This window comes from Rhododendron vialii, chromosome 1a (genome assembly GCF_030253575.1).
Source record: "Rhododendron vialii isolate Sample 1 chromosome 1a, ASM3025357v1".
Taxonomy (NCBI): Eukaryota; Viridiplantae; Streptophyta; class Magnoliopsida; order Ericales; family Ericaceae; genus Rhododendron; species Rhododendron vialii.
The window spans coordinates 23,556,645-23,628,733 of record NC_080557.1 but is presented as its reverse complement, the minus strand read 5'-3'; the positions used below and the strand labels follow the sequence as shown (position 1 = coordinate 23,628,733).

Sequence of the window (72,089 nt, the reverse complement as noted above, 5' to 3'; positions counted from 1 at the left end):
TGCATTGGCTCCTCTTTGCGGATAACCAAGCCATATTACCAATGAGCCTACCACGTCCGGCCCCTTTGGCAATCTTCACAATGGGCTACCAAGTTCGGCCACATGTGATTTTCACAATCCACGCAATGGGCTACCAAGTCCGGCCACATTGCGAGTTTTCATTCACACAACGGGCTATCAAGTCCGGCTACATTGCGGTTTCCGCAAATCCACACAATGGCTACCAAGTCCGATCACATTGCGGATTTTCTTACACACAATGGGCTACCACGTCCGACCAAATTGCGGTTTCAAAATATACCTTGCCATTAACACACCCTAGGTGCCATGTTTATACTTTCTCAATATTCGTGTCTCATTTTTATGCAAAGACTCCGCGGCAGGACTTTTCTCATACGTAATCATAAATCATTCATTGTAATCTTGAAACTAAACTAGCAAGATCATCCAACTCTATATTATTCTATCATGCTCATATCATAACTTAAAGCATAACGCCACATGTACGGAGCCTTTGTAGTGGATACCACTTATGCTTTATCACACATCAAATAGGTAATCAAAGTAATCATATATATATGCTCATACCATTCTTAATATCAAAATACGAATACTTTCATGCATTTCGATATACAAACATCATACAATATACGTAGAGTAAGTAAGTAGAGGTATTCTACATATACTTAGAGATAGGGGATAAGATGATTCTACCTTTCTTCTTGGCGGTTAGTCGGTTTGAGAATAGGTCGTCGGTTTTGCGAATCGGCGGCGTAACGGCTCCGAAGTGCTTCGAAAGGAAAAGAGATGGATTTTTTCTTCCTAGAAACAATTTTGCTAACTAAACTAGGCTACTTTAAAGATCTAGAGGTGATTTTTGGAGGTGGTTTGGTGGTAGCTCTCAAGAACTTAAAGAAACTTGAACTTTAAAACTTAGAAAGCTTAGAATTTCTAGAGAGAAGTTGGAGTAAGGAGTGAAGGTGTGAGAAATGACTTGGGTGAGCTTGCTATTTATAGGCCAAGGCTCCCCTCTCTCTCTCTCACCCGAAATTCCCCCTCTCTCTCCTATCTTTAATCTTTTTCACTTGTCAAGCTTGATTGAAAGCTTGATAGGTTAGGTTATGGGTTACTTGTACATCTCCCACCTAGTTCTAGGCTTGCATGACTAGATTTAGTACTTTTAGGGTTGGTTTAGAAAGATTTTGTGGAAGAAGGTAAGGATTGTACAAAGATTTAATGATTAAAAGTACATATAAGGACAATGGAGATAGTTTTTACTTGGAGAAGTATATAACCATAGATTGTAAGAGTGTAATAAGATCATGGAAGATCAAGACAAGGTACACTTCAAATCTCTCCAAAATCTCATCATCTCTCTCCTAATCTCTCCCTCTCTCTCTCTCTCTCTCTCTTGTACAATGTATAAGTGTATATACATACATACATATATATATATATATATGTGTGTGTGTGTGTGTGTGTGTGTGTGTGTAGAAGTACATATGGTACTATGTAATCTTCTAGGATTTTCAAGTATCCAATAAAAAAATATAAGGTCAAGATTTCCTAATAAACTAATCTAACAAGCACATATTCCTGTTACATTATTATATTAGAGTACTTTAGTACACATATCTATATATAACAATGTCTTTAGAAAATTTAGGGCAATAGATTTATAAGGTATATATACATATTTTTAAAGATTTAATCACATAGAAAATCTAGGAAGTGATTATTTAATAAAATCCTAGTACTTGTTGGTAGACTAACCTTATTATTCAAGGGATAAAGTTTACCCTAGCATGTATTGACCAATGGTTTAAAGGAGGTGTTCTTTAAGAAAGCTTATATAAATCTATGAAGTACATAAGTCTATATATAATCTTATATATGTACTTCAATAAATCTAGAATGGTACCTTATGTAGAAAATCTAGGTTTCCTATTGTCCAATGGATAAAAGTTTTCCTAACTTTTATTGTCCAATGGGTAAAAGTTCATCTAGGGTTAGGAGAAAGTAACTAGATGAATTGGTGGTTGGGTTTCTCCAACTACTTCTACTAGCCAAGTAGGATTTCTAGCCAAAAAATGTAATTTAAAGATTTTATTTAACTCGATAGGAAAATATACAAGTGCTTTTATAAGTATACTTGTCTTTAGAAAATGACTAAATTGTTCGGTGCGAAAAGATAAAATTTTATAAGTCTCAAATCTAATTATGACGGATTATGAAAGTTAAAAATGAATTTTAAAAGAAATCCAAGTAATTAAAAATAAAATTTAAATATTTAACAAAATTTTTATTTACCAAAAATCAGAATCGTTACATATGTAAAAAAAATTCCCCTTATGTAAAATCCACAAATAACAAAAGTAGATAACGTTACGCGTGCCTCATGGAAAACAAGCAAATAACATATATATATATATATATATATATATATATATATATCACAAAACTTCCAATAAGGGTGCCCTTAACTTTTTAAGTTAAGAACGTCATTTTCTCGACCAATTTGCCATGATCCGAGCTGCTTAATATGTTCAAAACGTGATTTTAAGGGTACTCGTGAAAAATCGGCAAAAAAGAAGACCGAAAAATGCTTGATCCGAGCAGTTTTTGTTTATATTTTATCGAACGGTTCAAATAAAAACTGCTCAAATCAAGCCCTTCCTGGTCATTTATTTTTTACTAATTTCTAGCAAGTATCTTTAAAATCACGTTATGAACACATTGAGCGGCTCGGATCATCGAAATTTGATAGGGAAAGGGGAGAAAAGGGGGCGTCCGCATTTTATTTTATATATATATATATACACACACACACACACACAGTCATTTTCAAATGAGGAGGTCCTTATTTTAGTTAAAATAAAGACCTCTCTGCTTCTCCCATTTTTCGTTCGAATTTCGATGATCCGAGCCACTCAATGTGTTCAGAACGTGATTTTAAGAGTACCCGCGAGGAATCAGCAAAAAAAATGACCGGGAAAGACTTCATCCGAACAGTTTTTATTTGAACTGTTTGATAAAATATAAACAAAAACTGCTCGTATGAAGCCTTTTCGGTCATTTTTTTTTGCTGATTTCTAGCAAATACCCTTAAAATCACGTCCTGAAAATATTGAGCGGCTTAGATTATCGAAATTCTATCGAAAAAGGGAGGTCCTTATTTTATTAAGTTAAGGTGGTCCTTAGGAGAAGGGGACTCTCTCTCTCTCTCTCTCTATTTATTTCTCCTTTATTTACTTAATAATCTTTATATCTTTTTTCACTTTTATTTATTTAATATTATTTAAGTGTTCCGATTTTCAATCCGGTTGAATCGGTGCAAAGAACTTTTTTTTAATCAATTTATCTTTAATGATCATAATGAATTTTTGGCTCTAAGGCCTTTCAACAAGCACACTAAGGCTCCTTATTTAGTTTCAGGTCTCTCTTAGGATGCTTATTGAAAGGCCTTAGAGCCAAAAATTTATTATGACCATTTAGGATGAAATGATAAGAAAAATAATATTTTAGCACCGGTTCAAACGAATTGAAAATTGGAACACTTTTTTTTACATAGTTTATATATTAAAAAATATAGTTAAAAAATTAAGTGTTTCAATTTTCAATCTGTTTGAACCGGTGTAAAGATCTTATTTTTTTTGATCATTTTATCTTAAATGGTCATAATGGATTTTTGGCTTTAAGGCCTTTCAATAGGCACCCTTAGAGAGCTCTGAAACTAAATAAGAAATTTTAAGTTGCTCGTTGAAAGGTCTTATATGAAAAAATTTACTATGACCATTTATGATTAAATGATAAAAAAGTAAGATTTTCGCACCGATTCAACTGAATTGAAAATTAAATCAATATATAAACGATGTATGTATTCCGTTTGAACCGGAAATGTTCCAATTTTCATAGATAAATGGTGTATATTTTTTATTTATTATTCATTGTTAAGACAAATTAAAATAATATAAAGTTCTTAGGCCCCATTCTCTGGAACTTAACTCAAATATGAAAATTGTCCTTATTTGAATTTTTTTTTACATTTGTTAGTTTTATGCCAAAATTTTCACTTTTATTTATGTAATATTCACTTTTATTTATGTATATGTAATTAATTTTATTTTTTATTTAATATCTTAATCCATTTATGTTATTTAATTAATTACTGATTTATCTATTTATTTAGGTCTTTTATTTATATATTTTACTCTTTATATGTACTTTTTAATTATTTAATATTATATACGTGAGTAAATTTTTTTTAAAAAAAATTTATAATTCTTTTATGTTGTTGAATTTGTTAATTTTTTATTTATTTATATCTTTTGTCTATTTTATTTCTAACCACTTATTCAGATTTCCTTTTATCTTCTTATTTTCAACTATAACCATTCATTTAGATTTCCTTTTTATCTTCCATTACTACCACACATTCAGATTTTTTTGTTATTTTCTTATCTTTAACTATAGTTATTCATCCATCACCCCTTATCCTTATATATCTAGCACTATCCTTCCAAAATTACCATCTTCCTCCCATCACCTCCCTCTCCCTGCTTATCCCTCCAACATCACCATCTTTCCATCATCTATCTCTCTCTCTCTCTCCCTTCCTCTGTCACGGCTCCTCTCTCATTTTCAACACCGGTTTCGTAAAACATAGAAGAATATTATGGATGACTACAACTTCTCATTTTCAGATAGTTGGTCCGTTGAGAATGATATTCCTAGTGGGGAGGGTGTCTCCCACAATTTTCGCAATTATACACCCGAATTCACAACTGACAAGGTTAGTTATTACCGTTGTTCTTATGCATATTAGTTATTTAATTTAAAAGTACAGAAATTATGATAAGATTGGATCATGTTATACTTATACATATTCTTTTTTCTTGTTTATAGATTTTTCAAAGTAGAGACGACATGATAGTTTCGGTGCGGAGAGTCGGTAGGGAAAATGGTATTGTTGTTGTGATTAAGAAATCTGCTAGTTTAATTGGTGGCAAGCTGCCAAAGTGCATTCTTAGTTGTGAAAGAAGTGGTAAGTATAGATAGGCACAAAATGTAGTTGAAGGGCAATCCTTGCAAAAGAATACTGGGACAAAAAAATGCAAGTGCCCATTTGAGCTACGAGGTATACCAATACCTCCAGCGGGTGTTATGTGGGTGTAAAGGTTGAATATGGTTTTCATAACCATGAAACAACAGATTATTTTGATGGGCATGAGTACCCATCAAGGCTAACACCAGACGAGAAAGAAATTGTGTGCGACATGGCAAACAACACCGCGCCTCGTGAAATTCTTAGTGTTTTGAAGAAAAGAAATCCGTTAAACACTACCAGTGCCCAGAGCATTTACAACCTCAAATATACAGATAACATAGCAGAACGGAGCGGTCTAAATCCTACTCAGTTTTTCTTAAATCAACTAGTAATAGAGAAAAGATACCCTTCTCAATATGGTGGAGGAACAATGCATCAAACCAAGCTAAAGGATGGGCTGCTCGTTATGCAACATGAATTAGTTTGTAGGAGGAAATAATGGATATAAGACCAAGTGTGGTAGGAGCAGAATTTGGTGGAAACATTTATTAGAAGTTGAATTTTCATGTATTTTCACTCTTCGACGAAATTAGTACAAGTTATGTTTTAATTATTCATTTATTAATTAAAATTAGAACAAGTTATGTTAGTACAAGTTATGTTTTAATTATTCATTTATTAATTAAAATTATAGAAAGAAGTCTTTTAAAAGTAAAACAAAAAACTAATAAAAGTAAAACAAAAAAAAACTAGTAAAAGTTAAAAAAAACTAAAATAGTAATTAAAGTCTTTTAAAAGTAAAACAAAAAAACTAGTAAAAGTAAAAAAAAAAAAAAAAAAACCTAACACGGGGGGAAGGGTGGTGGGGCCCCGAGGGGTGTGTGTGTCAGGGGGGTGTGAAAAGAGGCTCTCAAAAACCAATAGATATGATTATCTGTCCAAATCTATACTGCTTATTATCGCAAATAAAGTCATCTGTCCAAATTTTTACTCTGTAAAATCGCAATAAAACCAATATATATAGTTAAATGTCCAAAACTATACTTTTTATTATCCTAAATAGGGTGTTATCATTCCAAATATACTATACTTTTTATTATCCCAGATATATTGTTATCTGTGCCAAATTATTACTTTTCTCTCTATAGAACAAATCAATAGGTAATGTTATATGTGCTAGTTTAATCTCTATATCTTAAATAAATAATAATAATAATAATAATAATAATAATAATAATAATAATAATAATAAAACACACAGATAAGGTAATAATTTTGGAGAGAAAAAGAATAGATTGACAAATATAATGTTATCTCTTTTTTTTTAGAATCCACAAATATAATAAATTAGCACATACTATATGTTACTTTATTTTGGATAGACGAAAAATATAGATAACATTATTTGTTGCTTTGTTTAGAAAATACAAAGAATATATTCACACATATAATGTTATTTGTTACTCCATCCGTTCTTTTTTTAGAGTCCAGTATTCCATTTTGGGATGTCCCTTAATAAATGTCTATTTTGTAAAGTTAGTGGGTAAAAGTTGGTGAATTTTCCATTTTGCTCATAAAAGTAGATTATATTTTGAAAAGTTAGTGAGTAAAAATGTAATGATGATGTTTTCATAGAGGGTAAGGGGAGAAAGTGGAGGTAAAAATTGATGTGAAATATATAATGATGATGTCTTTTTAATAAGTTGGAATACGAAGCAGGACACTTAAAGGGAGAATTTTTTTGGAGAAACCAATTGACAAAAATAACATTATTTGTTTTTTTTCCCTACTACATTAGTAACCAAATGACTTGTAATTTTGTTATGTACAACTCCGTATTTGTCAAAGACCACCTAGACTATAATTTTCCGAAATCAAAAAACAAGAAAACTAGGGGAAAGATGAAATCCATTTCCACTCCAAAATTAATTTTTTACCCAAGATATATAAGAAACGTTACAATCCAAAATTAATTCTCTATACAAATACCACTTTCAAACACATAGAAACTTTAAAGCAAAATGACAAAAATAAGAACATTGAATTCAAGAAAAACAAATGAAAAGCTGTAAACCACCGATTTCATTCATGTTCTTGTTTTTGATAAGTAATTCCAGTCATATTCTATATCCCAAAATGCACCGCCACACCATCGTTGGCGCCAGCGATTGCGAGTCCATTCCCATTTCCGATCCACACCCAACCCCATACCACCGCCGATCACCATACTTTCCGGCGAGTTCTACTCCACGCCTGCTACACCCACGGAGATGGCATTGGAAAATCACTGGTGTAGATCGTCGGAGGTTATTGCTAGAGATGGCATTGGAAAAAGTAAAATTGGATGTCAATTTCTTAAGGGAATTAATAATGCCAAAATCTTTTTTGTTTCTGCCAAAACTCAATGTTTATCTATCATTATATGACTTAATTGCCCTCCACTACACTAATTATTTTACAAAAATGCCTCTTGAAATCCCTTGGGAGTATTTTAACGCCCTTGCAGACATTTTAATAATTCAAATTCAGAGGACTAAACACATAATTAGAATTTACCTCAAATCAATGGTATTAATCAACATCAGTGTCCGCATTGTTGAAGTCCAAAATCCTCCATGTTGTATAAAAACACAGAAAACAATTTAAAAACACTAAAACCAAATCAACCCATTTGTACATGCAATTTGCTGTTGCTCTGTATTCTCTCAATCCTAATAAAGCAATTAAGGGCTTGTTTGGGTTATTAATCTAATTGCTTATCAAGTTGCCTTGAGTTGTGAAGGTATCCCGTATGATTTGGCCCCTTATTTCCATCATCTACAGCACCTTCAAACTATAGTATATACGCATAAACTGGATTATTTGTAAGAAAGAGAGCAGTGGAAGATAGCAAATGGATTTTCCGAGTTCAAAAACAGAAAAAGCGGTTCCAAACTGTTGAACGCAAAATTCGAGTCTGCGAAAAAGACGAAAAAATGCTGAATAAGGTCAATTTTATTAATTTGAGAAATTTAGGGTTACAATTCTGATGCAATTTTCAAAGAAAATTAATCCTCTGATTCTTCTCTTCGGATGCTGAAACGAGGGCTTGACAGCTTGATCTCGATTTGAACGGCGATATCTTCTGCGGTCTTTGCGAAGATGACGGCGACTTTGTCGGACTTTGACTTGAGGGCTTTGATGCTTCTTCTCAAGTTGAATTGCTTAATCTTCTCCAATTCGGTTGAAAAAAATGGCAGATTTGTAGATATTAACTTGAGAGCTTTGGAGCTTGTTCTCAAATCGGTCTTTGAGATCTTCTTCAATTTGGTTGAAGGAGATGCAGATTTGCAGATGTTGATTTGAGGGCTTCAGAGCTTGGTCTCAAATCGGTATTTGAGATCTTCTTCAATTTGGTTGAAGGTGGTTGAAGGAGACTGATGATTAGTGGACTTGGCTTGAACGTTATTCAAGGCTTGGGATGCTTTGAATTGAAGAGCGTCTGGCTTGATGTGGATTTGAAAGATTCTGAAGGGCCTTCACAGCTCTGATCTTCAGAACTCCGCAAGCTTGCGTGTGATGGATGAATGCAAATTCTGAAGGGCTTGGAGGCTTTGATCTTCAGAGTTCTGGAGTTTGAATTTGATGATGGAGATTTGATTTGAGCGTTCTTTAGGGCTTTGAAGCTTTGATTTGAAGAACCGCCTAGTTTGATGTGGATTTGACTTGAATGTTCTTCGGAGCTTTGAAGCTTTGATCTGAAGAACCTTCTTGTTAGATTCAGACTTGAAGACTTCTGAAGGGCTTGAGGGCTTTGATCTTCAGAACTCTGGAGCTTATGTGCTTCAATGTGTTGATGGAAAAATATGAAAGGAGAGCACCTCTATTTATAGAGATGTAGGATGGAGAGTCATGATCAATCTCTGCTTCCTTCATATTTATCTCCCTTTAATTATTTCTTTATTTAGTGTAAAAGAAATAATTAAAATTCAATAATTATCCTTCTTTCTTTTATTTTAAGAAAGACAATTGTTTGTAAAGAGAAACACAATTATTATTTTACCAAGTGGCTTAATTTGATTGGCCGAGCTTAATAAAAATAATAACTGTGTCACTTTGACATGTGGCACCATTTGATTGGCTTATACGTATCATCTTGACTTTTGACCTCGAGACATATGGCAACATTTGATTAGCCATTTACCGTGCCCTATTTACTAGGTCTCACAACACGTGGCAACTTGTGATTGACAGTAAATTTTACATGTCTACAGATGCCCCCTCAAGACTTGCTCATGCATGAAAGTGAGTAGGTCTTGAAAATATTGACTCGATTTGATTTGATGCCAACATTTGTGTATTCGGCAATGATTTTTGCTTGAGACTAAATGTTGACTTGATTTGAATTGATGCCAAAAATTTGTGTGTTCGGCAAAAATTTCTTTTGCTTGAAATTTGAAGTGAATTTGGTTTCTTCAAAATTATACCTCACATGTCGAGCTAAAATCCATAGTCTTGGATGACTTGAATTTTATCTTCAAAGGCAGCAATACAGGAGAGTCTAATTTATTTATGAACTAAAGTTTGATAGCCCAATAGTGTAACCCACGAAAAACTTGTGTTCGCGAGTCAACTCAGCGAAATTGGCTTGCCAGTAGATTGCCTATCGCAATTGAACACCAAAGCCTAAACATAGGAAACTTTGGCAAATTTTGAACGCTTGAATTTTTCAGAAGCCTACAAAATTAGTGGGCCTACTAAATTTTCCACCACCTGACATCCCTTGCTCGGGGTTCACGCTTACACACAACGTATTTGAAGAGGAATAGGAGTTCTATACTTCTTTCAATTAGGAACCACCGCGGAGCATAATTGTGTTTGTATAGGACAAGGATTTATGACTTCTCTCCAATTAGGAGTCAGTCTTGTCTTTGTTCTATATATTGAGAGGAAGCACAAAACAAATCCTCACAACTGAATACGAGCTTGAAAAAGAATCCTTGAACGTTACTATAAGCCTTCTCCTTTTGTCTTTAGCTTCTTGTCTTGTCACGAGCTTTGGATTGTGAGTTTCTTTTGAGAAGTCAAACGAACAATTTGTCCACACGATCCACCACATGGTGATATCTTTGATTTGGTTGAATGGACAAGGAAGGTGAGTCCAAATCCCCTACGTACCCGAAAGGATCAAGTCAAACATAGCTCAAAAAGGAGAATTTTTGTTTTTGTTTTTGGATGACTGGGCTCGAAATTCAAGCTGCCTACGTACCCAAAATGAGATCAAGTCAAAACGTAGTTCAATTTTTTTTTTATGTGTTTTTTTTTGGTTTGCCATTCACAGTTTAAACTTATGCGGGCTAGGAGTAACATGCAGTTTAGACACATGCGTCATGGAGTATTGCAGAATCTTCAAACTTGCGAAGATGGAAGAAAGTTTAGGCTCGTATCCAGGAGCATATTTGAATTTGACGTTCTTTGAAGAATAGCTTGTTGACTTGGTGGAGCTATGAGATTTGAAGGCTCAAAGATTGTTGAGACCGAGTATGATGTTGCTTCATCTTCGTCCTCTTTGTCGTTGTGTTTCAATTTTGGTGACCCAACAGAAGAATCATACTCTTGGGATGAAAGCTCTCCACTTGCTTTCAATTTACTTGAAGAAGAGTTTTCTTGGCGCCATTGATCTTGTTGTTCTTGAAAAAGGTTATCTTCTTTTTCATAAATTGAGACACTAAGCTCCATGTCATGAGCTCGTGTGGCCAACTCTTCAAAAGTATTTGGTTGTATGCCTTGCAAAATGTAGAGGAGACTCCAACACATTCCTTTGGTGCACATCTCAATGGCTGAGGCTTCAGATATGCGATCTTTGCGATCGAGGCTCAAGCTCCTCCATCTATTGATGTAGTCAACGACTGACTCACCTTTTTGTTGGCGAGTGTTACTGAGTTCAAACATGCTGACAATGCGCCGTGTGCTGAAAAATCTATTGAGGAAATCTCGTTGCAATTGGTCCCAATTGTCTATAGAATTTGGCTCCAAGTTTATGTACCAGTCAAAAGCATAACCTTTCAACGAACGTACAAATTGTTTGACGAGTAGATTTTCATCCGTTCCAGCACTACCACATGTTTCCACAAAGTGCACAAGATGCTGTTTGGGGTTGCCTTTGCCATCAAATTGTTGGAATTTTGGAGGTTGATAATTTTCTGGCATCTTTAATTGTTCGATTCTCCGTGTGTACAGCTTAATGTATGATCGAAAAGTTTCAGATCCCCTTACATCTTTTTCAGCAATTGCCCCCATGATGAATTCCTTTAATTGATGAGCAGGTGTTGATCCATCATCGGAGACTTGAATCTTTTTACTTGAAGTCTCTGAGTTTGTTGAGACTTTGAGTGCTTTGTGTGAAATACCTTCGCGTGAGACTAAGAAAATATCTCCTGGTGTAGCTTTGTGCGATGTTTTGAGAATGTCTTGCTTAATAGGTTCAAGCGAAGTTTTGAGGACGATGCGTGGAGCTACTTCAGTCATAGATCCAGATGAATTTTTTTCTCTGCTCCTTGACATTCCCACTTGATCCACCTTATCTGAAAGCTCTTTAAGTTGAGCTTCTTGCCCTTGATTGTGCTTCACAAGCTTCTCAAGTGTCTTGGTCAGCGCCGCAAGTTGTTCCTCAGGAGAAAACGATTGTACCATCATGACCGGCATGACTTCGTCATCAGTGTAGTGCAGATCTTCATAAGGAGGGGAATGTGCAGATTTGTTGCTTTTCCTCGACTTTTGGAGGATGGACAGGTGTAGGAATACGTGCTCGCCCTTATTGGTGTCAACTTCTTTTACCCCCAACATGCTTAATAAGCGGCTTGATTTGCGTGGCGTCATGGAAGATGCACTTTTATTTCCTCCAGACATATTTGATAATAGGTGTAACCTTCAAATTTGATTTGGAAAGAGAAGAGATGAGAGGCAAAGATTGTCCCACCGGGCGTGTCAAAATCTGTTGAACGCAAAATTCGAGTATGCAAAAAAGACGAAAAAATGCTGAATAAGGTCAATTTTATTAATTTGAGAAATTTAGGGTTACAATCTCTGATGCAATTTTCAAAGAAAATTAATCCTCTGATTCTTCTCTTCGGATGCTAAAACGAGGGCTTGACAGCTTGATCTCGATTTGAACGGCGATATCTTCTGCAGTCTTTGTGAAGATGACGGCGACTTTGTCAGACTTTGACTTGAGGGCTTTGACGCTTCTTCTCAAGTTGAATTGCTTAATCTTCTCCAATTCGGTTGAAAAAGATGGCAGATTTGTGGATATTGATTTGAGGGCTTCAGAGCTTGGTCTCAAATCGGTATTCGAGATCTTCTTCAATTTGGTTGAAGGTGGTTGAAGGAGACTGATGATTGATGGACTTGGCTTGAATGTTCTTCAGGGCTTGAATGCTTTGAATTGAAGAGCGTCTGGCTTGATGTGGATTTGAAAGATTCTGAAGGGCCTTTATAGCTCTGATCTTCAGAACTCCGAAAGCTTGCGTGTGACGGATGAATGCAAATTCTGAAGGGCTTGGAGGCTTTGATCTTCAGAGTTCTGGAGTTTGAATTTGATGATGGAGATTTGATTTGAGCGTTCTTCAGGGCTTTGAAGCTTTGATCCGAAGAACCGCCTAGTTTGATGTGGATTTGACTTGAATGTTTTTCGGAGCTTTGAAGCTTTGATCTGAAGAACCTTCTTGTTGGATGCAGACTTGAAAACTTCTGAAGGGCTTGAGGGCTTTGATCTTCAGAACTCTGGAGCTTATGTGCTTCAATGTGTTGATGGAAAAATATGAAAGGAGAGCACCTCTATTTATAGAGATGTAGGATGGAGAGTCATGATCAATCTCTGCTTCCTTCATATTTATCTCCCTTTAATTATTTCTTTATTTAGTGTAAAAGAAATAATTAAAATTCAATAATTATCCTTCTTTCTTTTATTTTAAGAAAGACAATTATTTGTAAAGAGAAACACAATTATTATTTTACCAAGTGGCTTAATTTGATTGGCCGAGCTTAATAAAAATAATAACTGTGTCACTTTGATACGTGGCACCATTTGATTGGCTTATACGTATCATCTTGACTTTTGACCTCGAGACACATGGCAACATTTGATTGGCCATTTACCGTGCCCTATTTACTAGATCTCACAACACGTGACAACTTGTGATTGGCAGTAAATTTTACATGTCTACACAAACATAAACCCAGATAAAAAATCAGTTCGACTAATTGATTCCGAGTTCACAAACAGAAGAGGAATTAAGGAGAAAAAGATGAGAATGATTGTCATGAAAAGGGGATTAGTTCCTTTCTGGTGAGAATTTCCAATCAAGGAAGCTTTTTGATGGGTTATTCATTTTGGAGTTTGGTAATCTGTTTCTGGTATTCTCGAAAAAAAAAGTTTGAAGCTCTGATTATGGAATCCTAAGAGAACCTTAAAATACTCTAACGCTCTGTTCAGTTGTCAGGAATGTTGTACCGGAAAATTATTCTCAGGAAAAGTTAAGTAAAGTGAAATAAAGGAAAAATAAATCTATTTTCCTGTGAGTGTTCATTTGATTTTTTTTTTTTTGCAGGAAAACTAAAGTTTAGTAGTTCATTTGTCGAGAAAAGATCTTATGAGAAACTTCTTTATTTTTATTCTCATGGCTAATTTTAAATAAAAATAACTTTGAGAGCTAAATAATAGGCTATCATGTTTCAAAAATTAACACATACGAAAAATATATTTTATCTAATGCAAAGCCTTAACATGAAATAAAAAAATCGACTTGTAATTCCATAATCAATTTGCTATATTCTAAATGGTCATGCAAATCCCCCATTTAAATTGACATTCTCTGATAATCAACCGTATAAATGAAGTTTAAAAAATAATTAGATGATAACTAAATAAATAAATATTAAACAACCATGCTTAATTAGTTGCCGATGCAAAAACTCACTGAAAATTAGTTAGTATAAAACAAAATAGAAGACCAATGACAAGATAAATAAATACTTCAAAAAAAAAAAAACTATCAATCTTTTTTCAAAACAATTATCTCAGAAAGCATCATAGTAGTCGAAATTATTGTTGCTCATATAAATCTCAAAGTGTCTTTCTAAGAACCTAATTCGTATTTTTTGGTATTAGCGTCATTTACTTTTATTCTTATCCGCCAATTATTTTGGCCATAAATGGAGAAAACTTTTCCCGTAACGCAAAATCCTATACTTTTGGCCGGATCACTTTTGCAAAAAAATAAATCTTGCAGGAAAACTTAAAAACAAGTTTTTCATTACTTTCTTGCCAATTGAACACTACAAAAGTTATGGGAAAGTTGATTTTTATATCATTTTCTGTACTTTCCTTGCAACTGAACGGGGCCTAAGGGATTTTAAGGGGCATTTTCGTAAAGTAAGGGATGTAGTGGAGGACAATTAAGTTATGTAATGAAAGCTAAATATTGAGTTTTGACAGGAACAAAAAGGATTTTGACAGAAACAAAAAGGGTTTTGGCATTATTAGCTCCCTTTCTTAATACTTTTAATTTCAAATAGAGTACTCCATTCGTCCCAAATTGGATGTCAATTTTTAATATTCGTGTCAATTTTAATTCTTTATATATTTCAATATGGAACTCAAAAAATATATAATATTAATCTTGTTTGATAATTTTAATTCTGTTATACAGTACAAAGTTTTCAAACCCATGAAAAATATTATAAAGATATATACAATAAAAAATGACACGAATTTTAAAAATTGACAACCTTTTTAAGAAGGATGGAATATTTTGTATCCGTTTGATTAATCGGATATAGACATCCGACTTAAGAAGACCTCATGTTCCATCTATGGAAGGGAGATTAAATTACTTCCGCCAGCACTGAAACTATGGGTTTTCCACTACTGTCATTAATTATGGGCTCAACTAGTCTCGGTATAGTCCATGAATTGGATCCATGAAACAGTTTCATGGATAAAGTGAATCTGGACGGTTCAAACAGTTTCATGGACAGTTTTATGGATCCTGTGTCATGGATCCTATCATTTTTAGATCTGATCTATTCATTTTGTAGGGCTCGTAGAGTAGTAGTATATTCTTTCAAAAAAAATTCATAATCGGACATTGATACATAGGTGAATTAGAATTCGAATGGTAGTTTAAAAAATAAGAAAAACTTTCTAAGGGAGAGAACCTTGAATAACTATTTATGGAGGTAAATTGTGCGTGTTCAAACTGTTTATCGGACGATTCTCTTAAAAAATATATGGATATTGACAGTTTAAGTTGACAGAATCAAATTGTCACTAAAATTTAACTTTTTATATATTTATCAATGTTCGATATACTACTGCGTGGACCCTATAAAATGAACGTTTCAAATTATAAGAATAAACGCATGGTAGAGCTCCCAACGACGGGTGGTGGAAAAAACCTATTGTTTCCGTCTCATTGGTAACGAGTCTTCCATAGTTAGCAGACTGAACGTCCCCGCCTAAAAAACAGTGAGCTCTACTATAAGAAGCACTATATATAGAAAGATGTTACATACACTACCGTCTAACCACTACACCAATCACTACATCGTTTGTGGGACTCATTCTGGGTCCCAAAAAAATACATAAAAATGTCCATAAATTTTAGAATAATATTTTTATGGGGCCCTGTAAAAAATCAGCTCCAACGGATATCGGTAAGTATTATTTCTTGATTTGTGAGGGCGAAACTGCTCAACTGTATAGTTTTGCCCCTACGAATTAAGAAATAATACTTATCGATATTTGTTGGAGTTGATTTTTTATAGGGCCCCATAATATATTATTTTAAAATTTATGAATATTTTTCTGTATTTTTTTGGGATCCGAGGTGGGCCTTACAAAAGATGTAGTGGATGGTGTAGTGGTTGAATGTAGTATACAATAATATATTATTTTAAAATTTATGAACATTTTTTTGTATTTTTTTGGGATCCAAGGTGAGCCCTACAAAAGATGTAGTTGATGGTGTAGTGGTTGAAGATAGTGTACCTAGACTTATTGCTATATTAGTACGTCATTACTATCAAGAGTAGAGAGGCCTATTTATAGAGTGGCGTAATCTCAGTTATCTATTTGAACAATTAATAATTGAGGTTCATTTTTTATTCTAACCGGTCACAATTAATTGTTATCAGTCATAATTTCAATCTGGACCGTCCAAAAACACTTCGAACGTGCACTATTAACCCCGTAAAATCTTCTTTATGGAATGTTTCGCAAATAAGATTTTCTGTACTATCAATTCCTTTGAATCTGTGCTATCCGATCAGATCCTTCACTGTAATTTTTCATTGCCGCGTATCTCTGTTTATGAACAGTGATTCCTAAAACAGAGACCATTAACTACAAGTCTACAACCAAAGCAAACCCATCCCATTAAAGAAACACATCAACCCCTCTCTCTCTCTCTCTCTCTCTCTCTGGAAGTCTCAATGAGGTTTTTTTCCAACCTACCACACCATTTCATCACCTTCCAAACAAAGCAAATCAATCTCTACTCCCTCGCCGGTACCACCCTTTTCTGCTCCCTCTTCTACCTCCTCGGCATCTACAACCACGGCGGCCTAACCACCACCACCTCCCTCCACCACTCCACTCTCCCCTGCCTTAACCCATCACAAAACACCACCACCATCCACGTCACCACCCCCAAACCCCTCGACTTCACCACCCGCCACTCCGCCGACCTCCTCCTCCCCCTCCTGCCCCCCGCAGCGGCGCGTGTCCCCCACCTCCCCCGCTGCGACCCCAGATTCGCCGACCACACGCCGTGCGAGGACGTCGCCCGGTCCCTGAAATTCGACAGGGAGAGGAACATATACAGGTAGGGACGGACCAACACCTGATTCCGTGCCCCACTCGATTTTTTAATTTTTTAAAAAATTCTATAATAGTAGGAGTAATATTTTGAAAATTTTCAATTAAATTAGTATTTATGACGCCCGGTGTTTCAATAAAATTATAGGGAAAGGCATTGTCCAGGGAAAGGGGAGGCGTTGAGGTGTAGGATTCCGGCGCCGTTCGGGTACACGACGCCGTTCCGGTGGCCGGCGAGCAGGGAGGCGGCGTGGTACGCGAACGTGCCGTACAAGCACCTGACGGTGGAGAAGGCGGGGCAGAACTGGGTCCGGTTCGAGGGTGACCGGTTTAGGTTCCCCGGGGGTGGGACCATGTTCTCACGTGGGGCCGATGCGTATATTGATGAGATTGGGAGGTTCATTAATCTCGGAGACGGGTCGGTGAGGACCGCCATTGATACCGGCTGTGGGGTACGTTCAATGTTCACTTGCGTACTTGTTAAATCTCTCTTCTTTCTTTTTTTTAAAAATATATATTATTATAATATTATTATTATTATACTACCTCAATGCATGTGTGAACTTCAAAAACTAATGCATATATACACATATTAATGTATGTATGTATGTATACGTGAATTTCATAATTAAAGGGGTTTGCCTAGTGACGAAAGTCCGAAACTTTTAGGAGTTTGACCTCCCAACGTCTCACTTTCATGTATTCTTGAGATTACCTCAGAGCGCGTAGGCATGCGAAATGATCCCGTTGTAGGAGCTGGGTGCAAAATTGACCTGGTACACCATGCATCATAAAATTATTACTCCTTTAATTTTCATTTAATAGTTTTTTTTTTTTAGAATTTGTTCCACTTTTTAAATGTTTATATCTTGTACTCTTTCCGTTTCATTTTCATTGTCTATTATTCTATTCGTCTCTTTTATGTTTTTTACCTATATCTTTTTAGTGTGAATTTTGAAAAATATGCAATATTGATCTTGTTTGATAGATCTTGATTAGTTCTATAATACAAAGTTTTTAAAATTATGAAAAATATTATAGATTGAAAGATATAAGCAATTAAAAAATGTCACACAATTCAAAAATAAACAATAAAAATGGAACAGAAGGAGTAATACGTAAAGTCTAATAAAATTTTGAAAACATTGTCTAATAAAATTAATTGTGCTCTATCAAAAATCCATTATATATATATATATATATATATATATATATAATTTTTTATCGATTTAAAAATATAACTCATTTTTTATTCAATTAGAGTAGAAGGAGGAATAGTTAGATGGGGCAGAGAGTATATGTATATGTATAGATGTTTGAGCTTGATATATTTTGTGGATGGAGTAGTGTGCTTTTTGGGTTCGGAAATTTGTGTAGGGATCGTCTTAATGAATTGTTTATTGGGTTTAGAAATTTGACTTTTGTCAACTAATGTTTTTTTTTTTTTTTTTTTGACATGGGTCAACTAGTGTTTGGAAGCTGAGGAAAACCATGTGATGGGAGAAGAATTTTGTTGAACAGTTTTTCTTTCTTTTTAACAGAGTGAGAGGGGGGAAGATTATAGGAGAAGAAAAACCATGTGATCCACTCCTGTAAATTTTTTCCTTCATTTTTTTTTTGTTTAGTGTATTTTATTTGTCTTTTTTTTAATTTTTGTTAAATTTGTGTTTTTTTTTTTGTGGTTAATCATCCATGGAAGTTTAACAAGTACAAAATTATGATCAAAAGCCAAAAAAATCACTAAAGACAAAAAAAATGCCAAATAACAGTCTTTCAGTTTAAAGGGTCATCTTATATGAAATTTTTTTCATCATTGACCTATATTTTTATACTTTTATTATTTCTTTCGTTGAGACAAATGATTAATTTCAAAAATTATGACAAAAAGCTCAACAAAAAATTATGAAAAATAAAAAGTAGAGCCATAGTAAATACTCCAGTAAATACATACACAGTAATATTGCTAGACAGATATTGTGGGCAAAATTGTTGTCTTTGTCCATATTTTCATGATTTTTCTTACATATATTCAAAAAAAATTACTAAAAAATAGGTATTTTCTTTTTGAAAGGAGGGAAGCACAAAAGATCACATAATTCTGCATCAAAATCCTTTACCAAATATCTACTTCTAGATCACGACATTTATCTAATTCTACTTAATTGGGAAAGTAAAACTCCAATAAAAATTCAGTCCAAGTTTGCTGCTTCTTTTTTTTGGCGTTAGACTTCACTGTCGAAATTTCCTCTGCCGATTAACGAATGGAAGAGTTCATAGAAGAATTTCCCTCTCTCTGTCTGTTTTTTTTTTTTTTTTTGGGGGTGGGGGTGGGGGTTTGTTTTGGGTATTGAAATAATTAAGCTATGGATAATAAATTGCGTTTGGTAGCAAAAGTGGAGATTGCCTCAAATGGGGAGTCTACGCACTTAAAGACATCTCCGATTGCAATTGAAAAAAAGAAGATTATAATTTGGAGTATCATCGTCGTATCCCTCTCTACTTAGAAGCTTCTCGTACTTTCTTTTTCATTAGTATATCACAAGTAAATTTGTTTTTTTTGTTTTTTTTTTTGTTGAACAATGCAAATGCAGCGTACACTCTGTAATTGTTCAATGCAAGTAAGCCCCTCATTATTTTGTGGACCCACTTGTTTTGGATGATTTTGAACACATTTGAACTCGGAGACTTCCCAAATTTTGTATTCAATCGAAAAGGAAGCACGAAAAATATGAAAACAAATACATGGGTTTTACATTAACATTTTTTTGTGTTACGTTTTCTGAATTTGCTGGTTCATGCATCTGGCTGCACATTGTCTTGTTTTTTTTTTTACTTGATTCATCATAATTGCCCAATTAATGCATTTTCTTCCTATCATATCTTCCTTGATTTTTTTTCACATTTATAGGTCTAGGAAAACATTAAATATTTATGTGTATACATGCAGAAATAGACAATGAAGCAGTCAAACCAGTTAGCCATTTGTTTCAAAAGTTTTCTTTGGTTGGGTCCACCTGTATAGGGTGGCAGCAATGGCCTTTTGTGGCTTGAGAATCATTTTCCTACTTAAATTTGTTTATTACTACAGAGATTTCAAGAATTCAAGGGAAAATAAAATTGGGGTTTTGTCTATTGGTGTGATAAAAAGACAAGTTGGCTCCCTCTAAGAGCATCTCCAACGGGAGATGTCAAACATGACGTGAACAATGCAACAGATCCTTTTGACAGCTTTAAGCCTTCCAATCATGTTGCCTTTCCATATGCCAATTCCACGTGGAATTGAAGGTAGCTCCAAGCATGTCAATTTTGACAGCAACTTAGTGGCGTGCCAAATTTCAAAAATTCAAAATGTAAAAGATAATATAATTTGACATCTTGGGTTGGAGAGAATTAGCTTGATGTCAAATAAATAGAATTTGGCATAAGGGTTGGAGAGGAAACTTTGATGTCAAATTAGAGATGTCAAAACGCCACATAAGCCTTAAAAAAAAAGAATTTTTAGGCCGGCCCCAAAAAGTAGGTTTGGACTTAATTTAGTCTTGACAAAAATATTCATTCCTTATTTCAGTCCTTTTTTTTTTACTTTTCATGCATTTTTACTATTTTTTCCATTATTCTTAACTTTTTGTGTACATGTCCATTTTTAGTAAAATTTATATTTTTAGAATCAACTCTTGACCCATATTATTTTGGACAAAAATACCCTTGGCTATGTGAGCTAGCTATGAAAACTGTCAATTCTCATACCCAGTTAACATAATATTTTGGACAAAAATATCCCCGCTAGTTCACATAGCCCAAGTTAACATATTATTTTGGACAAAATACCCCTGAACTATGGCTATGAGAACTGAGGCTATGAGAGCTATATTTTTAGAATCAATTCCTGAATCATATTATTTCGAACAAAAATAACCTTGACTTTGTGAACTGGTTATGAGAACTGGACTATGTAAACTAAAAAATACACAATTCACATAGTCTTACCACAAACTAAAATACACAGTTCTCATAGAAAAGTCACAGTTCTAAGAGACAGTTCTCATGGACAATACACAGTTTTCATAAAAAATACGTAGTTCGCATAGAAAAATACACAGTTCTCATAGACAACACACAGTTCTCATAGAAAAATATACAGTTCTCATAGAAAATACACACACGAACAAAAATTGAACAAAAACAAAAAGGTAATCAAAATCAAATATAGTTATAAATGTTCTCACTGCAATGTCTTAAAAAAGGAATCAAAGTAAAAAATAAATAGTTCACATAGGAAATAAAATTGATTTAGAATTGAATTTTTAATTGCCAAGTCTCATAGTCAGTTTTATGAAAACTACTCAGTTCTCAAAGAGAATTTGCTATGTGAACTGAGTTATAAGAACTGGCTATATAAACTGTCAATTCTCATAGTCAGTTCTATGAGAACTGTCAATTTTCATAGTCAATTTTATGAGAATTGACTATGAGAATAGACTGTTCTCATGGAGAACTAGCTTTGTGAACTGATTATGAAAACTGGACTATGTGAACTGGCTATGTGAACTAATTCTCATAGAAAATACACAGTTCTCATAGAAAAATACACAATTCTTGTAGAAAATACATAGTTCTTATAGAAAAAACACAATTCTCACAGACAGTTCTCATGGACAATACACATTTCTCATAAAAAATACAAAATTCTCATACAAAAATACACAGTTCTCATAAAAAATATACAGTTCTCATAGATAATACACAGACGAACAAAAATTGAACAAAAAAAAAAAATCAAAATCAAACATAATTATATGTAGTGTGATTTGAACACATTGCAAAGAATACCTTTGCAAAACTCATTTCAAGTGCACGTGTATTCCAGTTTAAAAAAAAAAAAAAAAATCACGTACGTATTCCACCATTAAGATAAATGATTTCCTTGAATCTGGAGGTTTGAACTTCTGGATCTTCAAACTAGAGCTCGATGGAATCTCATTGAAGCAGGAATCGCCTTTCTCTAACTTCATAGTCTCAGGAATGATTTCAACATCCTCAGCCGCAAGCCCCTCTCAACAAGACTTCCTGGTTCCTCTCCTCCTTCAAGTATCAGTTGCCCGACTTCTTTAAAAGGAATCATGTGTTCGATTATGATTTTTGCAAAAATTCGACCGAGGAGCAAGGATATTTGATAGATATTTATCGAAATCGAGATTCCGATGCTGATGACGCTTTCAACACTCTGGCTGTTGTGATTGGTGGCGGATTCAGATCGTCGTCTCTGCGGCGACGGTGAATTCATATCTTGACTCGGAGAGCTCCAGTTGCCGATCATGGTCTCGTCCACCTCCCTCGATGGTGGGGCGCGGTGGTAGTGGCGCGACAGTGACATTGTCGGAGAGGAGACGGCGGCAGCGGCGGTGGTCGGAGCTGCTCCATCGGTGGAGGGAGGGAGGGAGGGAGAGAAACAGAGAGAGACGTCGGTGGTGTTGCTGGGAGTGGTTTAGAGAGAGAGAGAGAGAGGGTGGGAGTGAGTTCAGTTTTAACTTGTGGACAGGATATTTGTGGGCAAAAAAGTCATTCAGTAACGTAACCGAGCCTATTTAGGTTCGGGAATAATATTTAGGATTGGGTTCAAACCGAGCCTAAAAACCAGGACCAGCCTCTAATTTACTAAACAAAAAATTAGCATCTCCAATTTGAAGTCAGGGATTAGAGTTAACTCTAACTCTTTTCATTAAGAGAGCCAGCACCTAATTAGGTTTTAGAATGAGGAAAAAATCTAAAATCAGCCCACTGGGCTGACAATAAGAAGTGTGAATGTATATTAAAAAGTGTAAAAAAATATATAGAAATATGCGTTTTTCTTATTCTCTTGTGTGCTTATTGTCAACCCACTGGGCTGACAATAGAAAGACCGTTAGAATGAATGCATTCACTTGACCCATCCATCATCTTGACTTTGAATTGTAAATTAACTAGTGCTAACCCATGCCTACGGCACTACGCATCCCGGTTGAAAGAGGATGGCAGTTGTGTGATTTAGGTGAAAACTATGGACACTTAACCGGGAAGTGGGAGGATGCACTACAGCCTTTGGATCAAATGAATCTGAGCCGTTCCAACAACTTGTCCCCACACCCTTCTGTTTTATAATAGAGATGGGCTAAGCAAGTGGATTAATTGGTTGGTTACATGTTACCTTTTCCTTTACAACATTCACGGCAGTTTTCAACCTTCCATAACCCTCTTATTAAGGAGATGAGTTTCTCTACATGGCTAAAGGGACTTATTTTTCTTCACAAACTACAAAAGGAAACTCGATCAGCCTTTATCCCCTTTGGCCCTGTAGGAAAACTCGATCTTCATTATTATTGACCTGTAAATCGTAATTTTGAATGAAAATGGACAGTCTAGTCTAAACCATTTTGGCTCTTCCTGAGCTGATTTCAATGACCGGGATCGTTCACTTTTTAGACCTTGTCAAGACATTAGGCACGCCAAAATTCATACTCCCTCCGTCCCTAAATGTTTGGCACTTTTGGGAGTTCTAACTTTTAAGAAAGAAATATTATTTTATTGTGCAAAAACCAAGTGTCAAATCTTACCCTTCTAGTGTACTTTGAATAGTACTTGAAAATTTGAATTTGAAATTTTGTGCCCAAAAGAAAAGGGTAACATGGGAAGTTTATCATATTTTGCTTTTGATTTTTCAAAATGGACAAATTATATGGGACAATAAAAAGCATGAAAGCACCAAATATTTAGGGACGGAGGGAGTATAAATTATCTGCTGTCGCTTGATACATTTTCGTTGTATCTTGAGATGTTGCAATTTGAAAACATTGCAAAAATGATTCAAAACCCATTTATCTCAAGATAAATATGTTATATATTGATCGATATTTGGTCCTATGATATTTGGCGAGGCTAATGTTTCCAACATTATTGAAAAAGTGAACGATTTCGTTCATCGAAATATGCTAGAGATGGCCCAAAATTTGCTTGTGATCGTCCAGTCCCTTACTAGAGAGGATCCAATCTCATTTTGAATTTAGTTGTTGGTTACAAATTACCCCTTCATTGCAACAATCACTTGACTTTTTCACCCTCCATAACTCTCTTATTCCTTATATTTTAATATTTATTGTTTTTTTAAATCTGTACATATTTGTTTTTTTTGTTGTTTTTATCAACTAAAGTAAGCATTGTTAGAATAGCACCTTGGAGAGGAGTTGAACTCATGCACTACTTTCTCCCGACACCTAAGTGCACTCCTGAATCCTGATGTCATTATGCCAAATGTCTCTTAGCTTGTATATATATGATCTTAATGATGCTTAAGTGATTAAAACACGGATATTTTAAAAAGGCAAAACTTAAAATGATCTAATTCAGAACTACAACATTAACTCGGTTCTTTCTTACGTGTGAAGATCATGATCAGGTGATTTTTTTTTTTTGTAAAAACAACTTCAAATTTTGTAGGTAGCAAGTTGGGGAGCATACCTTTTGTCTAGGAACATCTTAACAATGTCATTTGCACCAAGAGACTCACATGAAGCTCAAGTGCAATTTGCTCTTGAACGTGGTGTTCCGGCCATGATTGGAGTGCTCGCATCCATCCGGTTACCTTACCCTTCCAGAGCTTTTGATATGGCTCATTGTTCTCGCTGCCTCATTCCTTGGGGCCTGTATGGTAATCTAATTACTCCTTTTGATGTTTCATTTCTTCTTCTTTTTCTCGGTTCTCTAGGGGTTCGTTCGATTAGCAAGAAAACAATGTTTTGGCAAAAAGTGAAGACGAGAAAGAAAAAAAAACCTCAAAAAAAGTTAGCACACATTTCTTTACCATTTGTAGGTTGAAGAGTGGCTAGATGAAGGACACGTGGCGGACCCCAAGGGAAGGCCAGGTGGAAGACCCTGAGCGGTCAGACAGTAGGTAGTGAACAGTCGGGGTCTAGGCCAGTCCCTAGGCCTTAGGGTCTACTGATCAAAGATCAGTGATACGTGGGGCTTCGTATCATGGGACCTCGGTGCTTGCGACTGTAATGTGTGTTGTAATAAGAATCGCCCCAAGCGTAGGGCTAGGTCAATTGCAGCATAATATCCGGAAGTCCGGAGTCAAATCCACAAGGAGCCAATAGAGCTAGGCTGGAAGGTTTGCTTTACGAAGGGTTTTTAGAGTTAGTACCGCCAACCTTTGGATTTGGCGTTGAGATGACCAACTTTTGAGTGGTGGAATTTCTCTCTGCCTCCAAATTTTGATTGAAAATGAAGTTTGACTAGAAATTAAAGCGGCAAGGTCTAGGGGTTCATTTCGCCCATAACTTAGATCATTCAATGCTTCTCTTTAATAACTCAAGTGAGAGTCATAGTCATTTGATCTCACTCAGAAGATTTAACCACGAAAATCAAGTTTAACTCATACAATGGGGTTTGAAAATGAATGAAAACTCGTTTAGGCATTTTATTGAACACAAAGAGAGCCATGGTTCCAAGCATTAGGTGTGCTAAGAGACTTGTCTACACCAAATCAAAGAAATTAACATCTCTAGGTTTAAACCAAAGATTAGAGCTTAACAAGTTCTTTGAGGCATTTTAGCAAACACTTAGAGGGACATAGCTCCAAACATTATATGTGGCAAGAGATCGAGTCCTTGCCTACACATAATCATAGAGGTTAACAATCCTAGGTTTTGTTACATAAAAATGAACTTAATCCATTCACAAACCACATTAAGTACAAGAAATGAGAGACGCCATTAAACTACCCAAGTCATGGGGTAGAAATCACCCCATGACGAACAAGCATAAAAAGATAAATATGATTCATGGATAAAAACGGAAATAAACTTAAGATTATGAAAGATCTCAACCGCACCTACAACATTAATGAAGACGAAAAGCCTCAAAATCCAACTCTTCAATCTCCTTTGAAGAGAGATGAAGAGCTTGAGAGGAGAGGAAGGTAGAGAGAGAAGTTCCCAGGGCTTCAAAATGAAAGATAACCTAATGAAATGAGGGTCTCTGGCTTTTATACCCCCTAAAAACGTGATACAAAAAGTCTTACATGCCCCTAAGTCAAAATCAGTTAAGCCACAAAAATCTACAGATTTTCCAAGTGGCTACTGGTAGCACCATTTTAGTGGTACCAATAGCAAAGTTTCTGTCAGCACTGCTACTGGTAGCCCTGTTTTGCTGCTACTAGTAGCCAAGTTTCCGGAATTCAACTGGATCCTCTTTTGCTACTGGTAGCCATGTTTTGATGCTACAAGTAGCAACTGGGCAATTTTCTTCAATTCTTTGCCCTTCCTTTCGTTGACCCTTGGGTTCCCCGAGCATGTTTCGAGGCTTCATTCCTTGACTTTTTGAGCACGGCTACTGGGTACCATGAGGCCTCTGGGCCTTGGACACTCTTGGAAGATATCCCTGGCATCAAAACACACCTTATTTCCATATTCAACCTGTAAAGGTCAAAAACACTAACTCTGTGCAATATCATTCAACTTACACAAATTGTGCGCGTGAGCGTGACAAAATTGAGATAGATAAGCTCATTTATTTACACTATTGAAGACTTATCACTCAGGTGCCACATGGGTGTCAAGTGGTAGGCAAGGACTGACTACGTCCGAGGTTTCAGTGTATAGGATGATTATATGATACGAATCATGATGAGGATTAACCTTTAGTAAGTGAATCTACCCCTCTCTCAATGAGGGTTAACCTTCAGTTCAGACCTTCAGACGATCTCTTGAGTTCAAGACTCCATTCCACGATCCTCCTTTGATCCCAAGCAACTTGGGCCCTGCCTCCAAACCAAGTATAAGCCGTCGACTTCAGAATTGGGTTTCCCTTCAACTGTGACAACCTTCACTCCTGAGGTCATCCTATTTCCTTCAGTCCTTAAAGACATGGTACCATGTACCTATAGAGTTCAAGCTATCTACGAACTGTCACATTTAAAATTTAAATTATCACGAGCTTTTGAGAGAAGCCAAGTTCACATGCATAGTTGTACACGAATCATTAATTTCTTGGAGTTTCCTTCAGTTAGTTGAATATTTCTATCTTTTCATTACCCTGTACCATTCTATAATGGACTGAAAAGGATAAACATAAAATCAAATACTTTGTTTGAATTGTCGCTTAGTTTTGCATTATGATTGAGCAGATGGAGCTTACTTAGTTGAACTTGACCGGATCTTACGCCCCGGTGGGTACTGGATTTTATCGGGCCCACCAATAAACTGGGAGAGACACTGGAAGGGGTGGCGGAGAACAAAAGAAGATCTGAAAGCTGAACAAGATGTGATTGAGAGTATAGCAAGAAGAATGTGCTGGAAGAAATTGTTGCAGAAGGGCGAGCTTGCTATTTGGCAAAAACCCACTAATCACATTCACTGCAAAAAGAACCGAAAGGTCTTCAAGGAACCGCACTTCTGTCTAGCACAAGATCCAGACACGGCATGGTATTGTTTCTTGACTGATTACTTGTGTTCGTCGTATTTTGAAATTCTTTTCTCATATTCTTTTAGCAGTTACTAAAGGGCTCAGTGTTACTTGAATATAGAAACAGCTATCTTTTAGCCAGCTGTGTTTGGATGTTAGATTTTTTAGGGATTTGCTGAGGAAAAGGAGAAAAATGAGAGGGAAAACAGCAAAAGTATAGCTTCACAAATCCCTTCAATATTCTTGTGGATTGATTTGTCAAGGGAAATGAAATTATAAGGAACCAAATAATAGTATTTAGCTTCTTTCTTTCTTTTATAGTATTTCCTATAAACTGATGATTCAAGTAGAGAGTTGAGACACTTTTGAAGTGATACGAAAACCATTTGGATAGTAAAGGCAACTGATTATTAGATACAGATCTTACTTGAAGATGCTTTTCGGATCCCCTGGAGCTCTTAAAAGTCCTGAACTGAACACTTTGCTTGCGACTCCAAAACTTGTTAGACTAGTCAAGCATATTGTCCCCTTAGAGAAATACAAAATTCCCTTCTGACACGTGATACTTGCTTTGCATTGTTTGGAAAATTGAGGAACATAAGTAGAATTACTAATTGCTAGTCTGGTAGTATGGAATTGTTGTTGTTATATTCCTGATTCGGTCTTACTTTTTCACTTAGTAGCAGGATCCTTCTAAAATGGATGTGTTCCCAAGACGGGACCTCGAATCGGCTCTCCCAAGATGGGAGCTTGATGGGAGCTCGCTCCCAACTAAGATGGGAGCTTATTGGGCGGTTAAGGCAACTATTCTCTTACTCTTTAAGGGATTTATGCCATTGTGAAAATAAAAATATGAAAATCTTATCACTCAAGAAGTTTGCAAATTGAAAATATCTATCTTCCTATAAGTACCCTTTAAGATCGTGAAAATTCTCATAAGTAATCACTTTTCCTTCAATGGTTAAATATTTAAAAATACTTTATATACGTATTTATATGAAATCTATATACGCTCCTTAGGCGCTCCCAACCTTAGGAGCCTCTAGGTGCCTCCGCTCCCCCACATCCGCTCCCGCTTCCGTTTCCACCCCCGCTCCCGCTTCATGCTACTAAGCTTTTTCATTCTCCTGGTGCCAAATGAAACAGTAGAATTGCCTCTCTCTTTTTCATTTGCTCTTCTTTATGTCGCGTCGCTTTAACGTTTGCTTCTTCTCATTGAGTTTACCATTGTTCGATCATGGCTGTCTCTGTGTCTTTGTTTTGGAAAAACAAAAAGGGAGGAAAGTTGTGATTTTGTACTCCTTTGTTTGTTCGGTTCCTGATTTGGAAATGGAAAGGAAAAAATAATCCTCCTGCTACTAAATGAAATAGTGATGTTTCCTCTTTTCTTACTATCATGTTGGTTTAACTAGTGCTACTTCTCAATGATTTTGACCAATGTCTAGGTCATGTCTGTCTGTGTCTTTAATTTAAGGGGTGTTTGGAACTTGGAAGTAGTGAAAAGAAAGAGAAAGGGAAGAAAACAATATTTTTGTTTCATTTATTTGTTTGCTTCCTAATTCAGGAAGGTATAACAACAAAAATGTGATAGGGAAAGATGTTTGAACTTTGAAGTCCTATTTTCCTCTAATCGGCTTAGAGTTGGCCTGAAAGATTACCAAATGCCACAACCACCAACAATACCTTATTCTAACCGAAAGTTTTAAGTGCATGGTTGCCTTCTGACCGGAAGTTTTAAGTGTGTGGTTGCCCGGTTGGTAAAATTTCTTTTGAAATATAGTGCATTACTAACATTTTGTTTTTCCCTAAGAGTGGATCCTTTGTGTCACCCTTCCCCAAAAGCTTGTATAAAATAGCATTTTCTTGGTGATCCATCAATTCCAAATCAGGAACCGAACTAACAAATCCTTGATCTGGATCGCCAAGATAGAACATTTTCTATTTTCCTTCTCACTTTCCCTCCTCGGTGTTACTTCTTTGTTTTACTTTTTGTGGTTCTTTGCTCATCTTACCTGCTTTATATCCACTTTTAAATGAAAATGGGAAAGCCATTTTCCTTTTCATAGACCTTTATTTAACTTTGCAGAACCAAACTTAGAATATATAATTACTGTTTCAGTTTTTCCTCGTATCTCTCACTCTTATATTACATATCCTTCTGTAATCTTTCTTTTCCTGCCTCCTGAAGTTCCAATTATAGCTTCAGTTCTGTTGATAATTGTGTAGCTCTTGACTTACTATCATATAGTCTTTACTATTTTTAGGTACACTAAGATGGAAACTTGTTTAACTCCTCTCTCTGAAGTCTCTGACATCAAAGACATTGCCGGTGGGCAATTAGCTAAGTGGCCAGAGAGATTGACTATGATTCCTCCAAGAATTCTCAGTGGAAGTCTGGAGGGTATCACAGTAGAGGACTTCGAAAAAGATGCAGAATTGTGGAAGAAGAGATTAGCAACTTACAAGGCTTATGACCATCAGCTAGCAGAGAAAAGGCGGTATCGTAACTTACTTGATATGAATTCCCACTTGGGAGGGTTTGCAGCTGTGCTAATCGATGATCCGGTGTGGGTGATGAATGTTATGCCCGTGGAGGCGAAGGTGAATACCCTCGGTGTCATATATGAGCGTGGATTGATCGGAACTTATCAAAACTGGTATGATTTCTTGCTTGGTTAAACTCATGTATTGTTTTTGCATTTTGGTTTTCGCTTTGGTTGTCTATGAGTTAGTTCATCTGAACTTCTCTATTCATTCTACCTGTTTATGCTTTAGAATCACTTGAATGATCTACTATGGATTCCTTTGACGGTAGGCGTGCAAAAATTAATTGTGTTTCATGGAATAAGCAAGATATAACTTGCTAATGCCACAAAGATTACAAGTAGTTGAAGGGTAGAATCCAACTGGGACTGAGCAGTCTGAGGACTAAAGCTCATTCACTGCTCAATCGGCTTGATACATCGTTAGATTTCAAGTTGATTGTCTGCTAGTATGCACAATGCACAGTACTATTCAAGCCGATAATCAACTTGAAATCGGTTGATGTTGCAGAAAACTGATTGATCAATGCTAGAGATGACCAGTAGCAGTGATCAATCAGTACTTGACACGTCAGTATGTTTCAAGCCAACTATAGACTAGTATGTCATCTTTCTCATTGTTTGGTTCTTTGGCATTCCTAAGATTACTTCATGCATTTTGTTCAGTGATGCTTTCCAGATCAAATAACCAAAGTTATCACTATATTCTGAGTATGTGCTTGATTGTTGCTAATATCACTTTTTAAATATTCTGAAGGTGTGAAGCCATGTCTACTTACCCGAGAACTTACGATTTCATTCATGCAGATTCAATTTTTAGCCTGTACAAGGACCGGTAACATCTCTAACAGAGTTATTTACTCTCATTTTCTCTAATTCATCTCATCCGACATCGTTTTTATCTTTTGTTTTCTGTTCTCATTGTCCAAAAAAATAAATGTAAACCTTTTTGTTGAACTATTTCCAAAAGAAAATCGACAATTTGTTTCCAAAAACAACCTGTTTTTTGGAAAACCAAGAAACTAAATTTAATTTCAAATACTGTTTTCTTATGTGAAGGAAAACAACACAACATGATTCCTTTTTCTCTTTTTTGTTTTTTTTTTTGTGGTGAACTTTTCATTACTTTTGTTTCCAAAACCACAAAAAAAACCAAAATAATCCCAAACAAATACCTTAGGGATGAAAATTCATTTTGTGTTAATTCTGATACTACTTCAATGGCAGATGCGACGCGGAAGATATTTTGTTAGAAATGGACCGAATTCTACGGCCACGAGGCAGCATCATTCTCCGAGATGACGTCAACATATTATCCGATATCAAGAGCATCATCGATGGGCTCCAGTGGGAAACCAGAATGGCTGATAGTGAAGGAGGTCCCCATGTGAGGGAAAAGCTCCTATTTGCAGTTAAGATGTACTGGACTTCCCCAACTCCTGTTGCTGCTAACCAACAAGAAGGAGAATCCAAGACAGCTTCTTAATTGGTTTTTTTTTTTGGTCTCCTCTGGTTCAGAACCAGCTTCTGAATTTTTCTTTTTGTCAGTGGAATTGGGCTCCAGAATTAGCGCGTAAGCTGGTCCAGACATCTGAATGGCTGAACTATCGAAAGAAAAAGTTGACTCTTTCAATTTTTGGATGTCACAGTTGTGTTTAACTTATAGCAATGATAGAAATAATTTTTTCTGATAGTGTCACTAAGGTTCCAGTTCAGTTCCACTCGATTTCTGAGGGGCACGAGAGGGTGTCGCGACACAATTATGATGTGCATCAAAATGACGTCATTTTAATGCACAACATGGTGCTTTTGCATTGCGATCCCAAACCATCAGGAATGTGTCCCTTTTTCTTTACAGATCTTGTGCTCTTGGTTGTATATACACTGTTTTCATCAATGGTATACAATCCCTCATACCAAAATTATTGTGTTTAGAGAGGCCTTTCGTTGGCAAGAAGCTAACCACAATACCACGCCTAAGTAAAACTTCCTACAGAGAAACAAACGTCGAAGCATCACATGGTTAGAATAAACCATTTAAAAGCCAGTAGCGAAGGCCTGAGAAAACCAAACATTTCTTTGGCCAAAGACCTCATCAAGTATGAGTTACTATAAGATCATAATAACCCGTGAGTTTACCCCAGAAACCGCATCCAAAACTAATACAAGCAACATATTTTTAGCTCTAAGTACAGAAAAGTGGCACTTAATTTCCATTAAGGAGAGATGAAATACTTATTTAGCACTAGGTCCATTTTTACAAAAATACATTTACCATTAATAGAAGTGTCAGCTTTGGGTTTTAGGGTATGCTAGGTTTCTAAGATACCCAACCCACTAGGGTACCCTAGTACCCTTGGGTATCCTAAAATCTTAGGGTACCTTAGAGTTTTAGGATTTTAGGATACCTTAGGGTTTTAAGATTTAGGATACCCTAGAATTTAGGTTTAGGTGCTTTCATAGAGCCCTACGGTTTAGGTTTAGGTACTTTCATATCGGTTTTAAGATGTACTTTTCTATTATAGGGTTTTAGCGATTTAAGTACTTTCATAGGGTATTCTAGGGGTTTAAGACATTTTTAAAGGACCCCCTAGGGTTTAGACATTTTCATAAGGTTCTCTAAGGGTTAGGCACTTTCAGGGTTTAGGGTTTTAGACACTTTCATAGAGTTTCAGTGTTTCATTAATTAAAGAAGATTGACCTGATGGGAATTACTTTCTATTTTCTGGACCTAGTGGTAAAAAGCCCGCAAAACCTTACCACCAGGTTTAACAGCAACCACTTCAGTAGCAGTAACATGAGTTGTCATTTTGATAGCAAAACATATTTAATCAAAATTAATTTCATTTAAGGCCAAAACTAGATCTTTACACCAGCACATCCGGGGTATACCCCTGCCTGAACAGTGAACAGGCTGTTGACAGGACCAGGCTATCATCAAACAAAAGCCGACCAATAGCCAAAACATAAGCTCTATTTAGTTGGCTAGGTTTGACCCTCCTCCAAGCACTCTCTTCCATATCTGATACACCACTAAAGCCAAAGAAATTTTTAAAATTTAAGCTTTGAAGCATTTACATTGCACATTTTGTACAAACCATTTGATTTCATCAAGCCAAGGCAAGTGGAGTCTAGCTAACTGCTGCTTCTTGATCATAACAGCTCTCCAAGCTTCAGCTGAGAATTCGAATTCAAAAGACAATTGGTTATGAGATGCTTCCGCTACTCCAACACACAGAACCAAAACTTGTTTCATTCATCACTCTTCAAGCACCCATCTAGCCGTGGTATTTTAATCTGTTTTGGACAGCAAGCCACAGAATAAAAAATGACAAAGTCCACTTTCATCCCCTGTGGTATGAGCCATGTGCGGATACACCTTCTATGGTTTAAAAGTATGCACATAACCTTTTGTGGTTTTAAAAATGTGCGGATAGACCCCCTATCGTCATGTTTTCCATCCATAGTAACGGACACAACATTAAAAAACCAATATACCCTCATCATGTCCCTTGATTCTTCTTTTTTAAATCTAACCAAAGCATCCCCTATATCAAAAATTGAATCCAAAACGTTGATATTGTAACGTTTGACGAGTACTACATCTATGTCAAAATTCAAGTCAATCAAAAAATGAAAAGCTCATGGTCAAATCGATTTTGTTATGAAATAAAAATTTCAAATTTGAATTTACTAAAAATTAGATCACTGAGTTATTGATATCTGATCGAGACGATTTTTTACAGAGATACTCTATTCTTTATTTAATACATTATAAACGACTTAGATTACATTCTAGAAGCGTGCGAGATACACCTCCGTAAATATGGATGAAAAATATGACGGCAGAGGGTCTATCCGCACAATTTTAAAACCACAGGGGGTTATGTGCACACTTTTAAATCATAGGGGGTTTATCCGCACATGGCCAAAATCACAAGGGATGAAAGTGGACTTTGCCCTATAAAAAACTAGGTGGGAACATTTTTATCAAACCGAAATATGTTGTGTTGCACCTTAAACACATAAGATTCCCTCAAAGAATCCCAAGCAAACTCTATAGAGTATACCACATGTTGGAAGAAATTTAAAAAGAATGCAAAAGAAAAAGATGTAAAAGGGTCAAGAGAAACCACCTTTTTGTTCCTCTTTCTTTTGCTTATGAGAACGATCACTGCCAAAAAGAACTCAGTTAACGAACACTACCACTACTAGTACTCTGCCTCTCACATCCATTACAGAGTGAAAAAGAACCGATAGATCAAATCCAGATTGGACAAACGAAAGGACCAGCTGCATGCGTGTTGATTGAATCAACTTCGTGATCAATGAATTAACAAACTTGAGAGCAATACTATATTGACATAGCGGTTAAAGATTCCTACAAATTGTTTACTTTGTAGAAGAAGTGTAAAGACCCTTGTTTAATTTTAATAATTTTGATGTTTCATACATGCTTGAGTTGAGGAAAAAAAATGGTAAAATATAATGTGAAAAATGTGTTTAGAGGTGCAATGTAAGAATGTGGAAGTTTGGGAGTTAGTATATTATGATTATAAGTGAAGGGGTGTGAGTGTAATATGGGTGTTGTATATGTGTGTGTCGTGTGTGGGTTCATGATTTCATCCATGGCACCGTGATTGAGAGAGGGGGAGAGAGGGAGAGAGATGTGCCTGTGAGAGATAAAACGATATATGTTGCCCTAATTTTCCCATCCACTTTTAAAAAGGATATTTTGTCTTTTGATCCTTTTTCGTCCACAAAATTAACAGAAGTGGAAGGAATGGGTGATGTTGCTTAGTTTTGATAGTTAAGGGGGGTCATGTTGCAAAAATGTGATAGTTGCAATTACTATAAAATTTGGGTAGCTTTTGGAATTTTGCACATAAATTCTCAAAAGAGGAATAAAATTATCATAATCTCTCGTAGTTGTAACAAACAGGTTTGTCAACTTGTACTAAAATTCAGAATTTAAAATCTGTGACGAAATCTGAATTGAAGCTAAAATCTAATCTAAAATTATATAGAGCGGTTTTAGGGTTTTTCATTTTCAATCAAAGAAGAAAATGACGTTCAATTGAAGGGAAAGTCTTCAATACACACCACTTTAAGGTGTGTACCATATGCACTTATTGTGTGGTTCATATTGTGCCACCTCATAAAAAATTACTTGTAGGACCGGTCATTCATAATATTTTATTTCGTATCGTAACTTTTATACTAAAAATTCGTAACTTTTCAACAATATGATTCGTAACTTTTTAGCAATAGATTCGTAACATTTTGGGATTCATAACATTTTGGTGTATTTTAATAAAGGTGCATATGATACACACCCAAATAAAAAATATGTATTGTAGTACTTCCCTCAATTGAAACCCGTCTTTGGCCTTGTTGGAACTTCATATGTTAGTTACCAAAAAAAAATCTAATTCGATGGGGGTGTTTTTAAAATTATGCCAAATGAATTTCCTATAGCTTTTGTTTTAACTGATAATCTTGTGCATAAAGTACCACCATTGAACCCGGCCCTACCTCCACCCTCGTGCTGTCGCATCACTCTGTGGCAAACCACCATGAGATCTCATTGCCGAATTTGACGGGGGGAGACGAAGATCCTACTACGGCAAAGGTATCTAACTTTTTTCTCTCTCTCTAAAAAATGGAAGCACTTCTCTCTAATCCTAAAACAGTCATCACACTTCCTCTTCTCCTTTCCCTCCTTCCCCTTTGGGTTTGTAATGCCTCGATTTTTAAGGAATGTTAATTTAATAAATTTCGAACATTTATTAATTATAAAGTCATTACAAACTAAATTCTCCTTAAATTCAAATTACATTTAACAAATATGATTGGAAGGGCACTAGGGTAAATTCTAATCCTCGTGTAGTTCTTCTTTCTCGGCAAGTCTCTGATCAATATCATACTCCTCCAGCTGGAAAAATTGTATGTGTTCGCCGTCTAGGCCTGGCATAAAATTTCACATCATAGATCTTAAAGTGTCAGTGTTGATTTAGGGTTATGGATTCGCAATGCTTCGTAACTATGTCATTTTATAATTTAGTTGGCAATGCACTGGCTCACTGGCCATCTTTCAAGACCTACCGGCTTTCAGGTGAATTTCAAATTTTACCACCCAATGTTCCGTTTGCTCCCTCTTTCAGAATGACGGACCTAAAGCACTGGTTCCGTTTACTCCCTCTTTCAAAATGACGGTCGACCAAGCTTTACACATACACAAAAACACTGGTTTTGCTGTCATGGGTTCCCAAGTTCACACATGCACACCTGAGTCATGATTCCACTGACCTTTCTTTCAAGACCTACCGGGCTCTCATGCTCACACAATTATTAATTTTTTTCACATTCCGTTACTCATTTCTTTTCGTAATTCATTTCTCCGTTTCTCGTATCTCGTGAACATGCTTCATTTTCTCGCATTCACATTATTCTTTCAAGGCTTGCTAAATCATGTGATAATAACTAAATCTTGATTTTCATGGTTTTCTACTTTACTTCCAAATTACCAAACACGAATTATAACGGCACAAAGAATAGGAGCAACAATACTAACATTTTGTCGATTGTCACATCCAATACTTTTCCACTTAAACCTTATAATTTATCATGCGAATATTAAAATTCTAAATCCAATAATCATGTCCATTTCTAACAATTCAACTAGTAAAATCATGAGCACTCCATTGATATGCCACGTTTTACATTTTCCTGTTACAACATTACTCTAAATGTAAAAAGTATCATCAAGGGGCATTTTACCATAGCAACAGCTTTTCCTATTATCAAAAATTAATAAACTTAATAATTTTTAACATTATAATTATAGTAGGCCGAACATGACTGCTCGCGCTAAACAATCGTGGCCGAACCTAGATCCATATTCGGCCACGGATCGGAACCCATGAGTTGAGCCAAGGCGCGCCCGCCTTACGGTTGACTGAAGAAGGGTGTCATGCTTGCTCGGCCACCTTCAGTTGATCCACGGCATGCCCGTCTTACGATTGATAGCAAAATTGTATCACACAGGCTCGGCCACTTCCAGGGAGACAGCCTTATCTGGAAACCCCTCATCCAAGCCTCACGTCAGACTCGGCCGAATATGGAGCTCGGCCGCCTGTTTAAACACGTGACCTCTCACGTGTGAAAACGGTTATGCTTACAAGATAATCATGAATGCACATGGACGCGCCAGCTCACGCCTGAAACAGTTACCAGATCTGTTCAGTGATGTCACTCAGCTCGGGCAAGGCACATGCATGTGCTTGGAGAGCAAGCTAAGGAGACTCTATAAATACTGGAGGGATGACCCTAAAAAGGTATGCTCGACAGACACTCGACACAATCCAAAAAACCCTAATCTCTCACTTGATTCTCTGCACATTCTGATCCTCACGCCGGAGGGCCTTGCCGGGCAACCCCGGCCAGGTCTTAGTCATGCGTGGGCAAGAAGACTAGATACCCACGAGCCAACGGAGGAAGATTGCAGATCAAAGAATCACGGGCCACACAATTGGTGAACCCGACGTGAAACCTAGACTTTTGATCCAAACGGCTCGAACCTCCTTCAACCCACCCTCCTCCTCTCAACAACCACCGCGGCTTCAATCACCATGGGCGGAGATCTGGCGGACGTCACCATCTTAAAGACGCCAATGGAAACACAATCCTTCCGCCGTTTTCGGAGAGGCACATGTCCATTTCATTCCCCCCAAGTTCCGGCCTCTCCCTAGCGGTGGACGACGTAACAACGGCCTACATCCGCTTGTTACAGCCCTGTGACGAAGATAGGGACAACAAGCTGGCAGCTCTGAGGGCGGAAGTTGCCCAAATGAAACAACAGATACAGCAAAACACCACTCCTGCCAAATCTAGATCCGCGGAAGGCAGAAGCGGGAGGCGACGAAGGCAAGCACCACCCTACCACCACCACAAGAATGTCCTCACGAAGCCGGCCACCGCGGCTCCGTCAAGGACCGCCTTGGCATCCCATCAGACCCAGGTGATGTGAGGGAGATCATACTTTACAAGCGGCTCACAACATCCCGAACACACCGCTCAAAGAGCCACCACGATTGAACAAACACTAGGGATATCGAGTCATTCACAAGCACATACTCGACTGGTCGCGCGAAATTCTCTCGCACAACGGTTTCCCACCGTAGCCGAGATTTCATGGAAACCAGACGCCACGTATCCGAACGTCTCGAAGAAATCCCGGCAGAAAACTTCGACCATAACAACCAGGCTCGACGGAACGGAAAAGGCGTGCACATCGAAGAGCCAAACAACGAAACCAAGACCCGGAGGGATGGAGGAAAATCTGTTGATGGCCTTCACCGAACGACAACAGATTTAAGAGATAAACTTCGGCACCGAAACCTTGGAAAATCCCCAGACAGAGACTCTAAAAGAACAAAGATTGATGTGCACGACAAGCCACCGCGCCCTGGCTTTGACCGGTAGCTGAAGGACCTCAGCGTCTCTCCCTTCATGTCCCACATAATCAATACAACGGCCGAACCCAACTTCCACCTGCCAGAGTTCACAACGTTTGATCCAACCACGTGCGAAGCTTACACCCACCTGATCCACTTCCGTCAAACCATTGAGTTGTGCACCACAAAGGATGAAATCAAATGCAAAGCATTCCCATCCAGCCTCGGCTCCCATGGACTCCAGTGGTTCAACAAATTGCCTGCTGGATTCATATGGAACTTGGCTGACCTTGAACGCGCCTTCAACACCCGCCTCATCACAAGCAACAGGATGGCCAAGGAGCCTGAGTCATTATACCAAATGCGGAAACTCCCATCCGAAACTCTTCGTCAGTACACCGAATGATACTGGCAACTGTTCAACGAAATTCCTGAAATCGACGAGTACTGGGTCGCAAGAACCTTCAAAAATGGCTTGGAAATTAACAGCAAGATTTGGATGAACTTGCTATTCGCCCACCCCATGGCATGGGCGAGGTGATGCGCATCGTGGAACGGTTTTGCGCTCTTGAAGAATTCTACGCAGACCGTGCAGCTCAAGGGCTAACAAATTCTACAACGGTCACACCTCAGCTGACAGCACCAGTCGCAACGCAGTAGCCTCAGCCAAAGAAACTTGTCCACAACATAAAGGAAGGAAAGAAGCGCCAGCCGAAGGTACATGACTATGTGGCCGAAACCACATACTTCAAAGAACCCATCTGGTCTTTCTTGAAGGAAATCATGAGGCAACCATGGTTCGAATGGCCAACAGGAAAGCTGGGCACGAACACTGGCCAAGCAGATCAGAACCCACAAAATAAGTGCTCATACCACAACGAGCTCGGTCATTACACAACCGCATGCGCACCATACAAAGCACTATTAGAGCGTATGGCAACAAAAGGCCATCTCGATCAGTACATCGATCAAACCAAAACACCCACCCGTCCACCTGCTGGGAATCCCAACCCAAATGAACCGCGACCGACGATACACGTTATTCACGACCCCGTAACAAAGGAATTTGAATCCAATCTTCAGGCTGACCTCAGTTGCGCATCCACTTCTAAGCAGGTACTTGCGGTAGGACCAGGATCCAAACGTCCACGACAAGAAGAGTTACCCAAATGGACAATTACTTTCACCGAGCGCGATCTCGAACGTGTACAAACACCACACTCCGACGCCCTCGTCGTAACTGTCTAAATTGGAGTACATGATGTCAAACGCGTTCTAATCGATTAGGGAAACTCAGCGGAGGTCATGTACTATGACTTATTCAAAAAGCTTGATCTCCCAGAATTAGCTTTGCAACCCGCCGAAGTACCCCTCATCGGATTCAACGGAGCACCTGTTTGGCCACTTGGTCGAATCTTCCTGCCAGTCGTCGTTGGCTCGAAAATGTTGAGCGTCGAGTTCATTGTCGTTAACGCCCCTAGCCCATAAAACGCAATTCTTGGCCGAACTTGGCTACACGGCATGCAAACAATCGCTTCAACCTACCACTAGGTCGTTCGCTTCATTGGCATCAATGGGGGACAGGAAGATCTTCGAGGCGACCAAATAGCATCCAAAAAATGCTATGTCTTAGCCATCCACAATTCCACCAAAACCAAGCAAGTGCAATGGGTCAAAATTCCAGACATCACCATGATCGATGACATCGGCCAGCAAGCCGAAGACAAAGCAGAAGAGGATCTCGTCCAAATGCCAATCAACGAGGATGGCTCTTGATTCTTCTTAATCAGCTCCTCCATCAGCGAGGCCGACCGTGAAGAAATGTACCATTACCTCAAGAAAAACATAAAAGTTTTTGCCTCGACCCCCAACGAGATGCCGGGGGTCGATCCCAATTTCATCAGTCACTCTCTCATCATCAAGAAAGATGCCAAACTTGTCATCTAGAAGGCGCGACGTTCTGTAGCCGAACACGCTGACGCCGTCGTCGAAAAAGTCAAACGTTTGCTGGAAGCCAACGCCATCCAGGAAGTACAATACCCAACATGGTTGTCCAACACGGTGACCGTTAAAAAGAAAAACGGCAAATGGCGAGTTTGCATGGATTATACCAATCTCAACGACGCTTGTCCGAAGGATTGGTTTCCACTCCTGAAGATTGATCAACTTGTGGACGCAATGGCAGGCCATGCTCGGCTAAGCTTTCTAGACGCCTACCGTGGCTACCACCAAATTGCCATGGACCCCGACGACATGGAGAAAACTGCTTTCACCACACCATATGGCATCTTTTGCTACCGCGTCATGCCCTTTGGGCTCAAGAATTTAGGCGCAACATTCAACAAAGCAATATTCAAGATGTTGCAAGAACAAATCGGCCACACCGTGGAAGCTTACATTGATGACCTCGTCGTCAAAAGCAAGAAGGAATCCAACCACCTGCAAGACTTGGCGGAAGTCTTCGAAATCCTCAAACTACACAAGCTACGGCTGAATCCTAAAAAATGCACGTTCGGGGTGAGCACTTGGAAATTCCTCGGACACTTGGTCACCCGAAGAGGTATTGAGGCCGACCCTAACCAAATAAAGGCTGTTAAAGATTTGCGCCCACCAAGGACAATCAAGGAAGTACAGAGGCTCACTGGAATGGCAGCATGTAACGCCCCGAAATTTTGGGTACGTTAAGAAGACAATTTTATTGATAAAATCTGTAACGCCCTGAATTTTGGGTACGTTAAAAGGACATTTTATTCATACAATCAAATGGAGTCTGGCTCTTATTACAACAAATACTCTCACAAGAGTTCAATATTTTACACAAACGGAGGGGGATTCTAGGGTTCCTAACTACAGCTCCTCAGCTCTTCTATTCTTGCCAACTCCTCAGCTCCAAAGCCTCCACGGTGATCTGCTAACCCTGATTATCTACAAAGTCTGACACATTATACCGGCGTCGCCACCCATATAATATGTCAGGGTCACCAAAAGGCAACACCGTGAGCTACAAAGCTCAGCAGAGTAATCCCGTACCCGCTGACCCATAACTTATAAACAACAGGAAATAACACATCGATTTCCACATGATACATATATACACAGTTTAATCAATGACACATCCACATTCGTTAATCAACTATCGTTGGTGTCCAAGCTTTCAGAGTTTCTCCTACGTGACTCATCGTAGATCGTGTCAACATTTTCATTTACAAAACAACCTTTCAAAAACCATTTGTATTGGCTCCGTACCGCGGATAACCAAGCTACACACCCAACCTTTTTAAAATCATTAGCATTGGCTCCGTACCGCGGATAACCAAGCCACACACTTTCAAAATCATTTGCATTGGCTCCGTACCGCGGATAACCAAGCTACACACCCAACCTTGGTTCCGCCGCGCCGGGTTCCCAAGTATCCTCACAATGGTTCCGCCGCGCCGGGTTCCCATTGGCACACAAAAATATTTGCATTGGCTCCGTACCGCGGATAACCAAGCTACACACACCCAACCTTGGTTCCGCCGCGCCGGGTTCCCAAGTATCCTCACAATGGTTCCGCCGCGCCGGGTTCCCATTGGCACACAAAAAAAATATTTGCATTGGCTCCGTACCGCGGATAACCAAGCATACACACCCAACCTCGGTTCCGCCGCGCCGGGTTCCCGAGTATCCTCACAATGGTTCCGCCGCGCCGGGTTCCCATTGGCACACAAAAATATTTGCATTGGCTCTGTACCGCGGATAACCAAGCTATACCTCACCATGGTCCCGCCGCTCCGGATTCCCATGGGAACGCACACATTTTAAAACCCTCGGTTCCGCCGCTCCGGGTTCCCGAGTATTCCCACAATGATTCCGCCGCTTCGGGTTCTCATTGGGTTTTTTCAACACACACCACACAATGGGCTACCACGTCCGGCCACATTGCGGTTTTCAAAACATTTCAAAAACCCTTTTCACATGTTTCTTTTACACACGCACACAACACACATAATGCCACCCAAACCCGGTCATTATGTTGTTTCAAAATATTTCCTTCCTCGGAAAACATTTCTTTTAATTAACCACACCCTAGGTGTCATGTTTCTACTTTCTCGGTTCTCGTGTCTCGTTTACATACAAAGACTCCGCGGTAGGACATGAATCTTTCTAACAAGATCATCCAATTCTATATTACTTTAACACGCTCAATCACTACTTATAGCATAACGCCACATATACGGACGCCTTTGGAGTGTATCACTTATGCTTTATTCAAAGCACAACGCCACATGTACGGACGTCTTTGGAGTGAAATCACTTATGCTTTATCACATACCACAAATAATACAAGCAACTTATATATACATACTCATAATCATCTTAAAGATCGAAATACAATATTTCTAAACAAACGATAAGTACGTAAATAAAGATAACCTACTTTCTATCATACAGTTCTATACGTAGAGTTAGGGTCAAGGGGTTCTACCTTACTTCTTGGCGGTAGTCGGCTACGGAAGGTTTAGTCGGCTACGGAAGGTTAGTCGGCTACGAAAAGTACGTCGGTGGTCGGGCGGAGTAACTTCCTACGGTGGTCTCCGGTAGCTTCGAAAGAGAAAGGTTTCTCTCGAAACTTCTACTTGACTATTACTACTACTACTTTATGGATCGAAGGGTGGTCGAGTGGCGGCTTAGTGGCGGCCTAGGTTGAGTTTCTTGAAGAACTCAAGAACTACTCAAGAACATGAAGAACAAAAGAAAGAACAAAGAAAGAACACAATTTTCTAGAGAGAGAAGTTGCTAGGTGAAGGTGTGAGTTCAATGGCATGGGATGGCTTGCTATTTATAGGCAAAACTCTTGGGCTCTCCCTCCTTCTCATGGCCGGCCCCCCCTCTCTCTCTCTATCTCAAATTTTGACACATGGCATGCACTTATGGAAGATCAAAGGCTAAACCCTAGGTTTGCATGGCTAGGTTAGGCTAAATGGTAGGCTTGCATGGCTAGATTGTACCAAGGATTGATCTTTGGGAGATTTGTTTGGAAAGAAGGAGACAATGGTACAAGATTTGGTCATAAAACAAATATGGAAGTACAAATGGGGAGTTAAGTTTGGTTAGGGAAAAGATTCTCCAAGGATGGAGAAAGATCAAGGAAGGATCATGGAAATCAAGGTACACATCAAGATCTCTCTCTCTCTCCTGTCTCTCTCTCTCTCTCGGCCTCTCTCTCCTCTCTCTCTCGGGTCTCTCTCTCTCTCTCGGCATTCTCTCTCTCTCTCTCTCTCTCTCTCTCTCTCTCTCTCTCTCTCAAGTACACACACACATACATGTATATATATACAAATGCAAGAAAGAATAAGAAAGGTACAAAGTACAAGACTTCTAAAATCAAATACCCCATAAAGAAATCCAATTGGGTACAAAACCCCAATACAAAATAATAAAGGAGTACTTTGGAAAATCTTAGGCTTTAAAGGCTACTAAGGCTAATAAGTACTTTAATAACAAAATATGGGTACTTCATCACATGGGCAATAAGGAAAAATGACTAGTTTAATAAGCCCATGTACTTGGTGAAAGAATAACTCTATTACCCAATGGATAATAAATACCCTAACTTTTATTATCCAATGGACAATAATAACTAGGGAACTTTTATAGTAAAATAATCAAGGAGTACTTTTAAGCATGTGACAAAAGCCCTATATTAAATATAGGTGTGGTACCAAGTACCCCAATTAAATAAAAAGGCTAGGATTCTCCCCATTTAAATAATAATAAAGTACAAGTCAAATCAACTTTATTGGAAGGTTCCCTTGTCACATCGGTACTTTATTTGGTCAAAAGTCTCTATTATCCAATGGTCACTAACTTCTCTAACGGTTATTGCCCAATGGATAATAGTTTCCCTTGCGGTTAATACCCATTGGACAAAAGAGTACAAGTACCTTTTATTAAAATAAAATTTTGAAAAGACTACATGTACTTTTATAATAAAAAGTTTATTATCCAATGGACAAAAATTACCCTTGTGGTTATTATCCAATGGATAATGGAGGAGTGGGAGAATCCCCAATAAACAATGCATATAAGTACTAGCACAAGTTTTTTATTAAACCATAAAAATATTATATCTTGTACTTACCAAAAATATTTTAATAGGAGGCCTATTGTCCAATGGATAAAGATTACCCTAACCATTATGGACCAATGGGCAAAGGCAAAAGGTTCAAAAAAAATCCAAAAGGTTCATCTAGTAACTAAGTAAGTCGGTTGCTCGGTTCCTCCAAGCAGTCGGTTGGAAATTAACTAAATTGGTCACGTAGGGTTTCTAGTCGAGACCAAAATCTAACTACAACGAAATTTACAAGAAAACATATAGCCACCCAAAAGAAAATAAGTAAATTAAATAAAATTCAAATTTTTAACGAAATTTTTATAGACCAAAATTCAGGGTCGTTACACAGCAGCTCTAAACCGATTCATCAGCAAATCCTCAGACAAGTGCCACGCATTCTTCCATGCCTTGAAGGGAAAATGTCGACGCAGCTTTGAGTGGACCCCGGATTGTGACTCCGCTTTGACCGAACTCAAAGAATACTTAAACTCAGCCCCGCTGTTGGTGAAACCCAAGGAGTTCGAAACTTTGTATCTCTATCTCGCCATTTTCGCCCACGCAACCAGTTCTGCACTTATACGGAAGAATGGCACAGAGGACATGCCAATCTACTTCACAAGCAAGACAATCCTTCCAGCTCAAACTCGTTACCTACCCCTTGAAAAGTTAGCCCTGTGTCGCCGAGCATCAAGTGTCGCCGAAACCTTGGCACCTTTTCCAAGGGGACATCTGGTGCCTACATGTTGACGGAGCATCTAACAGTAACGGAGCAGGAGCCGGGGTCGTCCTTGTTTCCCCTTGTGGAACACTACATGAAAGCGTTATCAGCATCGAATTTCCTGCCACCAATAATGAAGCTGAATATGAAGCCCTCATAGCTGGCTTACACTCTGCAGTTGCGATGGACATCTCCGAGCTTGTTGTTTATTGTGACTCTCAACTCATAGTCAACCAAGTACTTGGGGACTATGAGGCCCGGGATCCGCGAATGTCAAAATACCAAGCAACCGTAGCCGGACTCATCACCCACTTCCACAATTTCAAAATTGAACAGATCAGCCGCGAACACAATGCGCATGTAGACGCACTCGCTGGCCTTGCCTCAGCTTCCAAAACCTCCGAATTCAGAATAATCAGCTTCGGCAGCATCGACCATCCAAGCTTTGACACAACTCCTGAAATACTCAACGTTGAACTCGGTCCAAGCTAGATGGACGAGATTGTTGCATTCCTCAAAAATGATACTTTACCAGCAGACAAGAAGGAAGCTTATCGCATCAGGAACAAGGCTGCTTACTATTGTCTCTCCGAAAGTGGCCAACTCTACAGGAAATCTATCTCCGGCCCATACCTCCTCGTGGTCCACCCAAGCCAAGTACCCCGAGATTCTCTCCGAACTTCACTCAGGAAGCTGTGGCTGCCACTCCGGCGGCCGTTCACTTTGCCAACGAGCATTGAGTCAGGGATACTTTTGGAAGAACATGAAGAAAGACTGTGAAGAAATCGTTCGCAAATGCCGACCATGCCAACTGTTCTCTCCCATACAAAAGCAACCCGCCCAGAACCTCTCCCCAATCACCAGTCCTTGGCCCTTTGCACAATGGGGGACTCGATATTGTCGGAAAGCTACCAACGGCCCCTGGAGGCTTCAAGTTTCTAATCACTGCAACAGACTATTTCTCCAAATGGATGGAGGCTGAGCCTCTGGCAACGATCACCGAAGTCGACGTACGAAGATTTGTCTGGAGAAACATTGTCACTAGATTCGGCGTACCATATGCCATTGTCTCAGACTATGGAAGTCAATTCGTCGGCAAGGACCTAACAAGCCTTTGCGCCGAATTTGGGATTCGCTTCTTCAACTCAACTCCAGCGTACCCTCAAGGAAATGGTCAAGCCGAGGCCACGAACAAGACCGTCTGTGCTGGGATCAAGCGTCGCCTAAACTCCAAAAGAGGCAAATGGGCTGAAGAACTACCATGCGTACTATGGGCTTACCGCTCCACACCAAGGCGATCAACCGGCCAAACACCCTTCTCAATGGCATTTGGCATGGAGGCCGTAATTCCTTTAGAATCCAAGTTCCCCACTCTGAGAACATAAAACTTTGACCCAAAGGCTAATAACGAAGCAGTAGAACAGGAACTAATCTTGGCGGAAGAGAAGTGCGACGACGCTCAGTTAAAGCTCGCCGAGTACCAACAGCAAGTAGCAAAAGGCTACAACTAAAGTGTTCGAACCAAGACCTTCAAGCCAGACGACTTAGTTTGGCGAAAAGTGGTGCAATCTAGCAAGAAGCAGAAATTCAAGCCCAACTGGGAGGGGCCCTTTCGTGTTGTCAAAATTGCTGGTGAAGGTGCCTACATACTTGAAGACATGAACAGAAAAACCCTTACCAACCCATGGAATGCACAGAACTTGAAAAAGGCATACATGTGACATATTTTCCAAGAAACGCCTTCGGCCACATTTTCTCCTTTTTGATTAACTTTACTTTATGGCTTCAGCCATTAGTTTCCATTTTCCTCATGTACTCCCTACGTTTATCAATACAAAGAAGATTCTCGTTTGGCTATCAATGTCTTTTGCATTTTTTGGGTTAAACTCCACTAAACACAAATTCACTCTTGGCAAACCCAGCCACAAACAAACGTTGACTTCGGTCACACCCCAAACGGCTACTAAAGCCCCCGCTTCGGCCACCATAGCTGCCCAAAGAAGCAAAAGCTCGGACATATGGTCCACCAAGCCTAAAAACACACTACGACACGTATTTAGGCTTCGGTTCGGCTAGGCAAGATAGTAAGGTCGGCCAACGCCCGGTTATACTCACACTATGGTGAGCAAACCACCTACGAACGTTAGAAATCTCAGGACAAGAGTTGGGGAATCGGCCGAGCCCCAACCATATACAAGTGCTCCAAACAACTTTTAATTGCTAACCTAAGTATAGTCCACTACACTTGAACTATGGCCGCGAACAACGCCAAGCTTGGCAAACTATCAATAAATTTTTCTTTCTACTTTGGTCAAAGCTCGGCACCATCATGATCAATACACAACTTATTTGCCGAACTCAGACCAAAGTGGGGGCTACGGATAGCTACTTTCAAACAAGCAAGCCTATCAAAATTTTCCAAAAGGACAAAGACATTCAATCAAGTTCGGCAAAAATGAAACATTGCAAACAAGAAGTCAAGACATCCATTCCAGAGAAAAGTATTACAAAAACCCCTAAGCTGAGAAGTTCGGCATGAAAAATCGTTCGGTACCGACCACCTAAGAACTATTACATCCATCCCGTCCAACAAAGCTTAGAATTTGAAATAATGAAAGTGATAAACCAAAAGTAAAATGGTAAAATCTCCAGCTTAAACTTAAGAAGCGTCCTCGGCAGCAACATCAGCCACGGCCTGGTTTTTATCAACATCCATCAGTCTCTCTGGTTAGCATATTCGGCCACCTTGTCATTCCCGCCCTCACCGGGCCCCTTTTCAGCAGACTCATTCCCACCTTCTCCTTCATCACCAGAGACATCCTCAATGTCATCATCACTCTCGGGAAATTCTTCAGGAGGGAGGGGTGCACACTCGTCATCCGTATACGACAAGACAAGGTCGGGAACGACTGCTGCTGGAATCGACTTGTACAGATTCGAGTCAGGCTCCAGCAATAGAGCGTTGGCCCGCAGCAGCCACGCCATCTTTATAGCCCTTCCTGTAAGCAACAGGCACCCTCGATTCCATAGCCTTGTTGACCATCTTCCGAGCATCCCGCATATACTCAACCTGATATGCCTTCTCATCAACTTCCTTCATCTTCCTTTTTTCCCTCCTTAGAACTTTGGCAAGGTCACGTTCAACCTTCGTGGTTTTATCATCAGCTGTGTCTCTCTCCTTCTTAAGATCAGCCACACGAGCCTTAGCTGCCTTCAGGCTGGCCTTCAACGACTTCACTTTGTCACGCTTGATCTTGAGATCATCACAGTATCAAGAGCGCTCGGCGGTCACAAGCTTGGCCTTGTTCGATGCCCGAAGCAAAGCCTGCCCAGCCTGCAAAAAAGAGAGGAAACAAGCCCGGAAATAAACTCAAAAAGTGTCAAAGAAATCAGGATCGGATATACCTGAACAAGGTACGCGCTCGCGTGCATCAGGCTCGACTGAAGGTCTTTTAGGATCTTTTGCATATCGTTCGATAAAGCCAGACCCTGAAGCATCGTAACGGCCAAGCCAGGCTCCAGCTTGACGCTGTCCTTTAACGAAACCACCCTACCCTCGGCTGTGGTAAGTAGGGGGGCAAACTCTTGAGCAGCAGCCGGTCCGGCCAAACTCGTAGACTTCTGGGCCACCTTCGAACCGCCTGCAGCCGATGATTCGGTCCTTTCTTTGTCAGTCGGGTGTGGAGTCGGCGGCTTAGTCGGAAAGAAATCATGAGTGACTTTCTGCCTCTTCTCAACGGGCTCAGACGCGTCAGAATCTTTTTGCCGAACCACGGCGCCGTCCCTGATGTTAACACGAACGACATTCCTTCTCCCCATCTCGTCTCCAAACTCAGGCATAAGGGTTTGAAGGGGAACACTTATATCTGGGCACTCGGGCGGTTGGCTCTCACGGAACCAGAATTCAGCCGGCTTCTTGAACGTGGGGAATTTCACCCTCGGCTCCTTTTCTCTCACGCTCAGTTTCGAATGCTTACCAATTAAAACTTCCTTTGTGCCCCTCTTCTGTCCAGTGGCCTTCTTGCTCGGCCCCGCTTCTCTCTCCTTTCTCTTAAGTTTTCCCTTATAAGAAGGAACGTAACCAAGTAGCGTCGGCGCGTCCCTGCAAATCTGCGATAGGAGAATATCTACATGCTTCTCGATAGACAACGATTGTTGAGTCTTCGTTATAGCTCGGTGATCTGTAAAAAATAAAAAAAGAAGAAGGAATAAGACAACATAGTGATACAAGTCGCGCTCGGCAATTACTAAGAGATTGTGCTACCTCTGAAGTCTTTGACCTTTGGAACGCTGTGCCTACGATTAACTTGATCACCGAATTCGAAGTTACCACTGACCTCGACATAGAAGTTTGCCCACTTGTCGGTATCGGGCAATCCGTCTATCAAGGGCTCCTTGTCCCGACGCGTTGACAAGTACCTACGCTCGGTCTGACCGTGCCTAGACATAATGTAAGTATGAAAGAGGTTAGCAACAGTGAACTGGAGGCCGTGCAGTTCTTTCAGGGCAATCACGGACATCACAATCCTGTAGCTGTTGATTGCAAAATAATGAGGGACGATGCTGAACCGAGCCAACAGTTCCCTTAAAAATGGGTGAAGTGGGAACCGAAGCCTAGCTTCACAAATTGCCATCAGTGGCACCGTGATGTGCTCAGGGTGGTACTCTCTCTTATCCCTAATACGGTTGCTACCTACCTGGCAAATGACAACATCATCAGGGATGTTGTAGTCTCGGCAAAATTTCTCGTATTCAACGAGCTCCCCACAAAAGAAATGGGCGTAGGGGCAAACCTGACCCCTCTCGTAGAGGTCGGCAACCTCCCTATCCTCGGAAGGGGCTCCACTAAGATTTGATCGAGCAGAAGTTGAAGTCTCGGCCTGAGAACGGAACCTGGATTCGGCCTCTGGCCCAAGCTGAGGCTCGACCTCGGAATGTGTTGATTTTGATAGAGAAATTTTGGGTTTGGTTAGAAACTCGTCATCGGCGTACTCATAATCACGCTCGGCATTTGAATCTTGAGAGTCGTCTGACATGTTGGAAGCTATCGAGGAAGTTTGTCGACGGCTGCTACGCCTTTTCAGATACTCTCGGATTACCAAGTCTTCGGAGTCATTCCCCGAGCTATTAGAATTGGAAGAGATGACTATGATCGGGTGAGCCAGACCTAACAAAACAACAAAGGGTAAAATGAGGAAATCTTATCGTCGGCAAAAGACGGTGATCTCTCTACGTTCGGCTACCCTACTGGCCCACCCTTTCTTAGTTCTATAGGGGCTTGTGCTCGGGAAATACTACACCTCGATTGTTTAGCCGCGGCTTGCCTTGGTGTTGGCTAAACCCAAAACTAAGGCTCGGAAGAACAAATTGAAGTTGAAGATGAACAGGCTGTTCATCCCCAGCGACGCATTGTTCACACAGAACGAAAAAATCCCAAGAAGTCCCAAAAAATGAGGGATAAAACGCATGCAAATTACAGAAACCAAAAGAGCAACAAAAATCAGAGCGTACGTGAGGTTTTCTGGAAGATTCGATGACAGATCGACGGAAAATCGAAGATGAAAGATAAAAGGACGAAAGACGAAGCTCTAGCAATGGAGGTTTGGAGAGAGAAGATTCTTGTAACCTCTCTCTCTCCTCTCACCTTCGTTTATATAGGGTAGGGCTTGGGAATTCAAAATTCCCGCCCACCTCTGCACCACCAAAACGATGGTCAATCAGCTCTCGACACGTGTCACGACGAGACGGTTTTTGCAGAATCTGTGCGTACCAGCAGTCCTTCTGTCAGCCATACCCTGCCATAAGTTGACACCTGTCATCACCCCGTTGGGGCTTGACACTGGTCGCTACCAAGAAAATGATTGAAGCTCGGCATGAACCATCCGAATCCACATCAGTCCACGCTCGGTCATAGATAGGCTCGGCCAAGCATATCATCAATCTTCACTCCACGCTCGGTGTTGACAAAGATTGAGGGGCTATTGTAGTAGGTCGAACATGACTGCTCGCGCTAATCAGTCGTGGCCGAACCTAGATCCATATTCGGCCATAGATCGAAACCCATGAGTTGAGCCAAGGCGCGCCCGCCTTACGGTTGACTGAAGAAAGGTGTCATGCAGGCTCGGCCACCTTCAGTTGATCCACGGCATGCCCGTCTTACGATTGATAGCAAAATTGTATCACATAGGCTCGGCCACTTCCAGGGAGACAGCCTTATCTGGAAACCCCTCATCCAAGCCTCATGTCAGACTCAGCCTAATATGGAGCTCGGTCGCCCGTTTAAACACGTGACATCTCACGTGCGAAAACGGTTATGCTTACAAGATAATCATGAATGCACATGGGCGCGCCAGCTCACGCCTGAAACGGTTACCAGATCTGTTCAGTGATGTCACTCAGCTCGTGCAAGGCACATGCATGTGCTTGGAGAGCAAGCTAAGGAGACTCTATAAATACTGGAGGGATGACCCTAAAAAGGTATGCTCGATAGACACTCGACACAATCCAAAAAACCCTAATCTTTCACTTGATTCTCTGCACATTCTGATCCTCACGCCGGAGGGCCTTGCCGGGCAACCCCGGCCAGGTCTTAGTCGTGCGTTAACTGTGCAGGACTGGGCAAGAAGACTAGAAAACCCATGAGCCAATGGAGGAGGATTGTAGATCAAAGAATTAAAAGCCACACAATAATTTCTAATTTTTGTTCTTCCAATAAATAATATAATTACAATATACTTAGGTGAGTAGATTGAAGGTTTCTACCATTCTTCTTGGCGGTAGTAGCGGACTACGGTGTCGTCAAGTCAGAATGTGAGCGGAGTAACGTCGCTTCGGCTCGAATTGAAATGAAATAAAAGAAAGTAAACTTTCTTTTTACTATAAACCCTAAAAATTTCTATATTTGGAAACAAAAAAATTGAAGGAATTCAATGGAGGAGTAGTGATGAGAACACTATAACAAAAATCACATTTTATAGCATGCGAAAAACGCTATTGAATGTCATAGATGGTGTAACGCCCCGATTTTCTAAGAATTTCGGAAGCATTAACCCTAAAATACATTGAATTTTATAAATTATTAGGCCCCTATTTGTCGTTATACAAAATGTACATTAAAAAAATTCAAAAAAAGAATCTAACATTTTATTTAAACATCTTCAGAACAACTCTAGTCTTGATACAGATCTCAAGAATACTCGGTCTCCGCTCTTGGTATTCCTCCTGTGTCAAACAGCTCCATCATTGAACCCTACACCCTCTGGCAAATTGATCGCCGAAGCAACTGATTTACCAGAATACAAACGTATCCGTGAGTGATAATTCACCCAGTAAAATAATCCCAATCCTACCAACCCTTTACTCTACAATTAGCATTAAAAAAAAAACAATAATATCACAATTGATAATACACGAGAGGTATAGAATAATAGCACATCATTTTTTTCTTTACTACCCATCTTCTTACATGAAATCTAAGGATTATCTCCACGAGATCCTTTCATCCCACATCCACTAACTACAACCGTCTCATGGGTCCACCCTTCCTCTTGCTTATCCTGCACCAGGGTCCTAGGTGAGCGCACCTAAGTTATGTACGGAGCATGTTCTCACTTAAGACCATAACAGAAAAATCGAGTCATCCCATGACGTATTGTACATTAGGGTCGGACATCCACTACCCCACGCTAACTATAGCCGTCTCATGGGACCCATTCTCTTCCCCAAAGAGAAACTTCCCATGACGTATCATACATTAATGTCTCACTAACTATAACCGTCTCATGGGACCCATTCTCTTCCTCGAAGAGAAACTTCCCATGACGTATCATACGTTAGCGTCTTACTAACTATAACCGTCTCATGGGACCCATTCCCTTCCTTGAAGAGAAACTTCCCATGACGTATCATACGTTAGTGTCACAACACCGGGCCCTGCAGGTAACCCATTTCAACACAGAGCCCCATTGGTTACCCTTGCCATAACCATGGCTCAAATCACAATCCACACAATCACACTTTCAACACTTTATCAATTTCCATTTACTTAACATCGTCTACGTGAGTCACTACTTGTAACCACCTAGTGAATCTAAGTCCATTCTAGCATGTACAACATGATACAATCAACAACAGCTCAATTCATAACATTATACATTTCAATGAGATAACAATATAACAATTGATATGTACGAATAATTGAACACACAAAGGGTTTGGGTTAGGTCGATGCCTTTTGGATTGCTTAAGATTTTTATCGAAGAATTATGTTCATCCGACTTTTTATTCACCTGAGGATTTAATTAATTATTTCGTAAGCCTAGAGCAATTTTAGTCACTTAATACTGTTAGGCTTCTACTAAATTAAATTTTATCAGATTTAAGTGCACTGTAATTTAATAGGGACTTGAGAGTACCTTTACTATCATATGAAATTAACATAATTATAAGTTTCGATGTCTACGTACTAGTTACTGACTTCTTGAAATTATTTTCTTAGTTTACTAGTTATAATATCAACATATATTTAAATAATAGTAGTGGAGTTTAATAAGTACATTCAATATTTTTATACATCTAAAATCTCACAGTAGTAATTATAAACTAATTAAAAAAATATTGTTATAGGTTAAAACCATAAGCTATTCATACAAGAGGAACCTTAGTGTAGTTAATACCCAATGATTTAAAATCAAGCACGAGATCACTGTTCTAGTTTTCAGAAAAAGAACAAAAAAAAGCAGCTTGTAGTTTTAAGGATTTTGATGCATGGATCGATTTGTTTTATTATGACAGTAAGTGATATTGGGATTCAATTCACATATTCACACAATACAAGGACCAATCTGTAATAAAACACTCCACATGCAAACTGTTTTCATCTAGTACTCACATTCATTTTGCCGAGAAACATAGTATAATTTAGTTTAATGAGTTTTGATGGATGGGCTCCATTTTTAACATTATATCTCATCATTACACAATACTAGGACTTAATATACTTAGGAGAGAGTAGGATAGAGATTAATCTATCTTAAATCCGGCTGAACAAGCGGGTACTAGTTTGCGGACGATTTCGGTAAAATGAAAAAGACGGCGGTGGCAGCAGGGGACTTGGGGCTGACTTGAAATGATTGGAAGGTGGTTTGTGGATGCTTGGTGATGTAGTGATTGATTGGGAACCTAAATATGACGTACAGAGGGATTTTATGTAGAAATCCGTTTCTCTCTATTCTAGACTCAACAATAGAATTGGGAGTGAAATAATATACTGGTGTTCAATTTTTTGAATTTTATATGGGTATGTATAATGAGAGAGAATAAAGTAGTGAGAAGGTGAGATGATAAGTGTGGAAGTGGTGGAATAGGGAAGGAGATTGAAGGAGAGGAATACTAATAATGATAAGAGGGATATGGAACAAGGGCCACATTTGGTGGGATTTTCTTTAATTCTAATGTATGTGGACGCTGTATGTATGAGGTGAGAATATATGTGGACACGTGTATGTATGAATGAGAATGTATGTGGACGCGTGTATGTATAGGATGAGAAAGAGAGAAGTGGAGAGTTAGTTTGAATAGTGTTCTAATTAGGGTTTAGATGGGAAAGATAAGAGATGAATATGAATCCATGATTCCTTGTATATCTAAAGTTTAAATATATATCTTATACAATAGTGTAAATAATATCAATTGTACACATAATAATATATTTTAATTATTCAATCTAATTAATTATTGAATTAGGTATTTAACAATATAAATTTGTATAAAAAAAATTTGGGTCAAAAATCCGGGTCATTACAGATAGCGTTTTGAAGATCATAGATAGCATTTTGAAGAACACTGTGTTAGTCGATGCTTTAATAGCGTTCTTTGCACGCTATGGAATGCAACCTCTTTATAGCGTTCTTTGACCGTTGTCTTCGATAAACTTTTAATAGCATTTTTTGATCGTTGTCTTAGATAAACTTTTAATAGTTCTTTGCCCACTATCGAACGTCCGAGACTTTTAATAGCATCGGCTAATACGACGTTCTTCAAAACGCTATCTTATACTTTCCATAGCGTTCTTTGCCTGCTATCATATACTACTTTTTACAGCATGCAATGAACGTTATTGAAAGTAAACAATAGCGTTCTTTTCTTCACCTCTCTTGCCGATCTCTCTCTCCTCTCTTTCTCTCTCACTAACTTTCAAACAATGAAAGCAAGAACAAGTAAAATGGAGTTGTGATGTGGGGTGAATTGATGAAGAATGCCTTCGTATTTATAGGCATAGAACCCCCTCTCTCATACGGCTCTTTCCCCCCCTCTCTCACACACACACATTTAAACTTCTTAGATTCAGGGAATTTCAAAGTACAAAAATCTAATGAAAAATCCTAGAGTTTTAGGGCAACTCTAAGGTTTTATAACTAAGAGAATAATGTAACACAAGGGCACACAAGATCAAGATTTGCCAAAAATCTCACTCCTCTCTCTCTCTCTTGGCTCTACTCTTTCACACACATTAAACTCCCTTGTTTCAAGTGATTTCTAGTAAAAAAAATTCAACCAAAAATCCTAGATAAAATCCTAGAATTTTAGGGCTATCCTTAGGGTTTTTAAGGCTAAGAAAGATTTGCATGGGTACAAGATTTTATGGAGGAGATCCAAAGTACTTTCCAATTTCTCTTTTTCGTTGTGTATCTCTCTCTCTCTCTCTCTCTCTCTCTCTCTCTCTCTCTCTCTCTCTCTCTCTTGTTCTTAGGAGAATAGCTAGCTAGGGTTTAGAATGATGTAAGCAAATCAAGAAAGTACAAGAAAGATACATGGCTTAAGGAATTTGTAGGTACATGATTTTAGGAAATTTTGATTGTACAACAAATCTCCAAGAAAATCTAATTCCTTCCTACAAAATTCAGGTTTTTATGACTAAGATATGGCATGATCGATGTAAGTGTATCCAATTTGGTACAAGAATTTAAGGAGAAAATTTAGGATACTACTCATCTCTCTCCATCTCTATCTCTCTTTTCCTCACAAATTCGGCACACCTACACGTACAATCACTTCACAATTAAACTCCCCAAATCATGGGATTTTATAGTACTAAAAATCCAAGGAAAAATCTCATGATAATATAGGGCTTTTATGGCTAATAATCTAGGGTTTTTTAATAGTTGGGTACAAGGATATCAAGGTTCTAAGATATGGAAAAATCCTATGATATCAAAGGGTTTTAATGGCTAGTGTAAGGAGGTATTCCCGAGCACATACATTTAGTTGCCGAACACGTGATATTTGGGAGCACGTGGTAAGTACGATAGGAGTTACCGCCGAGCAGTTCGGTGAACAGCGATATGGACCAATGATATGGGAAGTCGTTGATCCATGCAGTCTGTACGGCTAATTAAAGGCCAATGACATGAGAAGTCAGTGGTGTAAACTAAACTGTTCGGCAGTTAGAGACATTCTGATTACGTTAAGACCAAGGTACATGTGAAGTATCTGGTCCAGGAATTCTGTTCGGCAATGAGATGGCCGAACAAAAGAAAGAACCTCAGTCAAGTATTGGAGCATAGGGAACATTCTGGAGGAATCTAGAAACAGTGGTATTCCGTTAAGGGATGAGATCCCGAGAATATAGGGTCTGAGAAAGATACCCAATGAGAATGGGATGTTCGACCAGTAATGGAAAAGAATCCTAAAAGGACTCTTTTCTAATAAACTGATAAAGGAAACGAGAATCCTTGATGTACTGGGTTTCCTATACGAGTTGGGAATCCTATGGAAACAGGATGCTTGGGCAACAAGCATACGAAAATCTATAAATAAAAGGTAAACCTAGAGGTAAAAGGTACGCAATACTTTGCATTCTTTGCTTTCCTACTGATAATTAGGGTTTGACTGCTAGTACGTGATACTAACTTTGGCATCGGAGGGCCTGTGCCACGAGAAGCAAAGGTGCACTCACCCCCTGTCTATTTTGCAGATTAGGGTTCAGACGACGAATTAGGGTTCCGGTGAAGAGTCACGAATAAGCCGTTGCAATCCAAGGTGATCCGAAGCATCAATTGTTTTCATCCCCTACAATTGGCGCTGTCTGTGGGAAACGAAAGAGTTCCCTTTTGAAATACGACCATGGTGGAGTTAAATCCAGCAACACTGCACGACCCAAAAGACGTGTTAGATGAAGGAAGGGACAAATCACCACCTGGGGCTCCGAGAAAGCCCCAGGGTGGGCACAGGAGGACCACGAGTAAGGACCGCCCCCTTACCGTCCATTACAACTCCAAAAATAGAGATGGAGAGACGGCTTCGAGATCCACGAGCAGGAGTAAATCCCATCGAATGGATGAATCGATCGCGCACTCCAGGAGTATGCACCATAGCGACGACGTTCTTGATAAAAAGAGGCAAGAAGTCGAGGAGTATGCTCGTTTGATTAAAAAACGAGAGCATGAGATCAGAGAATTAGAAAGAATTAGGGAACATCCGGAGGATTCTGGACTATCTCGAAGAAATTCTAGAGGCAGTGGGTATGCTGTGGTACAATACAGAAACGCTCCTTCACGAGGAAGAAGGAGCAGAAGCAGAAGTCCAACCCCAAAGCGACATAGAGCTTCTTCACGTAAAGAGAGGAGCAAGACCCGAACACCCGAGAGAAGGGTTTCGTGAGCAGAGACAGAAGTTCCACCCCCGAAGAGGAGGGAACAAGGAAACACCATCGAGACAGGTACGAGAGACCTGATGCTGATTGGGCCAAAGCCACTGCTCATAAGTCCAAGGAGTTCGAGGATGGGACAGTGACTGCACGAGAAGCAGCATGCAAGGCATTAAGTAATATTGCGGCCTTCCCATTTACAAAGAGGCTACAAGAGGTTAGGTTGCCGAGCAGAGTGAAGCACAGTGCGTTCGTACTTTACGAGACAAATACGGATCCCGTGGCTCACATACAACATTATCAACAGGCTATGTTTATGCATGAAGGGGATGATTCCATCTTGTGCAAGATGTTTCCCTCCAGTCTTGGCAAGGTGGCTTTATCCTGGTTTCATAAACTGGCGCCACGATCCATTTGAGGATGGAGGCAGTTGGCCGAGGAATTCACTGCTCGGTTCTTAACGAGCAGAAAAGCCCCAAAGACCTTTGAGAGTCTTTCCACCATGAAACAGGAGGAGAACGAGCAGATCAGGGATTATGCAAAGAAGTACTGGGAGACTTTCAACGAGATTGAAAGTTGCAGTGAGGAGTACGCAATTGCTACCTTCAAGACTGGTCTGCCTGTTCGGGGAGAGTTGCGTCGTTCATTGAATAAACATCCGGTAGCCACACTGGCTAAATTGATGGAACGAATAGAGCAACATGCCAGAATGGAGGATGACATACTCCGTGAGGATGGCAGAACGGTTGCCGAACAACCGAAAGCATCTGCCAAAAAGGTGGATAAGCCAGAGCCCAAGACTTATAGAGAGAGAAGGGAGTATGGGCAGGCTAAGAAAGAGCCGTACAAGGATAAGCAAGCTCCTGACCCCAAATCTTTCTTTTCCATCACTACGGTTTGGAAGGAGCCAATTTATAGGATTCTTTATCGAATAAAGAATCAGCCATATTTTAAATGGCCACCAAGTCTAGGCGGAAACAAGGATGCAAAGCGTGCTACGAATCAGCACTGCAGTTACCATAAAGATTGGGGCCATATGACCGAGGACTGTGAGATGTACAAGAGGCACCTTGATGATTTAGTCTCTCGGGGCTATCTCAAGGAATTTATCCAGGAGGATCCTAAGGAGAAAGGAAAAGCCATGGAGCTGAGTTATGAGCAGAACCCTAAAGGAGTAATCCATATGATACATGGATTGACCACACCTTATACGAGAAATGAGGTTAGGCTGTTACAAAGGCAAGTCAAGCACGATCAGCATGTGATGCGATTGGGAAACAAGAGAGAGCGAGAGAATGATGTGTGCAATGAGAGCATAGCATTCACTGATGATGACCTAGGAGAGGTCCAAATACCCCACAACGATGCATTGGTCGTAACCCTACGAGTTGGGGAATATGACATTGAGAGGATTCTTGTGGACTCAGGAAGTTGTACAGAGGTGTTGTACTACGATGCGTTCAAGAAGCTGGGGTTGGCCCAAACAGATTTAGAGCAATCTACAACACCCCTGATCGGCTTCGGTGCAGGAGCAGTCTGGCCCCTTGGAAAGGTAACACTACCTGTTCGGGCTGGGTCAGTGGTGTTGAGGACAGATTTTTTAGTAGTCGATGTTCCCTCTTCCTATAACGCGATTATAGGAAGGACATGGTTGTACAAGATGAGGGCAGTCTCCTCGACTCACCATCAGATGGTGAAGTTCCCAGGATCAAATGGGATTGAGGTACTTAGAGGCAACCAGAAAGTGGCACAACAGTGTTTGATTTCCATCATCAAAACAGCCCCAAAGGTCCACCATGTTCATACGTTAGAAGTACCAGATCAACCAACTATCGAGGATGTTGGAAGAAGCCCGGTTGAAAAAGTGGTTGAAGGTTTGGAAAAGATTCAGATCAACGAGACTGATCCTGAAAGATATTTTTTAATTGGGGAATCATTACCAGCAGAGGAAAAGGCTGAGTCAATAAGATTTCTAAAGGAATATGTCGATGTATTTGCATGGATACCAGAGGAGATGCCCAGAGTGGATGCAGATGTGATCTGTCACCATTTAAACATTGATCCTCAACATAAGCCGATCATTCAGGAAAAGAGGAGGGCAGCCGTGCAGCATGTGGATGCAGTAATAGAAGAGGTCGATCGTTTACTGGAGGCTAAAGCGATACGCGAGGTCTACTACCCAGAATGGTTATCCAACACCGTGGTGGTGAAGAAAAAGAATGGGAAGTGGCGAGTCTGCGTAGACTTCACAAACCTAAACAAAGCGTGTCCAAAGGATAGTTTTCCTCTTCCAAGAATTGACCAGTTGGTTGATGCAACCGCTGGTTATGAGCGAATGAGCTTTCTTGATGCATATCGAGGATATCATCAAATTGCTATGTTTGGGCCTGATCAAGAGAAGACTTCGTTTATCACACCACGAGGGTTGTATTGCTATAGTGTTATGTCGTTTGGGCTAAAGAATGCTGGGCCAACATACCAAAGACTTGCAACCGTCATGTTCAAAAAGCTGCTTGGAAAGACTATGGAAGTCTACATAGATGATATGGTGGTAAAAAGCCAAGATAAGCAGGGATATATTACTGATTTAAAAGAAGTCTTCGAAATCTTGAGGGAATATAAACTAAAACTCAACGCCTCGAAATGTGCGTTTGGAGTTGGTTCAGGAAAGTTCCTAGGTCATTTAGTAACCATGAGAGGGATAGAGGCTAATCCCGATCAGATTGCTGCCCTACAGAGGCTACAAAGCCCCAAAACCACAAAAGAAGTCCAAAGGTTGACTGGAATGGCTGCAGCACTTAATAGGTTCATCAGCAGGTCAAGTGATAAGTGCAGACCCTTTTTTCAATTGCTGAAAAAGAGGGAGGGATTTGAATGGGGAGCAGAGTGTGAACAAGCCTTCTAGAACCTGAAGAAGTATCTGGCCGAGCCCCCACTTTTGTCAATACCGCAACAAGGTGAGTCTTTAATTCTGTACTTAGCTGTTTTCGAGCATACAGTAAGTGCAGTTCTGTTGAGGGACTTAGGGATGGAACAAATCCCTATTAATTATGTTAGTAAGACACTGCTAGATGCAGAAACGAGATATCTGCCGTTAGAAAAGCTTGTCCTGGCACTTAGGACAGCCACAAGGAAACTGCCACACTACTTCCAAAGTCACAAAGTTGTGCTTTACACAGAGTTTCCATTAAAATCACTGCTACGAAAAGCAGACTTCTCGGGAAGGATCTCGACATGGTCTGTCGAATTGAGCCAGTACGATATCGATTATCAGCCACGCACGACAATCAAAGGCCAAGTGTTGGCTGATTTTGTGGCAGAGTTTTCTCCCACTGTAGCTCCCCTGCCTCCTACGAGAAAGGAGCAAGCAACAGAGACATCACCCATAAAGAATCAACCCCCAGCCGAACAGGATCCCTTGGAATGGAAACTATATGTCGACGGATCAGCATGTAACACAGGGTCAGGGATTGGGATTGTGCTTTTTCCCCCTGATGGAGTGATGTTGGAGCTATCTGTTCGGCTACGCTTTAGTGCGTCAAATAATGTGGCAGAGTACGAGGCACTCTTAGCTGGCTTGAAGAGTGCAAAAACCCTAAAAGCAGAATGGGTTAGGGTGTATTGTGATTCACAGCTTGTGGTTAATCAGCTGTCCGGCGAATATGAAACCCGAAGTGAAAAGTTGGTAGCCTACGTACAGGCAGCAAAAGACCTGCTTGATACCTTCGAAAGGGTATACATTGAACAGATAAGTTCTGGACAGAATGCTCATGCAGATTCATTAGCTTGGTTAGCTGCAGCAGTACCAACTAAGTTCAAAAGAAAAGTGGCAGTAGAATATCTTAGTGAGCCGAGCATTGGAAAAAGTGTGGACTTGGTCTTGGACGTGAACCAAAGCCCAAGTTGGATGGACCCAATCATGGAGTTCTTACGAGACGAGATACTCCCTTCTGATAAAAAGGAGGCTTATAAGATTAGGGTCAAATCTGCAAGGTTTTGGCTATCCCCAGAGGGCAAGTTATACAGAAAATCTTTTACAGGCCCGTATTTGCTATGCGTGCATCCTGAGATGGTGCAGAAGTTTCTTCATGAAATCCACGAGGGAACATGTGGGAGCCATGCTGGAGGCAGGTCCATTGCCCACCGAGCAATTACTCAAGGATACTGGTGGCCACACATGCAAGAAGATGCAAAGGTGTATGTAAAGATTTGTGAGAAATGTCAAAAATTCTCACCAATGATTCGAACACCCGCCGAGGATCTGGTGCCTTTGACAAGTCCCTGGCCGTTTGTTCAATGGGGGATGGACATCGTGGGTCCACTACACAAAGTGACTGGGAATCGAAAATTCCTGCTTGTGGCAACTGACTATTTTACTAAGTGGATTGAGGCAGAACCACTGGCCAAAATCACTGAACCTATGATAGAAAGGTTCGTGTGGAAAAGCATTATCACTCGCTTTGGGGTCCCTTACTCATTGATTACAGACAATGGATCACAATTTCAGAAGAAATTCAAAGCATTCTGTGCTCAGTATGGAATAAGGAATTATTACTCGACTCCAGCCTACCCTCAAAGTAATGGACAGGCAGAGGCTTCCAATAAAACAGTTCTTGATGGGATCAAGAAAAGGCTGGACAAAGCCAAAGGGAAATGGCCAGACGAGTTATCGTTAGTTTTATGGGCTCACCGAACAACGCCCAGGAGGTCTACGGGAGAGACCCCCTATTCATTGGCATATGGAACAGAGGCTGTTATACCTCCGGAAGTTGGTCTGCCGACCAACAGGACCGTGTTGGTTGAAAGTGGAGGTAATGACAGGGCCCTTAAAATCGAGCTTGATCTCGCCGAGGAGAGGAGAGAAAGGGCATTGGTCCATCTGGCTTCCTACCAGGAGCAGCTAATGAAGAGCTATAACAAGCATGTTCACCCTCGAGAGTTTGGTGTTGAGGACTTCGTACTACGAAAAGTGCTCGGGAACACCAAGGTGGCCAATGAAGGCAAGTTGGGGGCCAATTGGGAAGGCCCTTATCGAGTAACCGAGATTGTCGGTATAGGGGCCTACAAATTGACAGATTTGGATGGTAATCCACTTCCGAGGCCTTGGAATGTCCATAATCTACGAAAATTCTTTGTTTAAAGAATCATTAAGTCCTGTTTTAGATTTGCACTACGTATTTGTGTGGGAATTACGAATATAATTCCTTTGTTCTAGTTTTGATTATTCTAGTTGCAAGGGGTACGACTAACGCCCTCTTGAGTTTTACAGATTAAGAATAAAATCACTTTTTAGTATAACTGTTGTGTTCTTGGTATTTGTTTGAAAAATACGAACTACGAGATTAATTTCCCTCATTCGTATTGGGGAGCAGGGTATATATTTAAGTATGTGAAACTTAAACACTTGTATGCCTTGTTTAAGTATGTGAAGCTTAAACGCAAGTATGATTCTTTAAGTACGTGAAACTTAAACACTGTATGCCTTGTTTAAGTACGTGAAGCTTAAACAACTTGTATGGAATTTAAAGTACGAGACACTTGGAAAACAGTTGTTACCACAACTATTGAAGTACGAGAAACTTAGACCATTTTATCAGTACGTGACACTTAACAAGTATGAAACACTTGTATGGATTTTTAAGTACGTGAAACTTAAATGTTATCAAACACAAGTATTTTTAAGTACGTGATACTTAGAAATTTTTTGAGTACGTGAAACTTAACTGCCGTTCTCAAGTACGAGATACTTAGAGCATTTAAAGTACCTGACAGGGTACGGGCGATGATGATTCACAAGATTTGCTACGTATTGAAAGCAAAACAGGATCAAAGTACGAAATACTTAAGATTAAAACTATTTGCATCCGAACAGATGCAAACACGAGGATAGCCGAACAAAACATAAAGGTTATGCCACGAAGGGTCGAATACCTGTGTTAACAAAGTATTTGATAGTACTGGTGCCTCACAGGGCCAAAATATGTTTATGGTCTCGCAGGATCAGCAACCAAACTCAAACAGTTCATATTCTCACCAGCTCAGTCCACATTCTGGACCTCTGGAGTGTTAGTGTTGATCTCAGTATCAGCACCATCTTCGACTGCGTTCTCTTCCAAGTCAATGGGCTTAAGGGTTGAAACCCGAGCAGGTGATTGAGCAGGATGCACATCAGCGGCCGTGTCTTCTTCAGCATTGGCAAATTCTTCGATCTGCTGTTCAATGCCATCTACTGGATGCTCCGCTGGTTATTGAATAATCTGGGCACGGGTGCTCGGTAAATCATTATCTTCCCAGAGGGGCGAATCTTCTGCAACCCCCATTTTAGTCAAACAAGCCTCCCAGCAAGCAGCCCAGATCTGATCTTGGATGGCTGGCATCTGCTCCACGTAACTGGAAGTGGTAGCATCAAAGCCCTTCTGGTATCCATCTTCGTAGGCCGCCTTTTTTGTATTGTCAATTTCGGACAGTGCCTGACTGAGACCCTCCTCGGCAGTTTCGAGTTTCTCCTTGGTCGCTGCTGCTTCCGCCTTTGCCTTGTCTTTCTCTCTCTCCAGCCTTGTCATTGATTGAAGTTGCTTTGTGTTATCTCTTAACAGCCTATTGCGCTCTTGTTCAACTTCTTGATATTTTTGACTCGGTACCACCATCTTTTGAATAAACTATGGGTTACCAAAGAGAGTTAGTAATCAAGTATAGTACTAGGTTTGCGACTTATTTGAGGAAAGGTTTTAGTTATTACCTTAATACCACTGACGAGACCAGTGGATACTAGCCGGTCAGGTGCAGATCCAGATTCCTTCTGCATGTCAACAGGGAGCAGCAAGCCTTGAGCTAGGGCAAGTGCTGTTTCTGATGAACTAGCACTGTCCCCAACATGAACAGGACGGTCTCCCCTAGTGAATGCAGAAGTCCATGTCTGGGGAAGTACTTGAGCAAGTGGTGACACAGGGAGATGGGTTTCTGTATCAGCTTGTGAAACAGAACCAGCTGGGTCCTCAGACCTAGGCCGTTTGTCCCGATGAGCGTTAGCAGCATCAAGGGAACCATCCTCTTCCCGAGGAGAAGATGACGATCTTGCTGATCCCCCTATTGCGACGTGATCGTGGGGGCGGGGCGCCAGTTGATGCTACCCTGCTGGTAGCACCACGTCCCCGTGTAGAGACAGTGAGTAGAGAGCTCAGGTTAAGGGGTTGACGGGTCATTGTACCTGGATCACGAGGTGATTGAGAATAACCGGAGGAGGAAGACTGGCTGGTATCACGATTTAAAACCAGTTGTTCGGGCTGTTGCTGTTCAGAAACTGGTCCACGTGTAGATCTTCTAAGTCTTAAACGAGGAAGCGGCACGCCTTCCGAAATGGGATTTTCACCAGGTTGACCAGCAACAGTAACACCAGCTTGTAGTCTTGAAAAATGTTGTTGAGGAGCAGTTGATGTGGAGGTAGAAGCAGCACTGGTGCTGGGATGGGCAAGTCTTCTGTCAATGACCCCTCTGTATGAAGGGTCGTATCCCAACAGTATATCAGCGTCTCGACCCCGACCAGCTGTTCGGGTACCCGGCTCTCCTGTATATTTAAGGACCTTGTTAATGTCCTCTGTTCGGATGTTGCTCGGTACACGTCTGGGACGATGGTTAGCGTTTTCAGCTGCGAGATCCGAATTGAAAACAACCAAAGTTAGACATATAAAAAAGCTATGAGAGAGCAGTAAACGAAGAATTGCAAAAGTTAAAAAGCAAGAGCATACGTGGATAGCCCCATATGTGGGGGCAATGGAGCCCTAGCACTTGGCCATCCTCTCCTAGTGGCTCAAAGGCTCCAGTGACATAAAGGAAATCAATCTCATGATCCCGAGCAGAGTCTGGCAGGTTGAGCACGAGACGTTTTTCTGCCCTTCTAACTTTGAAATAGTAGGTATTGTACTCAGGGTTTAGTACAATACTGTACCACCACTGAATATCCCAAATTCCTAGCTGGGTCCCTAAAATCCTATTCAGAGCAACTACTCCCAATATCAGCCTAAACACATTTATTGATACTTGCATAGGGGTGAGACGGTACCAGCTTAGGATCTGACGAAGTAGTGGATGAAGGGGAAAACGAACTCCGCCTTCGACAATGGCTACAATCGGGATACACATTCTATCCCATGAACCGCCATCCCTGTCTGCACCTAATGGGGCGAGTTCGAGCCCCATGTTCTCAAGAACGTTATAATCCGTCCTAAACGCCGCCATGGCGGCGGGGGCGGCGGGGGTATCACAGAACTTCCTAAACTTACTGGGTCTAGGAGGGTTGTCATGTTCATCCGCCATGGATATACTCGAAGGAAACGTAAAAGTAAGAATGGGCGTGACTGAAACCCTAGAAATGACCTAAAATCTGAGAATGAAATCTCAGATGGAAACCTAAGCAGAAGAAATGGAGTTAGAACGAGAATCTTACAAAGATACCGTGATGATTTCCTGGAATGCAATCGAATTTGCAGATGGCGGCGATGGCGGAAAGCTTAGAGAGAGAAAGACTAAAAGTTCGAGTGTTTTGGGTGAAAACCCAAAAGGAGCCCTTTCAAGGATTTAAGGGCGAGTGACGGAGACGAAACGTCTCCTCTTACGCCGTTACAGGTTAAAGTAACGAAAAGCAAAGTCTGTTCTGACACCGTTTCAAAGAACGTCAGTTCGAAATTAATGATAGGCATACGAAATGTGCCACGTGGAGTTATTACCCCAAAATGGTATAATGATGGAGGCGCCAAAAGGTATTAATGAAATATTGAATTTATGACTGCATGGGATCAAAAGAGTCTGGTCTGAAATAAAATTTTGTTTCTAAGCTTCATATATTGCCCCCGAACAGTGGTAAAAAGATGAAGCTGGGGAGCAATTGTAGGGAGGTATTCCCGAGCACATACATTTAGTTGCCGAACACGTGATATTTGCGAGCACGTGGTAAGTACGATAGGAGTTACCGCCGAGCAGTTCGGTGAACAGCGATATGGACCAATGATATGGGAAGTCGTTGATCCATGCAGTCTGTACGGCTAATTAAAGGCCAATGACATGAGAAGTCAGTGGTGTAAACTCAACTGTTTGACAGTTAGAGACATTCTGATTACGTTAAGACCAAGGTACATGTGAAGTATCTGGTCCAGGAATTCTATTCGGCAACGAGATGGCCGAACAAAAGAAAGAACCTCAGTCAAGTATTGGAGCATAGGGAACATTCTGGAGGAATCCAGAAATAGTGGTATTCCGTTAAGGGATGAGATCCCGAGAATATAGGGTCTGAGAAAGATACCCAATGAGAATGGGATGTTCGACCAGTAATGGAAAAGAATCCTAAAAGGACTCTTTTCTAATAAACTGATAAAGGAAACGAGAATCCTTGATGTACTGGGTTTCCTATACGAGTTGGGAATCCTATGGAAACAGGGATGCTTGGGCAACAAGCATACGAAAATCTATAAATAAAAGGTAAACCTAGAGGTAAAAGGTACGCAATACTTTGCATTCTTTGCTTTCCTACTGATAATTAGGGTTTGACTGCTAGTACGTGATACTAACTTTGGCATCGGAGGGCCTTTGCCACGAGAGGCAAAGGTGCACTCACCCCCTGTCTATTTTGCAGATTAGGGTTCAGACGACGAATTAGGGTTCTGGTGAAGAGGCACGAATAAGCCGTTGCAATCCAAGGTGATCCAAAGCATCAATTGTTTTCATCCCCCTACAGCTAGTTCCTAGAGTTAGATTATAATAATAATACAATCACTTTAATAAATGATAAAATGATTAGTAAAAAAATTATAATAAAATGTTTAATTTAAAAAAAAAATTGGCGCAAAAATTCGGATCGTTACAGGGTTTATACCAAAAATTGGGTAGCAGGAGGGGAGAGACCAATCCCTATCTTTAGATCTGGTTTCCCTTCCCCCTTCACCACCAAAACGCTTGGCGTTCACTATAGAGACCAATATAAATTTTAGTTATTCAAAGGTTATATATGTAGGGAGGTATTTCCGAACAGATAAAGTAATAACCAAGCACGTGATACAAGGGATCATGGGTTAAACACGATTAAAATCACCATGAGCGATGGTCGGCGATATGGACTAATGGCATGAGAAGTCATTAGTCTAAACTGACTGTTCGGCAGATAGTGACATACCGTTATATTGGTCCAAATAGCTAAACAAAGACCAATGTTATATGTGAAGTAGCCGGCCCAGCAGTCTGTTCGGCTACGAGAGAGCCAAACAAGGAAAGAGCTCCAATCAAGAGTAGGAGCAGAGGGAGTACTCTAGAAGATTCCAAAGTAGTCATTTCATGTAAAAGATGAGATCCTGAGAATATAGGATCTAGATAGGATACCCAACGAGAATGGGATGTTCGGCCAGCTATGGAAAAGAGTCGTAAATGAACTACAGTAATGAACTGATAAAGGAACGAGAGTCCAAGATATTCTGGTTTCCTATACGAGGTAGGAAACCTAGAGCAACATGGATGCTTGGGCAACAAGCGTCCAAAAATCTATAAATATGAGGTAAACCTAGAAGTAAGAGGTACGCAATACGTGGCATTCAAATTATTTTTCCTACTGATAATTAGGGTTCGATTACTAGTACGTGATACTAACTTAGGCATCGGAGGGCCTTTGCCACGAGAGGCAAAGGTGTGCTCACCTTTTGTTTGTTTTGCAGATTAGGGTTCAGGCAACGAACTAGGGTTCCGGTGAAGAGACACGAGTAGCCGTTGCAATCAGGTGTTACTCGAAACACCCATTATTTTCATCCCCCTACAATTGGCGCCGTCTCTGGGAAACAAACGATTTCCCTTTGAAAAACGACCATGGTGGAAATAGATCCAGCAACACCACACAATCCGAAAAATCTGCTAGATGGAGGTGGAAATAAATCTTCGCCCGGGGCTCCGAGAAAGCCCGAAGGTGGACATAGGAGGACCACGAGTAAGGGCCGCTCCCTTACTGTTCATGACAACTCTAAGAATAGAGAGGGAGGGACGGCTTCGAGATCCACGAGAAGGAGTAAATCCCACCAAAGGGATGAATCAGTCACACACTCCAGGAGTATACCCAATAGTGAAAATGTTCTCGATAAAAAGAGGCAAGAAATCGAGGAGTATGCTCGTTTGATTAAAAAACAAGAGCATGAGATCAAGGAGCTAGAGGGAATCAGGGAACACCCGGAGGATTTCGGACTGTCTCGAAGAGATTCCAGAGGCAACGGGTATGTTATGGTAAAATACAGAAAAGCCCCTTTCACGAGGAAGAAGGAGCAGAAGCAGAAGTCCAACCCCAAGGCGACACAAAGCTTATCCACGAAAAGAGAGAAGCAGAAGCAAGAGCTGAACACCGGAACAAAGAAGGGCTTCTCCAAGAAGGAGGAGAAGCAGGGGCCGAAGTTCTACCCCTGATGAGGAAGGGACTAGGAAGCATCATAGGGATAGGTACGAAAGACCTGATTCCGATTGGGAAAGGACTAGACCCAACAAAACAAAAAGGACTAGCAGATGAAACCATGACTGCACGAGAAGCAGCAAGAAAAGCATTGAGGAATATTACATCCTCCCCTTTTTCAAGAAAATTGCAGAAGGCTAGATTGCCGAGCAGAGTGAAACACGGAACATTTGTCATCTACGAAACAGATGCTGATCCCGTGGCACACATACAGCATTACCAGCAGGCAATGTTTATGCATGAAGGAGACGATGCAATTATGTGTAAGATGTTCCCATCGAGTTTGGGGAAGGTAGCTTTGTCTTGGTTCCATAAGTTGGAACCACGCTCCATCCGATCATAGGTGCAGTTGGCTGAAGAATTCACTGCTCATTTTTTAACAAGCAGAAGAGCTCCAAAAACTTTTGAGAGTCTCTCCTTTATGAAGCAAGGCGAGGATGAGCCAATCAGAAGTTATGCAAAAAAATACTGGGAGACTTTCAATGAGATTGAAGGTTGCAGTGAGGAATACGCGATTGCCACGTTCAAAACCGGGTTGCCTGTTCGGGGAGAACTGCGTAAGTCCTTGAACATGAGTCCAGTGAGAACATTAGCAAATTTAATGGAACGGATAGAGCAGCACGCCAGGAACGAAGACGACATATTCCGGGAAGACGGCAAGGTAGTTACCGAGCAAGTCAAAGGCCTTGCAAAGAAAGCAGACAAGCCAGAGCCCAAGACCTATCAAGAAAGGAGGGACTATGGGCAGGCTAAGAGAGAGCCGAATAAACAAGCACTTGATCCCAAATCTTTCTTTTCCATTACCACGGTTTGGAAGGAGCCCATCTATAGGATTCTTTATCGAATAAAAAATCAGCCTTACTTCAAATGGCCCCCTAGTCTTGGTGGAGATAAAAATACAAAACGTGCTACGAATCAGCACTGCAGCTACCATGAGGATTGGGGTCATATGACTGAGGATTGTGAGATGTTTAAAAGGCACCTCAATGATCTGGTCTCGTGAGGTTATCTCAAGGAATTTATCCAGGAAGACCCCAAGGATAAAGAAAAAGCAATGGAATTGGAATATGAGCAAAATCCAAAGGGTATAATCCATATGATACATGGATTGGCCGAGCCTTATACGAGGAATGAGGTGAGATTACTCCAGAGACAAATCAAACATGACCAACATGTAATGCGGTTGGGAAAGAAAAGAGGGCGTGACGAAGAAACATACAACGAGGGCATAGTTTTCACTGATAAGGATCTAAGAGGAATCCAAGTACCTCACAATGATGCTTTAGTCATAACCCTACGAGTTGGGGAATACGACATGGAAAGAATCCTGGTCGATTCAGGGAGTTGCACCGAGGTGCTATATTACGATGCATTTAAGAAGATAAAATTGACTCAAGCAGATTTGATACAATCAGTAACCCCCTTGGTCAGATTTGGGGCAGGAGCAGTGTGGCCATTAGGAAAAGTAACTTTGCCTGTTCAGGCTGGGACAGTGGTACTGCGAACTGACTTCCTGGTGGTGGATATGCCATCCTCCTCTAACGTGATTATAGGGAGAACATGGTTACACAAGATGAGGGCAGTCTCTTCCACCTTCCATCAAATGGTAAAGTTCCCAGGATCCAATGGGATTGAAAAGATCAGGGGTAACCAGAAGGTAGCTCAACAGTGCTTAGTGTCCATTGTAAAGAGAATCCAGAATGCCCACCATGTCCATACGGTGGAAGCCCCGGATCAACCGACTATCGAGGACATCGGAAAGGACCCAACAGAGAGGGTAATTAAGGGTTTGAAGAAAATAAAGATCAACGAGACTGATCCAGAAAGGTATTTCCTCATTGGAGAATCATAACCGGCTGACGAAGAGGCTGAATTGGTAAGTTTCCTAAAGAGATACATTGACGTATTTGCCTGGATACCAGAGGAAATGCCCGGGGTGGATGCAGATGTCATATGCCACCATTTGAACGTTGATCAACAACATAAGCCAGTCATTCAGAAGAAGAGAAGGGCAGCCGTGCAGCATGTTGATGCTGTTATCGAAGAGGTAGATCGTTTGTTGGAGGCCAAGGCAATACGAGAGGTTTATTATCCAGAATGGTTATCCAACACAGTGGTAGTGAAAAAGAAGAATGGAAAATGGCGTGTCTGTGTAGATTTCACCAACTTAAACAAAGCATGCCCAAAAGATAGTTTTCCTCTTCCCAGAATTGACCAGTTAGTAGATGCCACTGCTGGATATGAGCGGATGAGTTTTCTCGACGCATATCGAGGATATCATCAAATTGCTATGTTTGGGCCTGATCAGGACAAAACTTCTTTCATTACACCACGAGGGTTGTACTGTTATAGTGTCATGCCCTTTGGACTAAGGAATGCAGGGGCAACATACCAAAGACTGGCAACCATCATATTCAAAAAGTTCCTTGGTAAGACCATGGAGGTTTACATTGATGATATGGTGGTGAAAAGTAAGACTCGCCAAGGACACATAGCAGATTTAAAGGAGGCCTTCGAAATCCTAAGAAAGTACAAACTAAAACTCAACGCCTCGAAATGTGCGTTTGGAGTGGGATCTGGAAAGTTCTTGGGTCACCTTGTAACCATGAGAGGGATTGAGGCAAATCCTGACCAAATAACGACCCTACAGAATTTGCAAAGTCCCAAAACCACAAAGGAAGTCCAGAGATTGACTGGAATGGCTACAGCACTCAACAGATTTATCAGCAGATCAAGTGATAAGTGCAGACTATTTTTTTAGTTGCTAAAAAAAAGGGAAGGATTTGAATGGGGAGCAGAGTGTGAGCAGGCCTTCCAG

The 72,089-nt window shown here is 40.0% G+C and overlaps 1 protein-coding gene across 1 annotated transcript; it reads left to right on the top strand.

Annotated features, from left to right (window-relative positions):
- The first annotated feature begins 16,461 nt into the window (after window positions 1-16,461).
- LOC131323283 (probable methyltransferase PMT15) lies at window positions 16,462-31,577 on the top strand. Its single transcript, XM_058354994.1, has 7 exons — window positions 16,462-16,911; window positions 17,053-17,356; window positions 24,375-24,585; window positions 27,064-27,361; window positions 29,606-29,998; window positions 30,642-30,719; window positions 31,112-31,577. The coding sequence occupies exons 1-7, from the start codon at window positions 16,520-16,522 to the stop codon at window positions 31,368-31,370; spliced, it is 1,935 nt and encodes a 644-aa protein (XP_058210977.1). The 5' UTR covers window positions 16,462-16,519; the 3' UTR covers window positions 31,371-31,577.
- Window positions 31,578-72,089: the final 40,512 nt, after the last annotated feature.

Bases quoted from the DNA above. Each gene is read 5' to 3' on its own strand.
- LOC131323283 (XM_058354994.1), top strand. From the start codon at position 16,520: ATGAGGTTTTTTTCCAACCTACCACACCATTTCATCACCTTCCAAACA. The intron at 27,362-29,605 runs GTATTGTTTCTT...TACTATTTTTAG, and splicing joins CAAGATCCAGACACGGCATG to GTACACTAAGATGGAAACTT. The intron at 30,720-31,111 runs GTAACATCTCTA...CTTCAATGGCAG, and splicing joins TTTAGCCTGTACAAGGACCG to ATGCGACGCGGAAGATATTT.